Source organism: Emydura macquarii, unplaced genomic scaffold (genome assembly GCF_026122565.2).
Source record: "Emydura macquarii macquarii isolate MOO-44397 ecotype Brisbane River unplaced genomic scaffold, CSIRO-AGI_Emac_v2 contig_3343, whole genome shotgun sequence".
Lineage (NCBI taxonomy): Eukaryota > Metazoa > Chordata > Testudines > Chelidae > Emydura > Emydura macquarii.
Window position 1 is genome coordinate 8362126 of NW_027133480.1, and position 54601 is coordinate 8416726.

Genomic DNA, 54601 nt, shown 5'->3' on the forward strand with positions numbered 1-54601 from the left:
TATAAATGAATCATACATATAATTATGTCAAACATCATTCATAGTTCTTCCTTGGTGCCTCTTCTTATTGGTATAAATGATCGTGTTTAATTTAACAATAACTCAATTGGTAAGGTTGTTTTCTACCCGAGATGTTTAGTAGAACTACATTTTGGCTCCCAATGGAAGGTTCCCCTTTGTGCACAAGTGTTTGTTATCAATCTTCCCTTTTTCCCTTTGATCTCTTCCTCTTTTTGTTCCTTCTAAAGTGAAAGCATCCATTCTGAATAGCTAATAAAAAAAATTGTTCTGGAATGCAGAGCCCTCTTCACTTGATGATCATTGGAAGGGATTCAGAGACTGCAATCTATTATTCTGTTTAGAATACAACTTTGTTGGTCCCTTCTTTGGATTATTATACCTATCCCAGTGAAAAGTTTGGGGCTTCCCTATAGACTTCATTATCTCTTCCCTTCCCCTTTCCATTCCTTTTTTATTTTTCTCCATACCACAGACTCATTGAAATTAGAGATGGAAAAGTCTGTCTCTATATAGTCTGCTCCCTGCCAACAGTTTCCTATAAAATATTCTCAAGTGCTTTTCCCAATGAGGTTACGTCTCTTAGGAAATAAATCCACATTTTGGTTTCAAACTTTTTTACTGAATTGCACGTTTTATTTAATCTTTTTCACTTAGTTCTTTATACAACACGTTTCTTAGTACTGGTAAGTCCAGAAACATTTGCTTATCTCTTTTCCTTTATTGTCATATGTTTTGATTTAATAAAAGTAAAAGCCACAGCTGAATATTCTTACACTCTCAATCCTCTTGAGCTCACTGTTCTCAGATACTAAAGAAGAGATTAACTGTGGCAAGTCAAATTAAGGTCCCTCTTTGGTTGGCCCTGTGTCAATGTATCTTGAATTTAGGGTCTCCTTTAGTGATTAATGGCTGAACCCTTGGTCTAGTTGCCTTCAATTTCAAGGAGGATGAGCATTCCAGTGGTTACAGAAAATCTAGGAGGAGAATGGATGTTACTATTTTGCTTAGTCATTGTCCCTCAGTAGGACCTTCTGCAGGACACAGAACAGAACTCCTACTGCCTCCATATCACAGCAGATGGAAAACTGAGTTCTGCAAGATCTCTTTGTTAACCAGATATTGCATCTACAATGAGCTTCCCTGGGTTAACAATTTTTATCTCCAGACTAATCTTCTTACTGCACAAGAATTTTAAGCTTTAATGTCACTATTTTTCATATTCTACTTTTAGATAATGAAAAGTAAGGTCATGCTTGCAATGTTTTCTCAGGGTACCCTGGACTGTGAGTCATCTTGTTACCCCCCTGCCCACAGAGTGAAGGAGTCTTGCTTGTGGTAATGGGGTGTTTGCTCCATAACACCACTAGCCTTTCAGCCACTCAAGCCCTCTCCTCCAGGCTAAACTAGCCCTGTCATTGCAGGTTAACAAGAGGTGCACTCCAGTCTCCGAGGCCCTTGAATTGTTCCCCTATATTTAGCCACTGCACTGGCTACCCACAGAAATCCCAGCTCTTCTGCTTCTAAAGGAGCAGTGTGTAGTCCAGTTTACCAGTTTCACTGCTCCCGTATAATACACAGCGCTTGTAATGAAACAAAAGAAGGAACAGACATTCCATTAGAAACAAGAGAGAGTGATGGAAACAAATGTTTGGAATACAAAACAAAATAATAAAATGCAAAGTAGGGTCTATAGTTATTAATAGTTACCTTTCCTCTCGAATAAAGTGGGTTTTCTCTCCAGAGTTCAGTCCATTGCAGAGCTGGCAAGTTGCATTGGAGCTAGGATCCAATCTTCCGTGAAAAACACCCCTGCTCAAGAAGGTGGCTCCTCAGTGAATGGATCCAGAGAGTATCTTCCCATTCTATTATGTTGAGACAGTCTTGTCTTCATTCCTAGGCAGGGTGATCCCTGTTTATTATAATGGTACTTTTTTTTACCTCCAAGTGGTTTTGATTGTTTGCAGCTGTCTTTGTTGGTTTTCCATTAACAGTTCTGTAACAATAGTTCAATAGTAACAATAGTTCTGTAGACAATAGAACCCTGCATCACATCCTCAGCTAACCAGGGAGGGGTGGCAACTCCTTCCTGCATGAACAGACCGTCCAGCACTATCACCACGTGGGGATTCCTTTTACCCCTAAAGACCATAAGGGCATTAATTTAAGTATAGTTACATTATTCCTTAATATTACCTGTACACACACCACACAAGATTATGAACATCGATAAGTTGCAAGCTATCAGTAGAGACCTCACATTACCATTTAGGGACAAATGCTCTGTAAGCAATATATTTGATGTAGTGAGTTTGTCAGATCTGAGACAAGAGTTATTTGAAAAGAACAGGGCACCCTTTGTCAAGGGCCCTCTGTGCCACAGTGCTCATCTCACCTTTTGTCATCTGTCAGGATGTGATGTATACAAGCAGGCGCACACTTCTGAAGACAGGTAAATACAATCTAATGAAGTTTTATAGGTAATCATATGGAAGGGTTACAAAAGCTGCCATTGCCAGTCTCAGTGGTCCCAGCATTCTCATGCTACTGGTATTTGGAATGATGGGCTAGATGATGGGTTATTGGAAACAAAATCCTTATGCACACTCTAAGGGCCAAATTCAGAGATGCTAAGCAGCTAATGAACATCTGCAACTCTCCACTGACTTTATTGAGAGTTGGAACGGATCCCTGAGAAGAGAGGGTTGTTTAACAGATAACACTGAATTAAATGAGAAATATTTTAACAACATATTAAGGCAAGTAGACTGAAGGCATTATAATGATGCATCTTGTCAGGTATCATGGTTGCAGATGAGCGTTTTCTGATGTGTGCACTATATATAATAAGGGAAGTGTGGGCTCGTGCACTGATTTCCCAGTCCAAAAATAAAATGGTCAGACAGCTGTCAGTCAGTTGGGATCTTTTTTCTCCATGGGCCTTTTATGGGAAATTACAAAGTCCAGCCAAAACAAAAACAGCAGTAGCAAAACAAAGGCAGCATCTTCAATCAACATTCTCCACCGTCATAGAAACCTGTGGTTGGGGCTCTAGCTCACATCCAGCTGTTTACCCCTATTGCTGACCCCCAGACAGCCCTTTATATTTCCCCTGCTCCTGCTAATAAGTCAGGGTCAAGTGGCTGCTGCCTTAACCCTTTAGGCCTGTGCTAGGGCGTGTCTTTGTACCTTTTTCCCCTCCCTTCCTCCCCTGCCCACAGGAGCCTGCATACCCTGTGGAATCTACACTCACCCCACCCTTCTTGAGGAAAAAAAATCTGCATTTCCATGTGCTGCCCCAGGCCTATGGTGCGTGTAGGCTGGTGGCACGGTCCAGCCAGGGCATTGCGACCCTTCCTCGGGCCCAGGCTCTGAGGAAGGCCACAGCGCCTTGGTCTAGGGGAGCAAGCTTAGTGGATTACAAGTCTTTAGCCCCGGCCCCAGGTGGGGTGGGCTTCTCTCGCAGTCTGTAGTCCCTGGCCTTCCCATAGGGCAGGGGTGGTAAGGAGTCTGGTGCCCCAGGCCCTCAGACAGGGTGGGGCAGGCAGAGGCATTTATAGCCCCCACCTTCCAACAGGCAGGGCAAGCAAGTGGTCCGGTGCCCCCAGCCTTCCAACAGGCGGGGCTAGCAAACAGTCGGCTGCCCCCGGCCCTCAGGCGGGTGGGACAGACGAAGCAGTTTACAGTTCCTGGCCCGCAAGCCGGGCTGAGGAGTCAGTTAATGGCCCCCAACCCTCCAGCAGGCGAGACAAGCAACATAGTCTGCAGCCCACGGCCTTGCAGGCAGGCGGGGCTAGTAGATCTTGGTATCCTCTACCTCCAAGCTCAGAGGGTAACAAGCACTCCTGGGGTGGTTAGGGAAGGGTGGAGGGGGACGCAGGCCCACCCAACTTCACTGGGTTCCAGTCCAGGGCCCTATCAGTGGCAAAGCCATTTGCCACTGAGCCAGCGGGTATCCAACCGCAACACGCTGACAGGGGTTAGCCCCTGACTCAGCCACTTGCTAGTCGGCTGTCCCTGGGCCACTTCCTCCCACCCTGTCCCCGGGTACCTGCAGGTAGCAGTCTCCCTCTGGGTCGCTGGGGTACACGGTGAGCAGCAGACTCACAAGTCCCTCACCATTGACTGGCAGCAGGTCCAGAAACTCCTCTGCATCGTCAGCAGAGGGCAGCTCTTCCAGGTCACAGGATCTCAGGGGTTCCTCCAGTCCACAGGGTTAAGTTCACTCCAGGGGGTCCCTGAGGTCAGGCAGCTCCTCCAGGTCAGGACCGGCCTCAGGGGGCTTTTCCCACCCTGTAGTCTCGGGTGGCTCGTCCCAGCTACTAGGGCCCAGCAACCCTACCCAATCACTAGGGCTTGGCAGCCCTCTCCAGTCACTAGGGTTCAGTGGTCCTCTCCAGTCATTAGGATCCGGCAGCCCTTTCCAGTCACTTGGGCTGGCAATCCAGACAGGCTTTGCAGGCTCTGGTCAGTGGGGCGGTTGCTTTAACAGCTGCAGAGCCTGGGTCAGGCCTAGACCACAGCCTCTGGGAAGACACGTCTGCCTCTGGCAGCAGCTTCCCCCTGACTGAGCTGCTGGACCTGCCTTTTGTACAGGCCCTTCCTGTCCTGGCTCCACCCCTTTTCTCCCAGGTTATTTGGCTGCAGGGCCTTGTTCTGTCCAGCAGGGGCGTCGCAACCCTTCCTCAGGCCCAGACTCCAAGGAAGGCCACAGCACCTTGCTACAGTGCACTACAAAAAAGAATGGCTGCCAGGCTAGATACCAATGTATGAGTCTGGAGTTGTTATCTTTCATGGCCTGCAGCCATTTAAGGGGGCAGGGTCCGTGACCATGGTGAAGAGGGCTTCCAAAAGGTAGCATCATAACAACTCCACTGCCTGCTTGACATCAAGACATTTTTTCTATCATGGAATAATTCTTTTCCCATGGAAGAAACTTGCTATGGAGCTATAGGATTAAGTGTTCTCCATCCTCTACCACCTGCACCCCAAGGCCCACTTCAGTGGCATTGTTTGTAGTATGAATTCTTTGGTAAAATCCAGGCTCAGCCCAACTGTTTCACTGCACCAGGTGCACTTGACTGTACCAAATGCACCTGCGCAGGCTGGTGTCCACTGAACCTTCTTTAGGAGATCTATTAGTGGAATGGTAACAGTGGAAAACCCAGGGACAAAGCATCTGTAATACCCTGCTAATACCAGGAATGACTGCAACTGCCTTTTGGTGATAGGGATTGGGCACACTAATAGGGATTTTCCTTTGTTTGCTAAGGGGTGGATTAGCCCACTTCCCTAGGTATATCCTAACTATTTAGTTTCAGCACTAACCACCTTGCACATTGTGGGGTTAGGCCTGCTTCCCTTAGAGACCGCAGGAGGGGAGTGATCCTCTGTCAGTTTGCTCTTGGAGCTAGGCAGTAATAACAGGACAGGGTCCCAAGGCTGAAAAACTCTCAACATCACATTCCTATTATAATATAGCTCCTGTGAGTGTCATGCAGCCTGTAAATTTTACCTGATGAGGGCCATGATCAAGTCAAGTGTTTCTGCAGATTTAAGACATACTGTACAACAATCTGAGCCTTGGTCCCTTGGTCCCACCAAGCTCCCTGCACAAGGTTCAGAATTCCATGGGGCCACCTTCCATATACAATTCAAAGTGTGAGAACCCTGGGAACTTTAGTGAATTTCTCTGATGACCAATAGTAAATACAGTAACAGTTCATCCCAGCTGTGGGATTTGACTGTGATGAACTTGCACAGCATTCCTTTTAAGGTCTATTTAAAATGCTCCACTTAACAGTCTCTTTGGGGTCAATGGACTGAGGTTCTTATGGACTTTCTGTTAAGTAGGGAGCAAACTTGTATTAATCTTGATGGGAAAGTAGTGCCTTGATTGGTCACCATCACACTGGGGATGCCTACCTCAGAGAACATTTTCAGCAACTCATCAGCAACTACCTGGGCCAACAATGACCCCAAGGAAATGGTTTCAGGGTATCAGGCAGCATAATCCAGAATGTCTACAACATCGCAGCTCTTGCCCTTCTGTGATCATTTCACCATTTCTGGATCATGGTCCATTGGGCCCAGGGGACTCTGAGTGGCCACAGGAAGTGATGTCTGAGTGTCTGACCTTTGTGAGGGGTATCTTCAGAGGGTTCGAGCCACATTGGGTAGCAGTGGATTTATGGGACCATCTTCCCATGCCCTTGCATGTCAGCGGAGCTCAATTACAGGCAAGAGGATGTTCCTTACGTGTTTGCTGGGACAGGGTGGTAGGGCCAAAGAGCTCAGGGTAGGTAAAGTGGAAGATCTTCCAAAGCAGAACATCAAACCCCCATCTTCCCACCCATTGTGGGCTAGGATCTGGGCATGACTGGTTTGCCTCTTGTAGCAAGCCAGTTACCAAGCCCTAGTCCCAGACTAGCACCATTCAGTATGAAAATTCCTTTGCCACAGCCACTACCTCCTGTTTACAGAGAGCTTAAGTCTGGTAATGGGTTAAGATCAGAAACCTCCATGGATATCTCTTATCAGCAACATTCCCCCAATCCTTGGGAATCAGGGCTCATGCATAGGTGTCTGGCCAGAGCCAGAGTCAAACAGCCTCTGGAGCTCCATTGACCATAATGGGACAACTAGAGCGCCAGCCTTCCCGAGTAATGCTGATGTTTTGGAGGAGCAGGGTACAGCATAGTCACATTCCATACCGGGGCAGGAGTGGTAGCTCTGGTCCTCCTGCTTCCACGTGAAGCAGATCAGGCCTCTTCTTGCGCCTAGGTTTGTACTAGCCCCCACTTGGTCAGTATTGGTTTTCAGGGGAGGAGCAGCTTCTTTGTTTGCACCCCCTCTTCTCTCATAGGCCCCTTCAGTCTCCACCCACCTGCACTCCTTGGGGACTCATGCTCCAGAGGTGTTAGGTGGGGGGCTGCTCCAGGTGTCATGGCCGGGTCATGGCAGCCAGACCTAGTAGTCAGAGCCAGAGTCTGCAGTCATGAGACAGGAGTCAAGAATCGACTGCGTTGGGACACTGGGAGAAGCAGGAGGCAACAGGAGAGCAGAACCTCAAGTAGGGAACCAGAGTCAGGCCGAGTCAGGACACCAGGGAGTTAGGGGCAGGAGACAAACTGGAGGTCAAGAACCACAATCAGATGCCAGGAGCCAAGCTGGGTCGGGATGCCAGGAAATCAAGCCAGGGAAGCAGCAGCAGGGAACAGGAATGGGTAGCAGGAGCTGAATGAAGTTCAGAGCAGGGCGGAGACCAATTGTTCAGACAGCTTTCTGTTCCTGCTGCTGTACGGCCAGTGGACCAATCAGCCACTCTGAGGCTCTGGCCCTGTGGTCCATCTGGCTGAATCCCACATTGGGGGTGGGCTTCATGGGTCCCAGGTAATCTATTGTCAGCAGGCTGCCAGGTGGAGGACTGGAACATGACTGCTCCCATGAATATTGTGGTTCCAGGTTCAAGACCTGTGGGTCATGACACCAGTTCACAGAATGGCCTTCCCATGGCCATCTACACACCCCAGATCATCCCTTCTTCTGTGAATCCACTGCCTTGTGTGGGGAGGCCAACAGACCCACTTCTCCTGGTTTGGGTTGGGAGGGTATCCCACAATCTAGTTCATCCTCCAAGAAGTTCTTGACCAAGCAACTGTACCTCTTAGTTGTCTGCCTGGTGTTGATAAACACCAGAGTTCTGATGTCAATATCTGACAGAACTGTTCAAATGTCACCAGTTCGATGATTTCCTTCAAGGACTGGATTCTGGCCTCAGCCACCAGCAGTAAGAGTCCCAGAGGTTTTGCACTACTGCCTAGGGGCAAGAGCCCAGTATAAGTGTTTTGATCCAGAACTATCAGCAGTAACCCTCTTCTGTAAGGCCTGGGTGGTCCAAAATAGCAGCCTGAAGGGCTCCAAAATCCTCAACAGAGGTGCAGTCTATGCTGCCTGAGACACCCTGGTCAGATAGGGGACTAGCCTGAATGCTCACTGCCCCTGCAGCCATTGGCACGCCAGGGAAGTCACTCAACTGTCCCCAGGCACACCTCCTGACCCATTTTAGTCAAGCATCCTCTCCTACTCAGGATAACCAGGGTCACTGTGACAATTCCTGCTCCTTAGGCTCCATAGGGTCCCAGGTTTACTAGGTGGAGGAGGATCATAAATTGTTGGAACTGGAGTTACTGCTGTTGCTCCACAAGACATTTCAAAAGGACTCTTTCAAAATGGGCATTACAAAAGCTCTTCCATTCTGGTAGAGCTGATTCTCATTCTTAGGCCAGATCAGCTTCCCGCATTTTCCACTACATGTGGGCTGGTACACTGATTTCCCAGCCCAAAAATAGTCAGACTATCGTCAGTCAGCTAGGGTCCCTTTTCTACAGGACTCCCTTTATGGGAAATTACAAAGACACCAGTCAGAACAAAAACTGCAGTAGCAAAACAAAGGCAGCAATTATAATCAACAGACTCCACAGACATATGGGCAGGGCTCCAGCTCACAACCAGGGGTCCCCAACCCCTGCCCCTGCCTCACAGGTAGCCTTTTGAATTTTCCCTGCTCCCTTGAGTAAATCAGGGTTAATTAGCTACTGCCTTAACCCTTTAGAGTCTGGGTTATGGAGTGTCCTTGTACCCTGTCTCAGGAAGGTTCAACACATCATGGTCCCAGGAGTATTAATAACTTGTACATTTGTTTGGACATTTGTACAGTTTTGCAAGAGACTACAATTAAATTGCCCATGTTAAACATTCCCATTCCTTATTTACTGCTAAACTGTCAAGGAGCAATGCGGTACAACAAGCATATAACTTACCTTAGGCATCTGAATTATATGACGATCCTGATAAAACATATCAGACAAGTGACAGGAAACTAGGGACTTCAATGGCTTTGTATTTACTTTTTGCAACCAAGAATAAAGCAGCTCTGAGAAAAGACATTTTTCATGGCTGACTTAGAACAACGCTTCCTCAACTCTTGTCCCAAAGTGCCCCTCCTCTACCTACGCTACCCTGATGACATTTTCATCATCTGGACCCACAGAAAAGAGTCCCTTGAAGAATTCCAATTTTCACCCCACCATCAAACTTAGCCTGGACCAGACCACACAAGAAATCCACTTCCTGGACACTACAGTGCAAATAAGTGATGGCTACATAAATACCACCTTATATCGAAAACCCACCGACCACTATACGCACCTACATGCCTCCAGCTTCCACCCAGGACACACCACACAATCTATTGTCTACAGCCAAGCCCTAAGATACAACAGCATTTGCTCCAATCCCTTAGACAGAGACAAACACTTACAGGATGTCTATCAAGCGCTCTTAAAACTACAATACCCACCTAGGGAAATGAAGAAACAGATTGACAGAGCCAGACAGGTACCCAGAAGTCACCTACTATAGGACAGACCCAACAAGGAAAACAACAGAACACCACTGGCTATCACCTACAGCCCCCAGCTAAAACTTCTCCAACACATCATCAAGGATCTACAACCTATCCTGGAAGACGATCCCTCACTCTCACAAACCCTGGGAAGCAGGCCAGTCCTCGCTTACAGACAGCCTCCCAACCTGAAGCAAATACTCACCAGCAACTGCGCACCATACAATGGAAACACTAACCCAGGAATGTATCCTTGCAACAAACCCTGTTGCCAACTCTGCCCGCATATCTACTCAAGTGACACCATCATAGGTACTAACCACATCAGCCACACCATCAGGAGCTCGTTCACCTGCACATCTACTAATGTGATATACGCCATCATGTGCCAACAATGCCCCTCTGCCATGTACATTGGCCAAACCGGACTGTCTCTACACAAAAGAATAAATGGACACAAATCAAACATCAGGAATGGTAACGTTCAAAAACCAGTAGGAGATCACTTAATCTCCCTGGACACTCAGTAACAGACTTGAAAGTTGCCATACTTCAACAAAAAAACTTAAAAAACAAACTCCAGCTTGAAACTGCTGAGCTGGAACTCATATGCAAACTTGACACTATCAGACTAGGTCTGAATAGAGCCTGGGAGTGGCTAGCCCACTACAAAAAATAATGTTCCCTCTTTTGACATTCACATCTTCTCATCAACTGTTGTGAATGGCCTCATCCACCCTGACTGAATTTACCTCGTTAACACTTGCCCTCCTCACTGTGATGTAACTCATCCATCCTTGCATGTGTATATATACCTACCAAACTAAAGTGAGTTGCTGTCCATGAAAGCTAATGCCCAAATAAATTTGTTAGTCTTTAAGGTGCCACAGAACTCTCGCTTTTTTTTATATATAAATATTCATTCACTTCTACCTGTAACACATCAAGACAGGAGAACTAGTCCATGAGATAGCAAATGTATACTGTAAAATGTAATAAAAATACACATCATGGGGAATCATATTCAATCATAAAGAAGACCTAGCAAAGAAGAACAAGACAAACAAAACAGAGGTCGCCCAGACAATGAGACATGTGAAACCAAATTTCTGAGAATGTTAAACAGAAAAGAAAAAGGGTAGCACAATATCATGACAGAAGGGAATAAATTTTAACTGTTGCTAAAGTTACCACTGATACAAATTAGCTGAACAATACAGCAACGGCATAAAAATACTGAAGCACCAACATACAATCAATGGATTTGTAACTGTCAGATAAATCTAGCTATGAACTAATTTCCTCCAATGTAAACTAAATCCCATTTACAAGAAATTTCTTTTAAGGATAAAAACTAATTCAGTATGAGGAACAGCGTGCACTGTGTGAAAAAGAGCTAAAAGGACAGTATCATGGTTTGGTTTCATTCTCCCAGCTAATAGCATTTCAAGTGATGTTACATCATTTTAAATAACAGGCTAATATTACTAACTCTTTATAAATTCCCAAGCCAGATCTTCAGCTGTCATGAACTGGCATAATCAATGGAACAATGGTGGTTTATACCTGCTGAGGGTCTGGTTCATCTATTTTAACAGCAGTGTATTTTGATTTTTAATGATGCCTCTTTTTGTTTTTTAATGTTTCAGTTAGCTTTAAATTATTTATAATTTTTATGCTGTTAGATTTGATCTGTTTGTGTATTGCCCAATCACTTCAACTGAGTGTATGTTGATGCTTTATAAATAAAAATATTATTTTAAACACTGGGAGATGGGTTTGGTACTTTTGAGTTTAAAAAGATTCTAGTATCTTCCCCATCCCGCAACTCTTTCCAGCATCATGTCCAGAAATTCTTATAATTCGCTCCCTCTTTAAAAAAATTCAGTTCAATTTGTTTTAGTTAACAATCTACAAAAACCCTACCATGACCAGTAATGCCACATACGAAAATGCTATGAAAAAGTGAACAGAAAAATTAAATGAAATTAAATTTAAAATTCCAAATCCTATCTTCTGTGGCTTCTTCTGAGAAAAAGGCATAGAGAGCTTCTCCTGCATAATCTACATGGAAGATTGTTTGCAGTATTTGCCAGGAGAGATGGCTGACCCTTATATCACGTCCCCACGGGCACTTAGGCCCTTGCATTCCTGTGACTACTGACAACACTAATCTATGCAGATGCATTTTTATATTATGTTGTCTTTACTGCCCCCTAAATGTTGTCTGTTTATTCACCTGTTGTATAGTGTCAAAATCCCAGATTGTGAACTCTTTAAGAAAGATTGTCTTTGCTTTAGGGTTTGTACAGAGCCAAGTACATTGGTGTTCTGATTCCTGATTGGGGTCCTTAGGCACTGACTCAGCAGAAACACTAATAAATAAATAATCTCCATATTCTTAGGCTGTGCAGGGGCCTCCCACCTATGATATAATTTAGAGCAGCTTCAGAGTATCCATCGACATGGTATTAGAGCGCAGGTTTGAAGTGGGGGAATGAGCTGGCCAGCTTGGAAAGAGTAACATTATAACTAATAAATAATCATAATGGTGATGAATAAAGATGAGTTAGAGACTAAGCAGCTGATCATCTTTTTTAGAGGACTATGACTGATTATTAGTGTTCCTCTCTATACCACTATTCAGTGGATATGACATACCAATTTCATTTTCTCATGTGCAGTTATGGTTGTGTGTCTTTGAGATTTGCAAACAAAAGGTGATGTTGGTGATTTTAGAATTTGGTGATTATGTCATTATTTATCCCATATTTTTCATAATTAATGCTTTTAAACAATGAAATCATAAGCATGTGCACAAGCACAAGACATCCTGGTACCACTTGTTAAAAATACCCAGGAAAAACAGATATTCTCTTTTAGGAATAGAGTCTGCCTCCCTTACTCCTGCCAAGTAGAACCTTACTTTCCAGGTAGCCTCAATGGGCGCAGGAGTATCTTACTCAAGGAGTAAGATGCAACTTAGTGTGAATGAGGTAGCAGAACTTGCCCCTTAATTAATATATGCTTCTTTGTTGTTGGAAATATAACTCTTTTTATGTTTTTGTTACAAAATCAGTAAAAATCCCTCACTGAAGAAAAAAAAGTTACAGTACAATAGAAAACGACTAATGAAACTATGATGAATACCACAAGTAAATGGTCTTATGTAGCTTCAGTTTTAGGAAATGTAAGTTAGCAATCAGAGTAGTTTAGATGTGGCCATTTTACACTGCAATATTGTTGTCACATTTTACACCTGCTCTGGTATTCCCCACTAGTAATGTTGTCAGGTCAGCCCTCTCTCAAGCAGAGGGAAGTGAGAAAGGAGGCTCCACTCTGTTGTGTTTCCAGCAGTGAGAGACATAAGGAAGATCAGCTCTCCTTCATTAACAAAGGGATTGTTTCATTTTTACAAAGCTGGTTGGCAGCCAGGGATTCCAGCCGCAGCCTCATCTTCCCCCTCAGAACAGGGATGATCAGAGGTGTGCTTCTGCATTGCTGTTGGCTGTGACAGAAGGAGAAATCCTGCTGCTCCTGTAGTTTGGCTTTATTGCAGACGTGTTTACAGTAACAGCTGCAGTGAGAGGAAGACTACATTACTAGCCAGAGATCCTCCTGCTTGGACTTGTTCCCACTTCCCATGCACAGCACTAAACTTTCCTCTAGCCAAAACTTTTACTTCCTAGGCTTCATTTGAAAAGCGAGATCCATGGAGGTTTTGTTTAAACTTCTGTTTGGGATAGCAAATTCCTCCTTTTAACCTGAATATCTACCCCTTATAAACTCAAATACTCTCTGGGATCCTTTCCTTCTCTGATGAGAGAGAGAGAAAGAGAAAAATGGATGTGTTCAGAGCACCTGAAAATGAATCTTTGCTCTCTCGTCCCACTACAAGCTCCACACTCTGGGATCCTTTCCACCACCCCCTGGAATTCATCCAACCCTGGAACTTCCAGCTTCTGGCTGCATTAATGTTCTTGGTGACATCTCTGTCACTCTGTGAGAATTTTGCTGTCATACTGGTGACTTTTAAGTTCAAACAGTTGAGACAACCTGTCAATTATGTCATAGTAAACCTGGCTATAGCTGATTTTCTGGTCTCATTGATTGGTGGCACTATCAGCTTTTTTACCAATATAAAAGGCTATTTTTATATGGGACGTTGGGCTTGTGTACTGGAAGGATTTGCCATCACATTTTTAGGTAAGCTTAACTTTGTTTATATTTGCATGTTCATTTGTCTTAATAGAGGCCTTAAGAAGAAGTTTCCCTCACACTCATATCTGTGTTTTATAGGCTTAGAATCAAACAGGAACATAAAAGTGGTTGTATACCCTGCAACTTTATAAAGTCACTGAGTTTACATGCAAATGCTTTCACTGGCGCTTTCCAATTAATTATGTTCTGTAGTTGTTTGTGGTTTGCTTAGTGCATGTTGCTCATTGAATGTCTGTATGGCAGATCAATATCTTTAACATATGTTTGGTTATATTTTCCTGTAAAACAATGATAGTAAAATATTATTATAAAATATTTAAGAATTTTCACGGTGTGTGTGTTTGAGAGAGAATGAGAGCAAGCACATACCTGCTGTTTGCAAAGTATGAAAAATATTTTGATAGTGAAACATCTTATTTTATGAGTATCTTCCTATACTTTGGGCAGGACTGTGATACTGCTGAAGTAATGTCTGACATACTATGCAGTGTTGTAAACAAAGATCAGAAACTGATTTTGACAGTACCTATTTCAAATCAGTCATTTTTCATGACCCCTTCTCGTGGTGTTACTTTACTAAATATAAGTAGTATATTAAAAACTAAAAAAGAATAGTAAACTTAGCAAGCTATAGCCTTTCTCCCTGCCTAAATACACTCCCTCAACTCTCAGATAGGATTTTAAAATGAGGCATCTAACTCAAAAAATAAATCAATTCCTGCATTCCAAGTGGGCTTTTTTCTCTTTGCTGTCTTATAGCTGGGTATCATTTTTCTGAAGTCACATAGCAGTGGTAATCTCCTAATCAGGTTGGCTCTCTCACTCAAGGACAGTGCTGGAGAGTGAAGTCAGAAATATTGGAGTGTAGCCGTAACCATCCATACTGATGGATGAGAGCAGCCCACAGCGAGTGACCCATGAGGAAGGTCCCTTGCCCTCCACTGACAGCTCGTCCATTTTAGAAGTTGCCAGATAGCATAAGGGAGGCTGGGAATAGCTGAACCTGCCAACTTCCTTGGATTATTCAGAAATATTAAGCACCTCAAAGTGTGAAAATTATATAGTCAGGGGATTTTATTTGTTTCTAGCAACCATATTTTGCCAAATAGAATAAGTCCAAACAAACCAAGATCACACACATGCTCTTTATAAGTAATTAATTCTATTATTTAGGACTGCTGTAATATTTTTTTTCTTCTTCCTCGAAGTGCAGTACAAAAATTGACTAATTAAACCTTTCTACATACTTCCCTATGAGATATTATCCCAAATGGGATAATGGGACATGGAATTTCATGGCAGAGTCAACGTCATTAGCCCAGGAGTTGTTGACTACAGCCTTGAGCTCAGATGAAGAAACATAGAAGTACTATGACCTGCATTACGAGTTTAAAAAAAATATCCCTATATCTTTAGGCATGGAGTTCTGCAAATGTAGTTTGAGGTGTGGGGGAGTAGAAAGCTTTTGGGAAGGATTGCTGTGAATGTACAGGGCCAGACTTGTAGAGATATGTTTGTGCAAGATAGGCTCCCTTTTAAGGGACAGTATTATAAGAATATAGGAATTTTGAGATGTGCCCTGGAAGGGTATTTGAGAACACATAGTGTAGCTGTGTACAGCTTCACCACAGACACTTTAGTTTTTTTAATAAAAGTTTTATACCTTTCTCATTCACTGGTTTGTTGTTTAATGCACCCTAAGATCATTACATGGTGTCAGAACTGCTGAATGAGAAAGAGACTGTAGTAATTTTGAGGTTAACTCCTGTGTTTGAAATGGAAAGCAGAGGAAAGGGGATCATATGGAGTAGTAAACGGAAAAGAACAAAGGCCTTTGGATGTATTTTATGAGCACGATAGTAGCTTGACTAGCTTAAGAAGCTGCAATTGTCTGCAATTGTCAGGCAATACTGAAGAGAACTGGAAAAAATCCTCACAGAGATCTGAACTGTATTTACCTTCCATAGGAGATGGAAAATAATGATTACGTGAAATCAATCTTTTTGCATGTTGTTAGGGAAGAAGCACTGGATATTTATAACCATTTTAAGTTTGAAGAATGTGAAAGCATGAAGTTAAGTAAATGATTGTCTACATTTGAGGAACAATGCATGCCAAAAAGAAATGAGACCTTAGTGACACAAATTTTTCACATGCATGCAAAAACTTGGTAAGATATAGAGCAATATGTCACAGAATTAAGGAAACTCAGTAAAACCTGTGTCTTTGGTGAGTTCACACAGTCTCTGCTTAGAGACAGAATCATTTGTGGCATTAAATATAATGTATTGAGAGACTGCTCTGTGAAAGGGATTTAACTTTAGAAAAAGCTCTCCAGATATGCAGGGCAGCAGAAACTGTGAAAGCATAAACGAAAGAGCTGAATTAATCAGAAGGGGTTATTTATGGACTAAGTACAAAATAATATAGCCAGAAATGGTCAAATTAAAAAGTGAAACTGCCCGCTATGAAAACTACTGCTAGCAGGCAGATTGGGTACAAATGATTATATGGAAGGTTTAGATTTTAGTATGGCCCTAAACATTGTTTTGCCTTTGGGAAATTCCAGCATAAGTGTGGAAAAATAATCATTTTGCAGAATGCTGAAAACTCCAGAAAAGTCAAGTGCATGCAGTTGAAGAATCTGGTTGAGGAGATTCAAATAGACATGCTGGGATCAAACAAAACTGATTAGATGGACTGGATACAGCCAAAGAAAGTGAGAGAAACAATTATTCCACTCATACTGGATATGGGAGCTCAGGTTAATATTCTGTCTGAACAAGATAATGAGAGACTGAAAATAAGACCAAAACTGGGACCAACAAAAATAAAAGTAATTGGTTTGCTGGAACAAATATACCAGTGAAGTGGAGGTGCATTGCTAGCATCAAATATAAAAACACCCCACATACAGGCTCCTGTTCATTGAAGTACCTAAGGAAGTGTCACCAGTTTTAGATCTGGCTGCCTATGAAAAACTCAATGTGGTAAAACGGGTGCTCTCACTACAAGATCATATTGAACCTGGCTATGAAACACTCACTCAGGAATATCACAATCTGTTTCAAGGGTTGGATTGCTTGCAGGGGGAACATATAATCCAGATAAACAAGCAGGTGCTTCTGGTTATTCTTCCATGTAAAAAGGAGCCATTTGATCTCCGTGATACACTTAAGGCTGAGCTCGCAAGAATGGAAGCAATGAAAGTAATACAAAAAATTGAGATGTGAACAGAATGGGTGAGCTCCCTAGTCACTGTGGAGAAAAACAACAGCCAGCTACACATAGGCTTAGATCCAAGAGACCTCAATAAGGCTATAAAAGGAGAACATATCAAACTGCCAACCAGACAAGAGATTATTGCTCAATTTGCAAATGCACAATATTTTAGTAAATTGAATGCCTCCTCAGGATTTTGGCAGAAACAATTAATGGAAGAAAGCTCAAAAGTATGCACATTTAATATCCCATCTAGAAGATACAGGTTCTCGTGTCTACTCTCGGCATAGCTTCGGTGCCAGAATGTACCACAAAATCATATGTGTGATCTATAAGTATATCAATGGTGTCAACACCTCAGTGGATGACATCATCATCTGGGGTTCAACTAACAAAGATTGTGAATGTAGACTTTAGGAAGTCTTGGATGCAACTAAAGCTGCAAACTTGAAGCTATAATTCCACACAAGAACAAATTCTTTTAAGAGGGAAGATGTAGATATATGTTTGTGCCACATTATAATTTAGAGAAACTCCCTCATGAGGGACAGTATTATGAATATAGAAATTCTGAGATGTGCCCTGGAAGCCGGTGGTTTGAGAACATGGTGTAGTTGTGTATAGCAGTTCATCACAGATGCTCTCTAGTTTTGTTAATAAAAGCTTTATTACTTTCTCAGGGTATGTCTACACTGCAGACTGAAGTCGATTTACTTTAAACTGATTTTCACCCACCAAATTTTAGAAGTCACTGGAGTGTGATCACACCACGCTCCTTGGGCAGGACTCTTGCATCCCCACTCGCCAGGCTTGGGTCAACATTCAAAGCAGTGCACCGTGGGTAATTATCCCATAGTGCAACTAGCTGCCATGATTCAACATGTTTCCTCCCCCTCCCTTCTTGTCCCAAAAAAACCACAAACACTTTTTCGTGCCATTTTTCTATGCCATCCGCACGCCGTTGCCAGAGAGACATAGAGCCCACTAGGCTCTGCACTATCATTGTGAGCATCACAAATACCTCACGACTTATCCTGCAGTATTTTCAAAGGCAAGAGAGGAGCCGCAGCACAGAAAATAGTGATGTAACGGAAGCCGCCCTGCTACAAGCCATAGAGTGGAACAATTCCTGTTTGCTGCAGGCTGTCATGCATCATCTTCAGTCTGTGGAGCACTGGCTCTGGTCCCGAGAAATAAGCACAGATTGGTGGGATTGCATCGCTGTGAAGGTGTGGGATGATGAACAGTGGCTGTCCCCAGCCCTGAAGCGTGTGAATACTCACTTGAGATAAGCTCTGACAGTTGAAGAAATGCATGGCCATCGTTCTGTGGAAGCTGGCAACCTCAGACTGCTACCAGTCAGTTGGAAATCAATTAGAGTCGGTAAATCCACTGTTGGAGCTGCTGTGATGCAAGTGTGCAGGGCCATCAATAGGCTTCTGCTAAGAAGGGTACTGACTTTGGGAAACTTGCTGGACATAGTGGACGGGTTTGCCGCAATGGGTTTCCCAAACTGTGGAGGGGGGGCAATAGATGGCACATATACCCCTATTCTAGCACCTGACCACCTTGCTACAGAGTACATAAACTGGAAAGGATACTTCTCAATGGTGCTGCAGGCCCTTGCGGATCACAGGGGACGTTTCACCAACATCAATGTGGGGTGGTCTGGAAAGGTGCATGACGCACGCATCTTTAGGAACTCAGGTCTGTTCAATAAGATGCAGGTGGGCACTTTCTTCCCTGACCAAAAAATAAACATTGGGGATGTGGAAATGCCAATAGTGGTCCTGGGGGATCCTGCCTATCCCTTGCTCTCTTGGCTAATGAAGCCCTACACTGGGCACCTGAACAGCGAGAAGGAGTGTTTCAGTAACAAGCTCAGCAAGTGCAGAATGGTGGTCAAATGTGCATTTGGCTACTTAAAAGCCAGATGGAGATGTCTTCTTACTAGGCTTGACATCAGTGAAAAGAACATCCCATCAGTTATATCTGTGTGATGTGTGCTCCATAATTTGTGTGAAACGAAGGGGGAAAAGTTTCTCCAGGGTTGGGCCATGGAGGCTGATAGGTTGGCTGTAAATTTTGAGCAGCCAGATTCCAGCGCTATGCTCAGAGCCAACCGTGGAGTGCTTTGGCTTCGGGAAGCATTGAAAAACCGGTTTTGCAATGAACTGCAGTAATGTATGTCTGTGCTGTGCCTTTATTTCCCACCCCCTACCCTCACTCCAGCAGTCCCCTCCCCTTTTTGCCCCACCCAAGCTATGAATGAATAAAGACAGATGTTTTTAATGCGACAAAGTCTTATTTGTGACCCATTTTAATGGGGGGAAAGGAGGATAACTTAACATTGTAAAGTGTCACTGTGCAAGCAACTGTGGCTGCATGCAGTTCTTAAAGGGGCCATCTCATCCTTCTGCTCGCCTCCACTGGTGTGGAGTGCAGCACGTACTGCACCCTGCTCAGTTTCTTCCTAGAGCGCTTGGAGGGTGAGGGCTGGTAAGAAAGTGCTTGTTGGTTGAACATTTTGAAGGGGCTGCAGAGGGAGTCTGTCCTGCCACTGCTCTTCCTGAAGCTCTACCAGATGCCTCAGCACGTTGGACTGATCCTTCATAATACACAACATCTCCTGTTGCATATCACGCTCCTGTGCAGATCTTCTGTATTCCATGTCCATGTCTAGTTTTTCAGACAAGGACATCCTCCAGGCTCTGAGCTCTGTGTCAGCAGCCGTGGAGGCATTCATTAGTTCGCTGAACATGTCACCCCATGGTTTTTGTTTTTTTTCCATTTCCTAATCTGGGAAAGTCTTTCAGCTGGAGCTTGGCAATGGGGGGCCAAAGGCTGAGGTGTCTACTGTAAGATAAGCAAAGCAGGAAGTTGCCATTGTTAGTTGATTCAAAGTAGTGAAGGAAATGTTACAATGTAAAAAGTACTCCCCTTCATGTTCACAAGGCTTAGCCAGACCCGCATTGTATTCTATACATCTCAGAAGGGACGGACTGGCGTTACAGACATGGTAAGCAAGGGGCTCTTGCATCTGTTATAGAGAGGCTTCATTAGCACTAAAATCCATAATACACACTTGAGCAAGGAGGGGGTCACCGGACTCCCCTGTAACATGCCAAAGACTGGTTTGGGAGGAGGTGGGCAGAACAAATTAGAGGACACTGTGGGTGAATTGTAGCAGCAGAAAACATAAGGTAACCAGTGTCCCGAACCGTAATGCCCATTGCAACAGTACTAGGACTAGGAATAGTCTTGGAGAGGTGCCTGGGGACCCTGTCCATGGCAGAGAAATAAAACAAAGTGACTGTATTGGTCGGGTACTTTAAACTTGTGCCATCTTCCCTAGGTGACCAGGTGTGATATCAGTATCCTGAGGGTAAAGCAGGCAGAAAGGGAAGATTGGCTGCAAGCATCAGGATACAAACCTGGCCCTTATACTGCTATGTTGTGTTCCGTGATGATGCCTGCTCATTGAATAGCAGAGTGGCGGGGAAAAGTATCCTACAGTATCCATGGCAGAAGAAATAAAGCTGCCCTCCCCAGAAACCTTCTGAAAAGGTTAACAGATTACCGACATGAAAGTGTTCTTGAGATATCTACAGAGGATTCTCTGAGCATACCTCTGCACATAAATAGTCTGTTCCTGGAGTAACCCTCCACTGAAGTTTGCCACCAACCAGTAAGATCCTCCCCTCAAAAACACAAACTCTTTTAAGAAGCTGGACTGGGGACATAACCGCAAAAAAAATATTTGCCACACACTCACCAGATGTGCCTTCCCCTCCATCTCGATCAGTCCCACTTCTTGTGTGTGGCTGGACTGCTTTGGGGTAATGAACAGGACCTGACTTTCAGGGAGAATGGATACCCCACACCTGCACCCTGCTCTCCTCATCCTCCTCATCCACAGAATCCTCCTCATTCATCCTGGACTGGGATTCTTTGGAGATATTGATGCTGTGTGTTAGCACAGTGGTGAGGTCATCACTGAGAATTGCATGCAGTTCCTTGTGGCTCCTCGCCCAAAACATGCCACTTTTACAAGGGCTGTTAGCTTCCCTAGATTTTTGATAAGCCTGCCTCAGCTCTTTGATCTTAACACGGCACTGCTGCACATACCTGTGGTGCCCCTTCTCCAACATGCTGTGAGATATCTTCTCGTACATATCTAAATTTCTTTTGATGGCTCAAAGCTGAGATGGAACAGACTCTTTGCCCCTCAGACCAATGAGATCCAAGACCTCTGGTTGACTCCAAGCTGGAACACATTTGGGCCGTGCAATCGCCATGAGCAGTTCAGCTACAAAGCTCTCTCCACACAGTCTAAACTGAAAATGGAAATTCAAAATTTCCTGGGGCTTGAGGGGAGGAGCTATTTCCTGTTTACACGGCCATGTTACAGCAGAGTATGAATGTCCAGAGCAGTCACAACAGGGCATTATGGGATACCTCCCAGAGGCCAATGGCATCGATTTACATTGCGCTCCGCCTACACTGACACAAATTCGACCCATGGAATTCGAATTCAGCACTACTCCACTTGCAGAGGTGGTTTTATAAGGTTGACTTTTACAATGCTTTAAATTGACAGAACTTACATGCCAGTGGAGACGCATACTTAGGGGGTTGACGTAAGCAGTGTTATGTTGACCTCCATTGCCAGTGTAGACCAGGCCTCATTCACTGGTTTGTGGTTTAATGAATCCCAAGATCACCACAAGACCCTCACCCCATCATGTCTGGTTTAGCTGGCAAGCCTGGGAGGTGGGGGGAAGCTCTGAGTGTTTTAGGTCCAGCATGACAGATCCTACCCTCATTGCTTTGGGTCGTTGGTGCATGAGGCGTGTCTGGTGGAAGAGGACTGGGGTGTATCTACGACTAAGGTTGGCTAGCTTGACTAGCAGAATGGTTCCTTAAGCAGTGGGCAGCTACTCGTAAGACGGAGTTGCATGACAGTTTGAGTTATAAATGGGCTAAATCTCTTTAGATTTTTGAAAAATCAGCTTTTTAGGACAGATCTTACCCAATTATTCTTACAAGCCACACATGGCTGCCCTTGTGCTTTGGTGAGAAAATCTTTCTGTGGCACACAAGGAACAAGAGGAAAAATCAGATGCAATTAAAACAGTCCAGACTGTGGGTTGGGTTCTAAATCACTGTATAAAAGGCCAAAGCTGTAGTCCAAGCTAAGAGCTTTGTTCCATTTAAAATGAAACTCAAATATGTGGTAATGCTTTTAAACGTCCAACCTTAGCTTGAACTAATATCAAAGGCTTTTGATGTAGGATGGAGTTTGTTTTTTGATCTACTGCTCAAATGGTATTGCAAGGTCCTCTTTTTGACCAAATTGAGCATTTTCATTATAGGAATCGTTGGTCTCTGGTCTCTTGCTCTGTTGGCTTTTGAGCGGTATGTTGTGATCTGTCGCCCACTGGGAAATATGCGCCTGAGGGGGAAGCACGCAGCCCTGGGCATTACCTTCGTGTGGATCTTTTCCTTTATCTGGACCATCCCTCCTACCATGGGCTGGAGCAGCTACACTACCAGCAAGATTGGAACTACCTGTGAACCCAACTGGTAAGGTAACTCAAATAACACATCAGTGAAAAACAAAAACTGAGACTACACTAACTTAGAGCTTGAAGGTACACACATTATATTGTGTTCCTTGTACACTTGTGTGCACCTCCTTTGTGCTCACACAAACCGTAATATGCACACAAGCCTTGATTTGTGCTGCACAGAGGTATTCGCCCACAATATTCATTGAAACTTGTATGCACCTGCAAAAAAAAAAACATATGTAATGTGTACCCTTTGAAAATTCACACCAGAATATCTAACAAGTGGGTGGCTTGAGCCACCTATAATAAAATAATGTCACATTTCTATAGACCCCTATATCTCAAAGGGTCAGAAAATGTTTTATAATTAAATTCTGTTTATAAAATATATCTGTATGTGAGGGATACTGATACTGCCACAAAGTGTCTTGTTGTTAGACAATAATGATCTAAAAATGACCAGCCTTCATACAGCATAACATATGAGGATTGTTTTCTAATCAAGTTTACAAAAAAATAGCACTAGTGATATCACTGGACAACATGAAAGGATTCTTTTCCCCTCCACAAAACAAACTGAACAAGTAATTATCTAATATTAAAAATATATTACATTTTGTGTTTTATACAGGTATTCAGGAGGCTATAATGATCATACCTACATTATTACATTCTTCACCACCTGTTTCATACTGCCATTACTTGTGATTTTAGTATCCTATGGAAAATTGATGAGGAAACTAAGGAAGGTAGGTACAAACACTACAAAGTAATAAACAAACAAAAAGGCATAATTACACACTTATTTGGAATTTTCAGCACATAAGCACAGTTCTAAGACCACCAAACTGTGAGCAGATCCAATTTCCAGACATTGTGTGTAGTCAGCAGATTTATCATAGCTTGTTAAATAACCATTCTTCCACAGAGAAATTCATACACTGATTAGCAATCACTCTTCAAAAGTCTGATGTGTGAATCATTTATGAGTACATTCTGTAAGTTAAATATCAAAGGAGTGAAAGAACATGCGGCAGTGTGAAAACAAACAAAAAAATGGAACAAGCCAATATAGCTTTATTTACAGTTTTACTTCAAATAAGTCGAGTTCCTTCAGATTTAAACCAGGTTAAGTTAGAATCAGGTTGATAATTTCCATGTTTGGAAATGTTAAAAGCTGTGTTTTGGAATGTGACACTAGTACTTAAAAACAGCACTGCGTAACACTCTGACACACATTAGATATTTACATTAGCTTGTAGAAACTGTAAATTAAATAATACTGTGCAGCATGTAAAGTGGAAGGCAGTAAACAGAATCTGGAAGGTTCTCCAGGGACACTGGGACAGTCACAAGTCACAGACAAAAACATTTTTCAAGCCTAAGAACTATTCCAACTTCCCCAAAATAGTACACACAACAAAAAAATGAATGCTCACAAATTTGCTTTGAATATGTTAATAAGCTACTCACTATGTTTTCCACCTGCGTGGAGAATATTATTACCTCTATTTCATTAACAATGCAGACTATCATAATACTTCACCTAAGATTTAAAGAAAGCAGACTACATTGTACTGGGATTTTTTATTTAGTGTATGGATATTCAAATGCCTGCTTTTATTTATTCTCCATGTCAAAGCACATCCTGTGTGTAAAGCAAGACAGAAGAGAAAAGTTAAGGAAATGAATACCTGAGCTTTCATCCCAAAGAGAAGTTTTAATTGTCTACTGGGATAAGTTGGATAATAAACTACATGTTGTGACTTCAATGGGGCCAGGATTTCACCTTGCATATATCCAGGCAAGGCTAGCTGAAATGGCTGCACAAAGATTCATGTAGGCCTTAACCAAAATGTGTTCTCAAAGCTGGATGTTAACTGCAGAAGAAACTGTGCTTCTACTGTGCGCAGACACTCTGATGTATAAGTGGACCCTTTCAGCGAAAGAGAGAAGTAAATTGCAATGTGCTGGAACACGCACAGCATTTATGCCTGTGTTGACTTCAAAACAAGCCAAACTCTCTAAACACTGTCAATAAAGGTGATGAACCTCTACATCCAAAATCCAGTACTCTTGGTCCCACAAACAGCTTTTTAATGCAGCTGCACCTATGGGGCTGCCTTCCTTGGTGTAGCCACATAAAGAAAAAAATTGGTTGCAGGACCAAGAGAATTTTTTTTTTTAATTTTTGGATATACAGAAAAGAAAATTAAAGTGTGGAGAGAAAGACGCGTTTCCTTCAGCACATGCAGCAACTTTGATAGGCTGCCCTTCATCAGAAAACGTGCAAAAGCATGGCCAATCAGCCAGGGATTTCTCCATAGCAAAGGGGTATTCTTGTGGACTCGAAAAGGCAAAAAGAGAAACAGGAAAGAGGAGACATAAGATAGGAAAGGAAAATAACTTACTAATGAAGGATAGCAGGAACCTAAGACTCACATTCCAGGTGCTGTTCAGGATTTAGCTGAAGCCAATGGAGGGAGTGATGTTCCCTCCCTCTGGTTCGGTCTAATCAGGACAACAAAGACCCAGTAGTGTCATGGTGGATTCTGAGGTCCCAGGTGTTATCTTCAAATAAGCAATGTCCAAATCTGTGACTATACTAGGAGCCTTCAAGACCCCTTAGCATAGTTCTTTTAGTTAGGCCATTCAGTTTGTACCAGTCTTTGTCCCCAACTTTTGCTGATTTTTACCAACAATTTTATATACTGGACTGAGTTGGAGTTTTGTTACCTTTGACAGCTGAAAGTATAGGCCTCTGCATAACAGTTTGTTGATACTGGTTTAGTGTGGAAGCTCTGTAATTGCCATAGATTATACTAAATACCGCAATTAAATAAAGTAGAGAGGGACCCAAGCCTCAACATTTGGATGCTGAATGTTCCTAAATGTGGGTGCTTGCCTCTACTGATTTTGTCTGGGCCTACCTCTGTTCAGAAAAATGCTGCTCTGGGATCTCATCAGTTTCTTTCCAAACAGAGCCACTAGCAGCAGCAGCACTCCCACCTCTCAATAGTCACGTCTCTATGGGTCCAGCAGAAAGGTTTAAAAACCAGTTTGAAAGTTAAATGAGTGAACACTTTAGGAAAAGTAATTAGTGGTTTACAATAGAGATAAAGACCTTATGCTGCATTCCTTCATTTGTCAGATAAAGCACCACCGCAGGGCTCCTTATCAATTAATTGGTCAAGAGTTTAGGAAGAATACATCAATTGTCACCTGTGACAAGTCAGAGCTAGGAAGGAGGACAGGCTAATGTGAGACAAGTAGAGATGGAGCTGAGTCAAAATATTACCCAAACACAGTACTAGAAAAATACACACACACACACACACACACAGTGGAGTAACCCACAACATCTCCATTAGGATTAATGGGAAGGAGTACATGTGTGTAGACAGAGTTTATAGCTACTGTCAGGATTGCATCTATTTAGACACTTTGCACCATATCCTCATCTGTGGCTGAGAAACACTTTGCATAGCTGAAGGGAGAAAAGGTGCTTCTTTTGCATTTTCCAAGCGTTGGTGACACATCACTGAGCTTGTCTGCGGGCCCAGGTTAGAATACCCTTTGGTCTTCTGCCTGCTCTAATCTGTACCAGCTACCAGCACCTCAAAGGGGACATTCTGGAGCTAGGGGATTGCTGCAGGACACCTCAGCCATGCCATCTATGGCAGCTCTGTGCCATCTGAGAAACTTACTTAGGAGAGAACCACTGAGAACTGAATCTGCTGGGTTTATTGTCAGTTTGTGCCAGAAGAACAGTACAAAGCAGCTGAAGCATGGCCCAGAATCCAGGCCTCTATTTATATACTGCAATACTGTCACTCCCAAAAGTTATTTTGATTTTTGGGAAAATCTCATGATTTTTTTGAAAAAATCTGAATCATGTTTTCAATCCTTCTTCTGTTTTCTGAACCCCTCCGCCTATCCTGCAATGTGTGTGGGATAATTCAGTGTTGCCAACTCTCACAGATTTAGAGCCAGAGAGGTGATTTTGCCCCCTGCCACCAGCAAGAGCTCTCCCTGCAGCCTCCAACCGAGTTTGGGGCCATGTTGTGCAACTTGCTGTACAAACACAGAGTAAGGGAAAGTCCTGAAGAGTTTACAACCTAGTGCAAAGCATAGGGGTGAGTTAGTGGCGTGGGAGCTGGAACTGGGACTCACTAAACTTCTCTCATATAGGGGTCATCCAGCTTCCATTTGATAGGAACAAGATCTAATCCCTGTTGAGCTAAGCAGGATTCAAATGGGTGACCTACAAGCGAAAGGCTGCAAACCTCATTAGCAATACCCTGAGGCTCCCAGTCCCCACTAATGTTACATGTTCAAGAATGAGGCTGACTTTCTGGAGGGATAAGTTTATGAAATCAATTTCTGACCTTTTTTGGAGTTTATACAGGCAGGGTCCTCTGCTCTCTGGGAACACAGGCAAAATCTCTCACACATTTGGCTTACCAAACTAAACAGGAACAAGGTATTCTTGAGTGTCCACACATGGAGTTAATCAGGAATAACTTCAGGTATAGGCAAGCCCTTGTCAATGTCAAATACACTCTGAATCTACCACACTGTTCTTAAAGGGACAGCTCCCATTAACCGCAATAAAAACACTAAACATGCAACCACAAAACCAACATTAGCACAACATCCAAATTCACTTCTAAATACTTCCCACTGTCCACTCCTTGGGCTAACTATTACACATACAGGTATAAATTTTTCACCTCCACACACACATCATCAGGGTTTGAACTCACAGCTGTCAGCTCCATAACACCAATCGCACCCATTCCAGTTACAGGAGTAATGAATAAATAGATGAATGCTATTTTCATCTGTAGGAGAGAGAGAGGAAACATGCCACACATATTGAGAGTGGGTTAAACAAGTATTTGAGAGACAGCAGTAGAATACTGAGGGAGCGGGTTGTAGCTCTTCTCTTCTTCTCATAGCATGCCTCTTGTCTGGGGGCTACAGAGCACACCCTTTCTCCACCCTTCCTCTCTCTCTCCTACCACCTTTTCATCTGTTTTCTCTCCCTCTCTCTCACTCCATTTCCTTGAGCACCCGCCGCTCCACCTTTTCCTGCATCTCCTTTCCCTGTCTCTTTCTGCCTCCCTTTCTTCTTTCAGTTCGCAGAAATGTTGGGGAGTGTAGCAGGGAAATGGGATGGAGAAGGGAAGAGAAGAAGATCCAGAAAGGGAGAAGTGATTTAGGATCACTGCCAGAGTTGTTGACGTTTGTGAAAGGATTGCTACGGGATGGAGGGAGTGGGAGAACCGCTGCTTGTTTTTTTCCATTTAAACTCCTGCAAGTAACTTCGTCAAAACACTGTCCTGGGCATGTTTGACATGTTTGCCTCTATAGTTCTACTACGTGTTTCAAGCATCCTTTGGTGAACCCAGGCTAATGCTGTGCTGTTCTCCTTTGATGCTCTCTTAATCTGTCTGCTTTCACTACTGTATTTCTGCATTTACCCATCCTAAGAGAAAGTTATTGGTATCTTCTTGAGAAAATCTGGAGAGTGCCTAGGTAACTGGTGTTCTTATGGGCTATATTCAAAGAAACCTGACAAGAATTCCTACTGATCTCATTTGAGTAAGAGAGTTCACAGCAGATCATTTAAATGTATATTAAATATTTTGTCTTAATGTGATATGAGGTACCTAATCAATTTAATAAAAAACACTGGATCTGTTACCCATCCCCAAAAGTTCTGACTCTGATCAGAGTTCTTGCAATAACCCACACTCATAAATTACTGTATCAAGATTTTTGCCTCATTTACTTGTCTTTTGATTTTAAGTAGACATTTGAGGTGGGAAAATCAAATCTCAGACCTGATGTATTGATGGCAGTATTGCAACATGGTATATTTTATGTCATGACATTGCACTGCACATTGTGTCATAAGCATCAGCAGACCATTCCATATCCTCTTAAACATACTGTTATTGCCTTCTGCCCCTACTCTCCCTTGCAAGAATCACCACATGAAAAAAATAGGGCTGGCTTCTCCAACCTGCACCTTAGGGGTAGGTTCCCAGAGTGCAGGGCTCTTTTTCATTGGCTTCTTCCCCATGCAGCTTGTTCTCCAGTGTGAGCATGGCTACCTATACTCCAGGAAGTACAGACTTCTCTTGGTTGACATCACATGATGCTGCTGCCCCATGATACAATATGACACCATGCAATACACATCTGTTGAACTCAAACCTGGGACTTTGGAAATGCATTTGCAAATATCCCCAAACTGTTGGTCTTGTCCTAGTTGACACCATAGTCAGAATGAATTAGCTCTGCCCTGGAATCAAGTGAACAATTTTTTGTATTGGAGATGGGCCTTACCTGCAAAGATCCTTCCTTGGTTGAATCCTTCACAAAATTTAGTGGTGCTAGGAACCGGGGTTTTGGGTTGAGTCCCTTTCTATTTTGTGAAATAATTAAATAATTTCAGGAAATAATTAAAAGGAGACTTTGAAAACTGCCCAGTACAGTGTAAGAAAAAGGCTAAATGTCTTTGAGCTCTTGTGGGCTGGCTCGTACGCAGCTGAGACATCTTAGCTGTGTGGGGACAGCTGGCAGAACTTTATGGAGTCTATAAAATATGTTACAGCTTCATTTTTCTTTGATTTTGGGCTGAACTCCATTCTCTGTCTGGTTAGTTAGTCAGTACATTCAACACATACAGTACTCAGAATGCAGCTAGACTTTCCATTCTGAACATACTGTTTGTCTTTCAGAGGAAAACCCAATCCTTTAAAAACAAACAAACCTCAATAAAGAAAAAAATCAGAACATCTCTCAAAACAAAATTTTCTCTCACTTGAGTTCTTAACCTTACTTAATTTGGCCTTACATAACAGATCTGGCTAGAAAACAAACTCCTTTTGTAAAACCCAGTATATATCTATTTTATTTAGGGATTTAGGTTTTCAGTTTAAAACAAAAAATAGCTGAGAAAACAACATTGATTGTGACTATTCAAGAATCTGTTTTTTAAAAATATGAATTACTGAACACAACTACCAAATAGTAAGAAGCAAGGTTCCTCCCTAGGTCCTCTAGTGGTTTCACTCCTTAGCACTTCCTCTTATTCTCTGTAGTTCACTTCTTGGTAATGCATAAGAGCAATGTTTACGCTTGGTGTGTGCATGTATAGGTGTGGCTACACACAGAGTGCAGCACAGAATACAATCAACGATAGCTTTTATGATTATTTGTAAAAGTGCTACATCTTTCTAATTAAACAAATGATACTTGTTCAAATGCAGGCTGTCACAGTTCAAATCAAACCATAAAAATGGATTTTTCTAACAAGTTATAAGGTACTAAAATAGCCAACATAAACAGATATGAGTAAAAATAGGAATTGAGAATCAGAATTCCTAATTCCTTCTAGAAATCTGACTTGTTTGGGAAGCGGTGAAGGAATTTAAATAACTTAATCCTTTAATCATCTGTTTCCATCAGTTTCAAATGTGTATACTGCTCTTCTTTATTTCCTTTCCTAAACTGTTACTAACAACTAAACAACTCTAGTGTTCCTCTCCAGAGGTGACTGCATTTCAAATATGAGTGAAGTGATTCCTATGTACGGGTACCACGCATGCCTGGTGTGGCACTTTGCCCGCTTCTAGTGGCACTTAGACCAGCTAGAAATAGATGAGTTTGCTATAACCTTGGCTAAGAGAGATGTGTTTTTTAGCTGATGCAGTAGGGGCTCATGCGTTAAGTTCCAGAGGTCCCACGTTTGATCCCAGCTGATGACGACCAGGATCTGTCAGCATTAAATATGTACATATGAAAGGTACCATATAAATGTCATAGGCTCTTTAGGACAGGACCCGTCTTTTTGTTCTGTGTTTATACAATGCCTACCACTAGTCTGCCTAGACAATAACACAACACAAATAAATTAATACTATTTAAGATGTATTATTATTACCATCCCAAGTATTCTTAAATGCTATAGTTTTAACTTATTTCACTCTTTCTTTCTATGCTTGACACAAACAGCCATCATTTCAAATACATCAGTTATCACAGAATGCTTCTATTCCTGCTAACTGTGGGATTCCAAATTCACTACTCAGACTTTTCAACATTAGAACTAAATAATTTGGAGTCTTATGTAAAATCATAATGCCACAGAGCCACTTTATTAAGGAAAACACATTATTGTAATCAAGCAATCAGTTTCAGGTATGTATTCCAGGGAAAGGGGTAATAGAAATAAACCAACCTCTTTTCATACTAGATTTTATAATTAAAACAGCAAAATCATCCCTGCTAAGTCAAGAGTAAATGCAATCAAACCAGGTGGAAAACATATACTGCAAAACTTAAAGCATTCCCCATTGGGAGTTAGGTGCCTAGGTGCTTTTTAAAATCCCATTAGGTGCCATCTGCATCTTTAGGAGCCTAAATACCTTTAAAACTCTGGCCCTAAATGCCCAAGGAACAGTGGAAAATGTAGGGCTTTAACAATTCAGCTGAATCGACTTTGTCACATGCCATCATTTCGCTTTCCTCAGGCTGCCCAGCATGATACTCGGTAAGCAAAGATATAAGCCCCTAACAAAGTAGAAGTTCTTTCATTTATTATTCACTAGGCTCCAGGGTTCGCAAGTTTGGAGTTAGCACACTTTACATATTAATTATTTAACAACTCACGGGTTCACTACGGTACTCTAGAAAAAGCAATGAAACAGCATAGAGAATACGTGTGTAATGTTATCCGCTCAAGTTCTTTTTATTCCAACTCACCCAGACTGTAAATATCCCTCAACATCCTATCTCAAATAAATAAATAAATCTAAACAGCCCAAGTGCTCTTTGCAGGAGGACAACTTCCACCTAAGTATCATATATGCTGTCTTAATCCTGCTGTACTCAGTTCATAGCGTTTCTTCCCTACTCTCTGGTGATGAAGCACATGCAGCAGCAGAGAACCTGATGTCCACTTCTGGCATCTCTGCAGATCTCCCATGGTGAGTAGGTAGGCACATGTACAACTACAATAAGGATAATTCTTGTTAACATTACTATTGCACTTCTATCTGTCTCCAAAGCACTCTGCAAAATTAGCATCATATTCAGGCACTGCATATCTGCTATTTGACTCACCATGGTCTCCTTTTTTCCAGGTGCAAACTATACCGGGTGCAAGTCAGGTTTAAAATGGTTTAAATTTCCATGTGCAAAGTTGCACTACTTTAACTAACTAAGTTTAACATCACACCTTTAGTTAAACTGGCACAACTTCTGTGTTTAGACCTCCAGGATCAGGATCATAAAAGTGAGGGAAAAGAAGTTTGAAATTGATGAAGCTGGTGAAGGAGCTCATAAGGAGCGGTGCTTGATTGGACTGATAGGCAAAGAGGATGATTTTGTAGATTTGATAATAGCTTTAAGACTGGCTAAATCCTGGGGGAAGAGGGTGTTGCATTTACCTTTATTTGTCATGGAATTGTGTTTGCTTGTGTAGTTTCCTGTTTATTGGTTAAAAAGAAAAAAGGTTCTGCTTAAAAGACTAGATATTTGAGAAGGATAGGACTACTGCTTCCAGCAATGTTGATAAGAATATAAAATAAATTATATATATTTATATAAAATCTAAAAAGTATACTTAAATATAAAGTCAGTTGTGTTTGCATCTTTAAGAGATTTTGTGCCAGATCTTCAGCTGAGATAAGTTGCTGTATCTCTGTTGAAGTCAGTGGAGCTATGCTGATTTATACGAGCTGAGGATGTGCCCCTTCTTTCTATTTCATACCTTTAGAGTAATCAGTTTTATAAATTCTACAGGTCACGTTTAGCCACTTGAATTTATGCTACCAGCTCTCAATTTAACTTCATAAGTGTATGGCCTTGCATTCTGAACACAGGGCCAAATCCTATTCACTTTGCCCGTGACTGTAGTCAATGGGATTAAGTGTTCTGCTGGGACTGTGTTTGAGGAAGACAAGTAGAATTTGACCCTGAGATCGTAAAATGCAAGAGTTAGTGCTATTACTTTGTAATCTGAGATATTTGGGTCCTTTAGAAACCCAAAACTTTAATAATGATACTTGTGATTCACATCACTCCTGAGTGAACCTCACATTAATGATCTAGTTAGTAACAGCAAGCTTACAACTTGTCTTCAAAAAAACAGCTATTTCTTGTGATGATGAGAAGTCTATTTCTTGCGATGATGACAAGTCTTACTAGATCCACATCCTTGTTTCGTATTGTTGACTAATACACGCTGGCTATACATATATATTATACCAATAATATTACCCGCAATATATAGTCCAAGCATTTAAATCTACACGTTATTAAGCATGAAGTATAGCAGTTATTTAGCCCAAATTGGCCTGTACCGTTCTTATAATTCTGTACACTTATGCTAAGTATCCCATAACACCTTGCATTAGCTGAAGTAAGCCTTGACTTGAGTAGATAGGAAAACAGTCAGGATCAGGGTATGTGATTATTTCCTCATAGCAACAGGAAAGGAGTTACCCACATAAAACTATGAGGTGTTTTCATGTCCCACATGCTCAGAACAAAGATAAGGGCACCTCATGACCTGGAATGCACGGGTTCAGAACAAAGGGGTACATCATGGTATCGGAAACAAACAAGGTAAAAAAGCAGATTAATTGAATCCAGTTTCAGGTGACGTATATAGTACTTTTTACTGGTAAACAGGTAGGGTATAAAAGATGGTTTTAGGAATGTAACTTCAGGGAGCACACCTTCTGCATAAGGTGAATGTAACACTGCTCTTCGGAAACTGGTATCGTATAGAATCTTTTTCCTGTACTATATTAATAAACCTGACTGAAATTGGTTTTTGGTTTGTTGAGGATATTTCATAACAAAATAACAAACCAAAGTAATTGACTACACACTTCATCAACATTGTTTTCTACCAAGTTTTCTGGAATCTTATATGTTTTTCTTTAAAGGTTTCAGATACTCAAGGCAGATTGGGGACCACAAGGAAACCTGAAAAACAAGTCACTCGAATGGTTATTATTATGATCCTTGCATTTCTAATCTGCTGGTCTCCATATGCAGCCTTTTCCATTCTTGTCACTGCATGTCCTTCCATTGAGCTGGATCCCCGTCTGGCCGCAATCCCAGCTTTCTTTTCCAAAACAGCTACAGTTTATAATCCGATTATTTATGTCTTTATGAACAAACAGGTACCGTATGCCTTCAATACTTATATTTTGTTATTTTGTTTGACTCACTCCTGAGTGAATGGTGGTGTTTCAATAATTAATGTTATCTACCTACATATTAATTAATTTAGCTAAATATTCCTCCACTTTACATTACATATAATTCAGAATTAAAATGATAACCCACTATTTATGTCCGTCTACTGTATATTATATATTGTAGACTCAAATTTTAGGACAGAGACCCTGAGCTTACTGGTCTCTGGGCACTGCTGCAATATAAATGTTAAGTAATTAGTAGTAGCAGTTTTCTAGAAGTTAGAATGGAAAAATACACCCCGCTGAATTACTGTGGTTCCTTACTAAAAGTTCAGTTTTCAACACTCTCCTATTCCATTTATGTCATTTTGTGGGCATTGCAACATTGGTGATGTTGTAAGGTGTGTACATGGAGGGGCAATGTTGGGGTGTGTTTGATTAATTTGTGAGAAGAGGAATATGTGAGTGTGTGGTTGTGGAGGAGGGGGGAAAATGTTGCTATGTGTTGATTTTTGGCGGGGGGGAGGGGAATTGGCTGCATGGGAAGTATCAGGCACTGAAGGAGGATTGACTAGGGGAAGAAATCTGAATGATAGATGCTTATGCTGGTAAGAGACACAGTAAAAAGAAACTCAGTGGAATGGAATGATTTATGGGATGAACAGTAGCTGGTCGTGGTATTAAAATCAAAGTGCAGTGTATATTATAATAAAATAAAAAGGACAAGAACACTTGAAATTAAAGTTGTATTTAGCTGAGATAATGAAAGAGCAGCCAATGCATTTACTGGCACTCATGACGCTACTGCACAGAGAGGAGCAGTCACTCCCTTCACATCCTATAGATGCATAGACTAGGCTTCTAGTGTGGGCGGGAGTATGATGATGTCACCGGACTTGTGCATGTGAACAGGAAGTACCAGGATATATAAACAAGCCTTCTTAATCTGCCTAGAAATTAGCCTATGGAAACAAGATGTGAAACTGGAGAAATGACAGATCTTATTAGACAACCAATTCCACGCGGAGGTTTCTAAGGGGCTGTTAGCTTAATTCAGGGATAAATGATTTTTTTAAAATATAATTTTCTAGTTGACTGTATCCCTTTAAAGCATTGTTATTTCTTGGCATGACAGCAATTTGTTGTGTCAGATGTAAACCTAACCATGTTATGGAGATGACAGCTATTTCCATACATTCCCAGTCCTGAAATGTTGATTCATGCGAGTATTTCCAAGTGTTTTCAGGCAAAATACAAACAGCCTCAAAGAGATATTTTAGGCTTCATAGTAAGGTTTTTGGTTTTGGTTTTTTTTAAATTAATTTAATCTCCTTTATTTTAAAATTCTAGTTCAGGAGATGTCTCGTTCAGCTGTTCGGATGCAGTGACAGAGGGATCGCGGAATCCAACATGAATCCAACTTTGGAGAGAGTGGTGCTAAACCAGGGCAAAGGTGATGGTGAGATGTCCACAATAGCAGCACACATCACCATTGCAAACAGAAGAAATGAGGATGAACAGAGGAGCTGCCATTCTTTTGCTCAGCTGACAGTTTCAGAAAACAAAGTCTGTCCGATGTAAACAGAACAAGTTTCAAGATGAGTTATTCAGCACCATAGAATGTTCCCTTGTTATCAGCTGTTCATACGAACAGCAAGGTTGTCACCAAGATTGTTAGGGCCCATAGTCCAGCAGAAATTTGCCTCTGAGCTTGCTGTATACTCTGCTCTGCATGCTCCTTGTATTCTGAGGGTGAAGTACCACCATTCTAAGTGACAGTGGAAAGCCCCACTATTAACTGATTCCACCCTGCCCCTTTCCTGGTCCATCCACCCTCTTTGCTCCTGGGAGTGACTTCAGGAGATTCCAGTGAGCAAATATTGGGACTTGACATGCTAACAGGGTAGCAGGTTCTCATTCAGCTGACTGAATGTTGGGGAACTGAAGGAAAACGTAAAGGATCCCATGGCTCCAAATTAATAATGATAAATAAATAATAGCACTTGGCTAACTCAAGATCAACCAGGTAGAGCGAGAGAGGGATTATGAGGGCTAATGACCTTAAAAAAGAAGAGAAAGCAGACTGCCCTCTACTCACTTATGATCTAGGGTAAGGTTCTTTTCCCAAGCCACAACACTCTATGGCAATCAAGAGATGCCTCCAGATTCCCAGACATTGTTTCATTTATACAAACCCAGTCAAGGAGACTTGCCTAGAGCCCTTCAAGTCCTTCCTTTCCCCCCTATCCTTGCAACACAAGAAAGTCCCTAGGATCCCCTGAGGTGGATTTATAATGGCTGACAATGATTGTAGTGGGGAGAGAGAATAGGGCTTGGATGTTGTGCAACAAGGAAAGTGTCACACCACAGTACTGTGCAAGTGACTTTCGTGGGAAGGAGAAGCTCTGTAGCTGGCTGACCTGCCCCTGTAAAAGTCTGCCTGATGCAGAGCTAGGACTCATTACCTTCCAGAGATCCCATGGCTTGGGAGGCTGCTGCTATTTAAGCTCTTTGGGTTTCTTAGTGAATGTCATTTGCAAGTCAGCCCCTGGAAGAGATTATGGTTAAACAGGCTCAGCTCCAATAAAACTTTGGGCAGACACTTTGTGTCCCCATACCCAAAATGAATTCTTGCCCTTATCTCATACCTGAGTCATGATGTGCCTCTCAAACAAGGCAGCACAGGCCTATGCCAACAAGCAGCCGATAGCAATCAGCTGTGAGCTGCACCATCCTTACTGTTCAGCCTCTGATCAGCTGCTAAGTCTACATCTCCTCTGACCTTGGATTCCAGATCTCAAGGATCCTGCCCTCATCAGGCCCCATCTTTTCACTGTAGCATTGTGTTCCTGGGCCAAACACTTCAAAGTGTTATCTTATCCAAGCTGCGATGTCAGGAGCAGGGAGTGCAATGTAAATACAATTTCCATAAACAGCGAGAACAAAACGTACCCGCTTTGCTCGTATGTATTTTTGCATGTAAAATACTTTACATTATTTACTAATAATGCAGCAATAAAATCTGCTCCTCTGGACAGTCTACATACTCACCCACAGGCTAGCATTTGAGTGCAATAAGTAATTTAGTTTTTATGCAATCTTTGGTGTACATTGTTTGAAATAGTAATAAGGATCAGGCACAATAGATTTGAAATCCTGTATTTGTTCTTTCGTAACTGAGTGGAACTAGAGGGATGTCAAATCAAGAGGCAGTGATGGGCAATGTTCATGACAGTAAGGTGTTGTGAGGCAATATCTCCTTAATGTGGAAAACTATTATTTTTTGAATCAAGTGTTATAAAACGCTACCAGAGGACAGCAGTGATTTCCATACTGGACCACTGCATCTATGCTAGCCATATTCTGTATTGGCCATAGCATTGCCTAAGTGCTAACAAAACCAGTCACCAAAACCCGGAGTTTTCATTTAAGTTTTGTTTAACTTCAGAGCAAAATAAGAATACAATTCCTTCATGTAAATAAATCAGTGTTGTTTGTAGCAGATTTTTCCTCTCTTTTTTTTCTACAGCATCAAATTATAAGGAACACTGTATAATAGAACCCTGAAAAGCGAATGGATGTGTGACCGACACCAGCATGGCTGGCATATTAGGGATTGAATTGGGGACCTCCAGAAACAAAAGCACGCATCTCTTCAGCTTGAGTTAAAGTGTCAGTTTCTGTAACAGACCTATATGTCTGACCAATCAGGGATATAACACATACCGTAACTCAAAGTTCCTCTCACAGTTCACCTCTTCATCTCCAATTATGTGATCACCATACCAGGGACTGAACCACAGAGCCAAAAGCTTGAGTTGCCACAGTTTGACTGAGCGAGCCAGGGACTGGGATCCTCTGTGGACTGGGCACTCAGTGTGACACAACATGTATGCTGACTGGTGGGCTACAGAAGCATTGATTTTTCTTTCATAGTTTAAACATCAACATTTTTATAGAACAATTTTATCACCCCCAAAAGCTGCTGACACACATTTTACACTGACTTCACCAAGCTAGTGTGTGTTAGCTCATAAAGAAATACATAGCCAAAACGATGGAAAAGACATCATCATCTCCTCCTCCTCCTCATCTGTCTCTCTTTTCACCACCTTCTCGTCTGAAACTTCATGTTGACTTTACAATGTATAGTCTCAGAATGCAGGTTCTACAGAACCATTGGGATGCTGTGGGTGCCCTCTAGTGGTTGATTTGAGACATGACTGTTAAAAAGAATACATTCCAGGTGGCCAGACTTACTGAGTCTCTGAGCCGCATACAACAATCTTCAGAAGTTTGAGAGCCGGGGCATGTCTGCCGGGACAATTGGAGAAGGCTTGTTCAAAGACGCCTGTATGTCCCCCAGTCCTGCAGTGTTGTGGTAAGAAGCTGGGGGGGAACTTCCTTCCTTCTTTCCACCTTGGTTTTTAACTTCCACTTTGATTGTCACTGAGAGGAGGAAAATCTGTAGCTCAATGAGCTTTAGTCAGCAGCTGTCAGGCAGTCATGGCAGATACCCAAAAGAAAGCTGGGCTCTCCCCAACCACTGGGCAGTAGAGCCCCTGCTAGCCCAAAAGCCTTAGAGCTCACCCACAGCAAAAAGGAAATCCTCCCCTCCCCCCCCCCCCCCCCGACTCAAAATGCTCCTCCACCAGGCGGCAGAGACCATAACCAGGCAAAAGCCCCCACCAGGCTGCAAATCCATGCAGAGGACCCCCCCTCTACTCCATTGTCCAGAATTCCCCCCACCAGATAGCAGAGCTCCCTAGAGCTTCCTCCCTGCTGGTTGAGAGGTTCTCCCTCAGACTCTCAGGCAAAAGGCTCTTGCGCCACCCACGTGGCCAGCAGAGACCCTAGGTCTCACCTGTCCCTCCCCCCTGGACTGCAGCTCCTTGAAGAGTGCCCCCAGGCAAAGAGGCAGCAGAGACCTCTCTTCCTACCATGCGCATTTGGTGCTGTTGCTCTTCAGATTCAAAGGATGGGGCTGGCAAGCTCCTCTTCTGCCTCCCTGGCTGCCTCCTATACAGGCTTCTTGTGTAGCTCCTGGGGCAGGGGTTAGGACTACTCAGACTCTTTAGGGCACATTCTTTTTAGCTGACATCATCCCTGTTCCATTCTTTCAGGGCACCCCCAGAAGTTTCTCCCATGGAACACACCGCCAACCCTTGTGGCACCATCCCTGCTGCAGCTGCTGGCCCTCGTGCCTCACTGGCTGAATCCCCACCATGCTCAGTTCCTGCCTTCCAGCCTGGCCCAGCCAGGTGCAGGGTCCCTCCCCATCCCTGAGAGGAGACAGGGGCTGCTGGAAGTGGGGCGAGGCCAGGCAAGTCCCCAGGGAAGCCCCTTGTGAAGGAGATGGTCGCATGGCAGTGGTGTGCAGTAACAGTGCTGGTGGCCCCACTGCCCAGTGTGCCTCCTCAGGCTTGGCCTTGTGGCCCCTCCATTGTGACAGAGTGGTGGTGAGGCCACACCTTGGCCTCCTTTGCTGCAACCCCCCCCCCCCCATGCGTGGGGGTGGCAATGTCACTCGTTTAGTTTTGGCCCCACTGCCCTGCATCATGACGGAGGGCAGGCAGGGCCAAACTTGAGCAGGCAGTGGGGTGGCCAGCACTGCTGCTCCTTGCACTGCCAACGCAAAACGTGCACGTGGCTGTGGGTGCCACTGGTGAGGAGCTTCTTTAGGGTCAGGCAGCCACCAGCCCGCATCCCTTCCTGGGCTGCACCTCACCAGGCAGTAGCTGCGTTCCTAATGAAGACAAGGCCAAAGGGCTAGAGGTGCCAGCTCCTCCCTCCTTGGTCTGCACGCAGAGAGCTGGACGATGCCTGCCCCACTAGCCCAGGGCAGCCCAGGCCTCCCCACCCCAGACTCTACTGGAGAAAAGTTTTGGGGTTGTTGTTATTTAAAAAAAATAATAATGGTGGGTATTTAATTAACGGGATTTGTTCCTCATTTGCTCCAGCCACAACCGCTGTCAGCCATGGAGATGTTGTCTTGGGCCTGTTGCCCTTTCCAGTAAGATGTACATGAAACAAGGTGCTTGGAAAGATTAGTGGTTTTTAAAAATGTTTCTTGCTGGCATCTTAGTGAGCAAATTCTTTTCATCCTGGAAAAGAGCGAAGTATGATCAGCAAGGAGTATTTGTAGGTCATGAATACCTTGTGGTTACTAAGACTTCATAGACCTTCAGTCACATTTGCTTGTGCCACTGGTAAAGAACACATTTAAAGTCAAATACTGATATGAAATGTACATGGGTTTATGTTTTATAGCTCCTGGCAAACAGCACAATATTTTAGTAGCGTGGTTCAGTCATCCTTGTCAAGGCACTTAGATAATATGATGGGCATAGTATAAAAACACAGGCCTGTACACACTAGACATTTGCCCTGGTGCAGCTACTGGCCACTACTGATAGCTGTAATTGGGGGCTCCAGCATGGACCACACTGCAGGCAAACATATCATGAGTAACGTTTTCCTTTGTGCTCTAAAAAGCAAAAACAACAACAAAACTGCAGCTATTATTAACCATTACTAGATTCAAATCTCTGATCTAGAGGTGAAATGCTCCATAGCTAATTGCCGATCTTCTGCTTTCCAAATGTATTAGTAAGTCATGTTGAGATCATTTAATAGACCTTTACAAACTAGTATTTTATCTGGGGTATATTTTGTATATTTGTTACACATGGCATTTTTACTCATAACTAGACATGGGCCTACATTTCATTGTAAAATTTTAATATCTTTAAATTTCATGGGGCAGAAAGGTTATTCGGGTTTAAATTCCCAGTTCCATCCCTATTCCTATGGTTCTTCTCTGGCTTGGGTCCCAAAAAGGAATTGTTTCTGGTTCCTGTTGGATACAATTGTTCTCATGAGATTTCACTCCAAAAAAGCCATGAAAACAAATCATACAATTTCAACCATTTGAGGAGGTAGGTATCTCTGAAGATTTCATGGGATTGCTGTTTCTTGAGATAAAATTTATGAGAATGCTTTGAGAGATTTTGGTCTCATTTAATTTGAATTTGACCCTTAATCTTGATTGACCTTAAACCTGAACCCACCCTAATCCAGTCCAAACACTATCTTTTTGTTTCATCTCTATTTTTAACCATTAGTCAGGCCGGATTCAGCAAAGGACTTAAACATGTGCTTAAGTGCTTGAAATCAAACACTTTAAGAGTGTTTAAGAGTTCTCCTAAAATGGAGACATATTCTGGCATAAGTACTGAGTAAGGTTGTCAAAGTATCATATTTCGCTTTTAGCTTATAGTATCAGATTCATTAGCCTATCTGAAAAATATGACTGACTAAAGTGACATTTGAAAGCAAAAGTGCATGTGCCTAATTTGCCTATATTTAAGAGCATTAATTTCTTTCCTTCACATCCGTTGCCCTGGGTTAATAACACATTAATAGTATTAGATATATTAAATCATTAAGTTGGAAGAAACATTAATATTTAAGAAAAAGCTACAGTATTCTTTTATCTCCTGAGAACATAAGGATAAGCAGAGTGAACTAATTCATTACTTCTGATATGTTTCAAAATTAAAACAGTGAAGAAAGAAAAACAATAAAGAAAAACAGAGTGAATGGAAGAACAGAAACAAGGTCAGAACTGTCAAACGGCAATCAGCATGTAATGACTGGCTTTATCAAGCTAAGCCAAAGTCATTTGATGTGAAGTGATCCCTTCACAAGGACTTTACTCTTAAGTGTTAATGATTCATTTTAATCATATCTTAGCATATTTTAAAGTCTGAAGTGCTAATTCGCTATTTCAGCCTCCATGTATCATGGGGAAAGGGCAGAAGGAAGACAATCACACTTTCTGTTTTGAAGATTAAACAATACTTCTTTGTGTGGCATCTTCCTGGTATCAGTGAATCTATTAGATTATCTTAAAAATGAGAACTAAATTTATATCCTTAAACTAATTGCATGGAAACTACTGGTGAGGAAGATATCTTTAAACACATTGCATCTGCTAAAATAGGCATTAAAAATGGAAACATTTCCAGTTAACCTCTTAACAGCCAGCTTGACTTCATTGGGCAGCAAACTGTATTGCTGCTGTATGCTGGAGACCAGATGAAGTCTGATCTCAGGTTCTGACACAGGGCAGCGAAAACCCAGTCAGGATAGAGTGTGCACAACTGGTTTTATGAGTCTATCTCATTGGAAGCTTGAAAATATATGAGTCATAGGGCAGCCAAGCATCCCTGGCTTTCTTAAGTGGAGGGAAAGGGAATGAATGGGAGGGAAAAGGGGAGCCCTGGAATGAAGCAAAGGTATCAAGGTACACACCCTAAGAGGTCATGACTTAGAAGCCCTATTTAAAAGGCTTCTTTTAAGTACACACCAAAACTGGGATTACGAAAGGCAAAGAAAATCCAAGGGTTGCAAGCCTGAGGGCTCAACCCAGCCTATTTCCCCGCTGCTCTCCCCCCAGTCCTTCTAACTAAATAGAAGCAGCTCAGCGTGACTCTAGGAGATAGTCCAACCTAACACCTTTCTTGTAGAGCTGGTTGAAAGCTTTTAAATGAAAGTTATTCAATAGCTAATTGGATAAATTAGATGCACTCAAGCCATCCAAGTTTATGCAGATGAGGACAGATGGGGGGATGTAGAATTGTTCCCCATCTCCAAGAGCATGTTCCCTGGCTTTGTTTTGTAACTCAGAGGGTTGGTGTAGCAGTATGGCTACTTAATGTCTCTTGAGTATGCCCTGTGATGCCCTGCACCCCCATGTTCACCCTTATAGTTCGATTGGGTATTATCTAATGCAAGATATGTCATGTTAGATGTCATTGGAATGCTCGTTATAGTAATATGTTGGTTGCAATTTCATGTGTATAGTTATGAGGCTGCACTATGTACTATTTCCAAAGATGTGTCCTCATGGCTTACAACATGTTCAGGCAAAACCCTCCAGGAGCAGAGGAGCAGTTCACATCTCATCAAGGCGTGTATAGGACAACCCCAGTTCAGCATTCCAGGAACAAAGGACTGGCCTGAGCATCAACAGAGGATCATTTGGACTCTGGACTAAGTTATCTACCTTTCCTTGGTCAGTTTGGAAGCATGATGAGGTAATGCTTACTGATTTAGGACATGAATGAGTCCATATAAGGACATTGTCACCTTATCCAGGGTTGGGGGAATGGGGGGAAAGTGCAAAGCCCCAGAGGGGAGAAGGAATATTATAAAAAGGGGAGACATGCCAGGTTCGCTGTCTTTCACCTCCATCTGCAAACACCACCAAGCAACTGAAGTATTGACCAAAGAGGAGAGTCTGGCTGAAGGGAAACCAGCCAGCCTGTGGTGAGAATTGCCTAAGTTGGTAAGATTGCTAAAAGTGTTAAGCTTAGCTTATAATGCGTTTTGCTTTTATTTCTTTTGATCAAATCTGACTTGTTATCCTTTGATTTATAATCAAATCACTTAAATTCCTTCCGTAATTAATAAACGTGTTTGTTTGCGCTACCTAAAGTAGTGCGCTTGGTTTGAAGTGTGTTGGAAGCTCCACTTGGAGTAACAAGGCTGGTGCATATCAATTTCTTTGTTAAATTGATGAATTTATATGAGCTTTCAATGAGTTCAGTGGGCATAACTGAACATTGTAAAATGGAAGTTCCTAGGGTTGCATCTGGAACTGGGGATATTGATTACTATCATTCTGTTGTGTAATCCAAGGAGTGGCTGGCTAGACACACTCACTTACTCACTCAGTTGGGAGCAGATTGCATGATGGAGATTGTGTGTGAATAGCCTAGGAGTGGGGGTTCTCACAGCAGAGCAGAGTAAGACAGACTCCAGGAGTGAGGGAATGGGGTGACACAATGATTCATCAGTCCAGATTGCACCAGGGGAATGTCACACCCCCTTATGGACAGACGCAGCTCTGTAGCACCCTGCCTCTGTAGCCATCCCATGTCTTCATGGCCCCTTTAAGAACTCACAGTTCAAAAAATAATTCAGACAATCCCCACATGCACTCCCATTTATTTAGGCCTCAGGTGCACACTGGCCCTCCAAGCCTCGACCCTAGTTCAGTGTCTCATCCTACTAGTCCAACACAAAGTCTTTCAAACCAAAACACAAACTCATGAAGTCTTCACCCCAATTTCAGATGGGCACAGTCTCCTCTTCACCGCAGGGATCTGTCTGCTTGTCAGTATTTTCTGGCTAGAGTTTGTCTTTCTCCACAGGCCTTTCCAGGTAGGCTTCTACAGTCTCTTCCAGCCTCCTACCTAGAGCTTTCTCCTGCTTACTGTCAGACTCCTGCCTTTGACAGTCTCAGTTACTCTCTCACCCACCAGATCCTCTTACATCTTCCTGCTGTCTTTTAGCTCAGATCATCTGATTTCCCTCAAGTGGGGCTCATCTTGTAATGTGGACTGGTTTAGCCCCAGCCTTTCCAGCCCATGAGTAAGCCACCCTGTTACCCAAACATAACAGAAGGCACTATCCGTGCCTTGAAAAACTAACAAACATAAAAGATATAAAAACAGACAGACAGATAGACAAGAAGTAGAGGAAAAGGGTACGGTATACTAGTTAAGTGGTTAAGGTGGTGATTGGCTATGTCCTGATAATATAGTGTTTGGTATTGCAACTTTTTCTTAAAGGATATATATGCTATCCCGATTTACTTCTCAACCTTGCAATTATTATTCAACTAGTTTCTTGTAGGTGTCACAGTAGGAGTGGGTCTTGGGGAAGAATTCAGAAGTATGGTACGTAGTGGCCTTCAGGACCAGCGTTTAGGAAATAGTATGGAGAAAGACACAGAGATGGTTGTGGGAGAAACAAAAAAATGGTGTGTGTCAAGGCTGGCATAACTGGCAGATCAGGGGAGGGGCAGAGGTGGGCAGGAGGCACTGTGGAATAGGTCCAGCGCAGAAATGTTAGGAAAGGCAGAGTTATGCAGCATCTTGAATGCAAGGACAAGCAGCTTGAACTTAATCCAGTAGAGGTTTGAGAGATGATTCAAACAGTGGTTGACACTATGAGAGCAGTGGCCAGAGAAGATGATCATAATGACACCATTTTATGTGGACTGGAGAGAGATAATGTGGATGTCAGGGACCTAATCGTTACAGTAGTCAAAATGGGTCTATATGAGCATTAGTAGTAGGACCAAAAGAAAAGGACAGAGATTAGAAATGTTGTGAAGGAAGAGGTGTCAGGATTTAGATATAGCCTCAGCATGGCAAAAGACACCTCCCCTCACCCAGTTTCCAAGCTTGAGGAACAAGACGGTGGAGTCATCAGGGGTGACAAAGGAAAGGCACGGAAAAGGAGGTGCAGAGGGTTTAAGAGGGAACATCAGGAGTTTAGTTTTAGCCATGTTATGTGTCCGTTGATAGCAAGACGTTCAGGGAGAGATGTCAGAGACATACTGAAACATGGCATGGGATGAACAGAGACAAGTTAGAAGTGGATCTGTGTGACATTAGCATAGAAATAGCAGGGAAAGCCACGTGAGTGGATGAGATTGCTTAGAGAAAGTGTGTAGGACAATAAGAGGTGGACATACCCTAGTGGAGAGAAGAGAGGGAGAAAGGAAGAACATTAAGACTCTCCATGAATGACCAGAGAGTTACAGAAAGAGAACCAAGAGCAGTCACTATCATTGCATCCAGGGAGGATAAGATATCATGAAGGAAAGTATGATTGATAATAGCTCTGTTGCTTTTGACAGTAAGGAGAATGAGGATGAAATAGAGATTTGGAAAGGAAGAAGATTTTAGGAATAAAAGTGAGAACAGTTTTAGTGGAGTTAAGCGGGTGGAAGCCCAACAGGAGGGTTCTAAGATAGAGCTTGGGAAGAGAAATGAAGCAAACAGTATGTGAGGTGATCTCAGGCTTGAAGGGCAGAAGAGAGATGGAGTGGTAGAGGGACAGGCAGGTGGGATCGAAGGATGGCTTTCTGAGTTAGAGTTGTGGAAGACCTTGTATTATCAAGGGAAGAAATCAGAGGACCAGGGGGAGATGGGAGTGGATGCAAAGGAGGAAAATGGGACCAAGCACCCATTTACTCATTGCTAGTTGGAAATATTTGCATCAGCATGAACAAACCAATATTTTTTGCATAGAAAAAAAATCACACTTTCAATAGATTTGTAAAACCCTGAACGATTCTAATTTATACAGACAGGTTCAAATTACCTAAACTTTTATTCCTAACTTAAGGCTATATCCTGCAATCAATATTTTTACAAACCCCCACTGAGTTCAATGGCAATTTTACACATGACACAAAGGCTGAATATTGCTATTAATATTTTAACTGTAATACTTTCTGCATTTAGTCCTCTGGTCCATTTAATATATTAAATTGAAGGCTAGATTAAGTCATCTTGCCAACATGCTAGACAAACACTATGGTTTATTGTAAATATGAACTGTAAAAACACAACCTGTAACAGGATGATATGAAAGCTGATTCCAGACAAATAGGAAATTAGTATTAGAGTCTATTTAGACTTCACTTCACTTGGAGAGGGAACTAATTAGTCTTAAAAGGACAACAGTTTCATAAATGTTTTCTTTTAGTTGAACAAAGCACAGGCTGTAGATTCACAAATTTATCATTCAGGGTAAAACATACAAAGTCAACACTGTAGTTCAACAGTGCCCACAAGGGCATCCCTTTCTTACCCCCACATGAATATTTTCTGCTCAGGGCTACATTCTGTTTGCCTTATTAATAAGACAATGTGGTTCCATTATTGCCAGTGGAACTGTTTTCTTGGATATGGATGGCAGAATTAGGTGCTTACCATCTCCACAATGGAACAATTACAGATGGCTTTATTTTGCCATTTCTTCTGTAGATATTCACCAACATAGGCATGCGCACGGGGTGTGCCGGGTGTGCCCAGGCACACCCTAATGCAGGGGTTTCACACATACTGCCCTTTTGAATCTGCCCCTGCAAACCAAGCTGATGCTGGAGGGCAGAGCTGCCGCTGGAAGAATGGAGGGCACGCAATTTTTCGGCGGACGGCAAGACACAGTGAGCTGCCGCTGAAAAAGAAGGAGCTGCGAGATTTTGTGGCGGATGGGATCTGCTGCCGAAATACCATTCTTCACTGCGCTTCTCGGCAGAGACTAGGACGTGGCGAGAATTCTGCCGCCGGGAAATTCAAATGTGGCCCGCCAGTGGAATTGAGTTTGACACCTGTAATGAGAATTCCGTGGGTTCACACCCTAATGAAAATTCCCTGGGTGCACACCCTAATGAAATGTGCTGCGCACGCCTATGTTCACCAACCTCCATGAATAAACCCCAGATCTTCCAATGATTCTCATAGGTTTCCGTTGTTTAAGGTCAATAAAGCAAGGAGTTTGACCTGGCCAACCTACTGTGATAAGAGACTTCATTTTAAGCCTGTTTTTCTAATAAATATAATATAATATAATATAAAAAGACGCCTAAACATTACTTCAGGAGCTTTAACACAACTTGGCGGGTGCTGAAAAAAAATCCCAGTTGTAATGGTTCATTGGGAAACTTGGGCAAATATCAAAAGAATTTTGTGCGGTTTTTTTTTAAAGATACCTACGTAATAGGAGAGGCATCCAAAGGCTTCATGTCTGCTATGTACTATTATGCTTTCTGTGGCATTATGCTCATAATGTGCTTGCTGCAGCAAAGCAGGCAGTTTCCATCAGTTGGAAGCTGTGATATTTCTGGCACAGTATTTGATGACGGGAGTGGAATATCGGGTCTACAAACAATTACAAATGGGTAGACCTCAGAAGCTTGAGGTTAGTAAAAAGGTCCTCCCCAAATTTGGATTTGTATATGAAACTTAACTGAAACTTTTGGACCTAATTATGAGTAATAAATCAGAGATAATATTTTGAATTCACTTGGGTTTCATTCTCACTAAAGAATTGTTGCAAAAGATTCCCCCCAGCAGTTCAGCTGTACTGGTGTTAGCACTGGTGGGATCCTCTAGTGTAGACAAGGTGTCAGTGACTTCTGACATTTTTACCACTGTTTCAATAAAACCTGCCCATTAGCAGCTTTAATTAACATGGTGGTAAAAATATTGGAAGTTGTTAGAGCCCTGTCTTTATTATAGGTTTCCACCATTGCAGTGCGTAAGTAGGTACATTTTTAGCTAAAATTCCCTATTGAAGACAAGACTACAAGGCATTTCAGCCAAAGATCTTAAATTATTTAAAAACTTTTGTTGATAAATTATCATCATTTGTGATGTGTACTATCATCCCTAGTTACATGAGTAACCTGAGGCACTGAGAGGTTAAATGACTCGCCCAAGATCATATAGTAATACAGTGGCAGTGCTTGGTAAAGAACCCAGGAGTTCTAATTCCACTCAACCCCTTGTATCAGTAAATGACAATTCATCTCTTAAAATGTAGTAAACAACAACAAATGTAATTCCACATTAACGGGATGGATATTTTCTTACTGGTTAGAGACTGGCTCTTGGAAAACTTTAATATCTTGAAGAATATATATTGGTCCAACCAGTTGTTTCTAGCACTGGTAGATCAGAGACTATTGGTTCTTTAGTCTGGCTATGCCTACATTTATGAAATTCAGTTTTTCAATATTCTGTTATTATGGAATATTAACTTTGCAAAATGTCTGTATCAGTAGCAATATGAAGCATAAATTAAAGTGAATGTTTATCTGTCTCCATTGCAGTTCCCTCTTGAGTCTCGTGCTGCTGCTGTTTCATTAGTGTCTTGTTTCTATGTTCAAGAGAAGCCATGTTGGTCTAATAAAATTAAATTGAGAAAATTCAGGACAATGGGTTTGCACAGGTGTTTTTGAGGGCAGGTAAGACCAAGAAAGGCACTTATGAAATGGTCCACTACAGAATGTCCATGATTTGTTCATTTGTGTACTAAGTTTCTCATAGTAAAGATACCCATAGTTCTCAGAGTAACTCAGTGTTCGAGTGAATCTCAGCAGGTGGAACAAGAACACACATGGAGAGACTGATTTTTAGAGCTCCTACAGCTCCTATTGGACTCAGGTTACTGACTTCAATGGGAGCTGTTTGAAAATCAGGTCCATAGTGCATTGCACATCCTGGTATAAGCTAGACATGTTTTCATTTGTTCTGCATACGGGTCATTACTTGCATCACAGAGGTGAAATGCAATATGACAAGTTGTGCAGTGAGGAAGCTATTGCTACTTATTTGTTTAAAACTATTTTAGGAATTAATTCAAGTGCCACAAATGTACTATGAACTTAGCGACTGTTAAATACTTCTATATAACACAATCACAATGATTTTAAAATTATGAGCCAGAGAAAAGTGAACAAAAATATTGTCTGATTTACAGTGGTGACACGCCTGATTAAATCTATTATTTAATGCCAACACAACACTAACGGTTTGCCCTGTCACGTGCAAACAGTAACTTATGCTATAGACTGGGGACAGCCATTTCAAACGTTAATGACTGGCCCATGTTGCCAAACAATATTTGATTATTAAATAACTTTTTATGTAATTGAATTTATATTTTATTGTCAGAAATTGTCACCAGAAATTACATAGCTTTACTAAAAACTATTTTACAGTTTTAACTATGATTTGGAAAATTAGCATCCTAAAGCAACCACCTCCCTCTGTCTTGTGATCATTTATTACATTTTAATGATGCAGCCTAGACAAACTAACTGACCTTCTTATAAATCTTCCATGACATCAGAGGATAACTGCTTTGTGTTTTTCTTTAAAGAATGTGTCAGCAGTAATCCCTCGCTTTACATGTTTACAATGGAAATAGTACTTTTGTTTTGCAGAATCCAATACATAAATTATCCTTGCCATGCTCCTTACTCCTCACTTAAAGTTGTGCCAACATTCTCTTTTGAAAATTCAACTTTTAAGGGATTATGTTCCTGAGTAATAAAAATGTGTTCCTGACTGAAAACTGACCTAGATAATATTTCTTTAGATATTAGTTATTTCAGTGAATCTGAAAAATAACTTTAATTTTAATTTATAAATTTAAAATGAGCATCCAGCACTTTCACTTTTCATTTTTTTTTAGAACACTTGCACTCAAATACAACACTGCTTTTTAAAATCAAATTTTGCAGGTTATTTTTCCGTGATCTGGACTATGCCTTCGGGTGTTTTGAGGGGGAAAAAATGAGCAAGGGCCAAATCATCCCCTACATGGCGAAAAACATCTAGGGGAGGCAGGAATCCTTGGTTTGTCATGTAATATTTCTGTGTGCTGTTAGACAGCTACCACTGCCCACCCTTGTAGTAGATAATATAGAATTCTGTATAGAGGACTTCACTAATATCTTACAGACTGCTAGAAATATTAACTACATTCACTCAACTTGTGTACCTCACGTAATCCTGTATGCCTGGCCAGAGTGAGTGGATGTAAAATGTTGCTGGATCAAAATGTTAGTATTTTACAACCACTTTGCACAGGTGCAAATGACTTACACAAGGTGTGAGGGCCTAGAGAATAATACCTTGGGTTTTCATTGAGGACCTGCACTACTTAAATTAAACTGTATTCAGCCGTCATTCCAGCAGTAGTCGCAGGCAGGGCTTAGCAGGCCTGTAAAGCACTCCAGTTTGCCATATGATAATCAGGTTGCACTTTTGCAGCCAAAGGGACAGTGCTTTATGGTCAGCATGCATTTGATCACTTGTGGACTGTGACTCAATAGAAATGCACATCCAACCTTCCCAAAATGCCATAGAAGTCTTATGTCCTTCAGATATTTGCTATTAACTGATATGTGTGCCCCTCTGAGTAATTTGAACATGCCCACAGTCTTGCATGTACACAAACTGTAATCAGATAGAATCTCAAGTGCTTTCCACTTTTTTCAATCAATCATACTGCATAGGCATACTGCTGGAAGATGAACAATGTACTCACTAACCTTTGTGGGGGAAAAATGTCTTGGCACAGGTAAATGCTCTAATTTTTGCAGTAAATAAAAACATTTTGCACTCTTGGCTTACATTTGTTACCTTGATTTTCTGGGACATGAAAACAATAGGTAGGTTTTGTAGATGACGTATGTGACTCTGGGCACCTGACACACTACTGCAATGATTTTTGTACAGAATATGCCTGAGGTATCATTTGAAAACTAATAACACACTGGTCAATAATATTATAGTAAAATATGTGTAACAATGCGGCACTGGAAATTATGGATACTCACTAGTATCATGCTTTAAAGTCTGTGACTAAAAGTTATTTAAGCCAGGCATGTCAGGAGGAGTTGATAAACAGTTCTTTTTTTTTTTTCTAGACAAAGGAAAGAGGCTGACACTTCAAACCAGGTGTGGCCCAAATTCAAAGGGCCATTCATTGTATTGGAGGTTGCAGCAAGAAGAAATAATGTACATAGTAGTAACCACGAGCAGGGGGAGGAACTTATCTTCCAGACCTCAGAGCTCCTTTACTCAGCATGAACTAATGAACTTTATGTGGGGGTACCCTTCAGAAGAATATATTTCAACGGTTCACTGAACTATAAAGCAAGGAGGAGTGACCCCCAGCTATGTTTCACTTTAAGGAGACAAAGAAATGAAGCAATTTGATCTCTGTGATGGGTCCTGGCCAAGTTGGCCAGTGAACAGCTGGAAAGAAGACTGAAACCATCTTGAACAAAGACTGTATTTTGCTAGATTAAGTTTTAGACTTTTAAATGTGTGTTTTCACTTTCACTTGCTTGTAACTATCTCTACATTTAGCTCTTTTACTTGGTATCACTTAAGCCATGCTCTTTTGTTAATAAACTTGTTTTGCTTTCATTATAAATCACCAGTGCTGGGTAACTTCAGTAAAGTGTGCGCTTCTAGTAAGCTGACAAGTTAGAAATGTTATACTGTCTTTGTAAAGGCAGCCAATCTATTATTTCTTCTGTGAAAGTAGAGTGAGAGGGACTGGTTGCTGCAGTTGGACAATTTTGGGGTGAGTGTGGGGCTGGAAGGGTACTAAGATCGGCCTGCAAGGAATAAACAAGTTGGGCAAAGCCAGGGTGAGGCCGGTGGGCTGCTGGCAGGCCATTGGGGTCAAGTGCTGAACCAAAGCTGCATAGTCACAAGACACCCAGGGCTACAAGGCAGATGCTGACTGAACCCCTTACTGGCCTGGGTGAACCCCAAAACATCACCATGTACAAACAAGGAACTGAATTATAAAGCAAGACAATGATTTCAATGAACAAAACTCCTGTCCAGGAGAATCCCTGGGTGATGGGTAGGTCCATTATAGCAATCCATATGCCAACATCCCACATCTGGCTCCAGGTGCAAGGGAAGTGTCTGGATGCCAGGGACATGGACAGGGCGTCCCTATGCCATGGTGATCCATAGCTGCCAAACTGCCCCTGGGCAGCCATGCATAAATTAGTGCAGTCTTCAGACCACTTTAACTTGTGCCAGAAACTATACTAGTCACCTTTGCCCCACTCCTTCAGTCTCCTGCCCAGCATAGCTTGGCCATACCAGAAAATCTGGCCCCACATTTGTAAGATACAGGGTGGTGTCATAATTGAATAGATTTGTTTTATTAGTAAAATATATTTTGTTGGCTATTAAAAAAGCGTGTTCTATTGTGTCATCTGTTAGAAATGCTTTTCCTTTAATGGAGACTTCTTTATAGAAAATCTTGGCTGGCCTCTTGCAGATAAGCCGCTGGGAGGTTTTGTTGATCAGCAAGGTACTGTTATTGGTCTGTCTTGTGGCATGACAAAATCAATACTATTAATCATGTTATCTTCATCTTTTTCATTATTCCTTGAAGGTTTTTCAGATAAGAAAGGACAAGAGAATGAATTGCCCGAAAAGCCAAATTTGCTGAGTAGAGGGAGTTATGAGCAGTTCCTTCCATAATGTGATGGAAATAGGGTCCAGACCGCTGCTCTTATGATGTTAATTACATCTGTGGACTGATTTTGATTTTTCAAAAATATGTCCTTTACTCTCCTGTTATCCATTACAATCCAGCAAATCACTGTCCCGTCAGATAACAATGTTAGCTGCACTATAAAATGTGGGTTATTCATGAACAGGTGGAAGAAAAAACTAATAGAAGCCATTGCAGTGATGGGAAAAATACTATTCCATAAAGGAGAGACACTGTGGGAGTGCGGTGAAAGTGGAGACTTGAACTAATACAGTGGGGAAAAGGCAGAGATATAAGCTAACTGAGGATGGAGTGAAGAAAGGAAGAGCCACTAGTGATCAAGCCAAGTCTGCCACCTCCCTTTCTCTTATGTTTCCAGCAACAGTTTTGATGTATGTTCCTGCTTCTGCTTCATTTTCTTCTCATATTCACTGTTTCTCCAGGCTCAGCCTAGTGCTTAGGTTAGGTAACAATAAAAAAACTGCTGTGTTTCTCCTTTCCTCTCAGACCCACTGTTAGCCTGGGGATTCTCAGAGCCACTCTCAGGAGACCAGGCTCTCACAATCCACTTATTTACACATATGCTGTTTCAGGGGATGGCTTTAGATAGAAACTTTATTGGGATTAGGTGGGAGGCGTATTCCAGAGTGGATAATGATTAACTGGGATGAGGGCTTTGGTCCCCTAAATATTTCTTCCCAGTGGTATTACTGTGGATACTCCGTCTGATGCATATGTCACTAGGAAGTCTGTGTGCAGTCTAGCTACTAGAGTAAAACATTCATATAGCTGGTCAGTGAAAATGGTGGCAAAAGTATTTTTTGTATATTTTGATCTTAGTGAAAATGATTATCTAAGAAAATAATGCTAACATTAAAAGGATTTTAAATTACTCTGTCCTCCACCCTACCACATCAAGAAGATCAACAATAATGCTCATCTCAAATGCTCAGAAACAAAGTTTTTAAATCATTAGTGAAGAAAAGATTCTTGAGGAGAATTTATAGTAATCCTCTTTATTATATTTTTCTGGTTATAGTTCATATCATTCTTTTTCTTTATTATATTTATATTGAAATCTCTCTCCCTTTGCTTGTCACAAAGAGTTAAAAGCTGTAAGAGAATTTAAGAGCTTTTTCAGTAATTTGGCACATCAGCTTTATCCCGGCTATTACCCAACTGCATCAAGATATTAATGTAGTCATCTCTCTTTAGTCTCAATGAATTGCGATAAAAATGTCAAACAATTAGATTATATTGGCCAACATAGCCCTGTTTGATTGAGTATAGATGTAGGCCATGTCCCTTGAATCATCCTGATGAAGAGGCAGAAAGGCTGGTACAACTCCACTGTAAATTTATTCAATATGCTATACTATTTAGGTTTCTACTGTCAGTAATGCTGATAACTAAAATATGCTAAACAGGTGTTTTCAGGCTGAATAAAGGTCAATGCCATTCAAGGCAAACAAAACTTATTGCTGCAGGAGTTAAAAAACCTGCCAAAGCCACAACAGATTATGACATGATGGGTCAAGTTAAGCAAGCAGTAAACAGTTCACAGCTACAAATTTACAGACAACAGGTACATTGCACAAATTTGACATCTACCACCTGAGCTAAAGAAGAATCTCTGTTAGCCGTAGGAATATTAGCACTTTTATCCTCTCTCAGCCAGTAACCAGAGTAAATGGCACATATATATTCTAGCCATTACAATACACAACTTATAGATCATTGATATAGATATCTGGTTATGAACCTTTAATGCTGGGTAATGTGTATTTACTGGAAGGACTGTAAGACATCTAGAATGACATTTTCAGATGGCCTCCCTTTTCTGCATGCACAAAATGAGTATGGAAACTGGGCATCACATTCAGATAGCTATATGAGCATTCACATGGAATGCTTGTGCGCATAACCATTCAATTTGCACACAGAACATGTATTGATTCCTCAAGCGGTACAGTTATTGCACAAACTGTCTTTTTTGTGACTTCTTTAGGAGCTGACAAAGCGCT

At 42.0% G+C, this 54601-nt stretch overlaps 1 protein-coding gene and 1 long non-coding RNA gene across 2 annotated transcripts; one reads left to right on the top strand and one right to left on the bottom strand.

Annotated features, from left to right (window-relative positions):
• Positions 1 to 644: 644 nt before the first annotated feature.
• Positions 645 to 26887, bottom strand: LOC137143599 (uncharacterized). The gene is made up of 3 exons (XR_010917216.1): positions 26829 to 26887; positions 1729 to 2014; positions 645 to 995 (listed from the first exon to the last, which is right to left on the bottom strand). It is a non-coding gene; the product is annotated as an uncharacterized lncRNA (long non-coding RNA).
• Positions 13267 to 35249, top strand: LOC137143598 (opsin-VA-like). Its single transcript, XM_067533450.1, has 5 exons — positions 13267 to 13630; positions 22243 to 22453; positions 23072 to 23189; positions 33411 to 33650; positions 35019 to 35249. Exons 1-5 carry the CDS (start codon positions 13267 to 13269, stop codon positions 35247 to 35249), a joined length of 1164 nt encoding a protein of 387 aa, XP_067389551.1.
• Positions 35250 to 54601: the final 19352 nt, after the last annotated feature.

Excerpts from the sequence above, each read along its gene's own strand:
- LOC137143598 (XM_067533450.1), top strand. The coding sequence starts at position 13,267 with ATGGATGTGTTCAGAGCACCTGAAAATGAATCTTTGCTCTCTCGTCCC. Across the intron at positions 22,454-23,071 it reads ACTACCTGTGAACCCAACTG|GTATTCAGGAGGCTATAATG; the intron begins GTAAGGTAACTC and ends TGTTTTATACAG. Across the intron at positions 33,651-35,018 it reads ATGTCTTTATGAACAAACAG|TTCAGGAGATGTCTCGTTCA; the intron begins GTACCGTATGCC and ends TTAAAATTCTAG.